Source organism: Homo sapiens, chromosome 4 (assembly GCF_000001405.40).
Source record: "Homo sapiens chromosome 4, GRCh38.p14 Primary Assembly".
In the NCBI taxonomy this organism is placed as follows: Eukaryota; Metazoa; Chordata; class Mammalia; order Primates; family Hominidae; genus Homo; species Homo sapiens.
This window is the reverse complement of record NC_000004.12, coordinates 31,335,590-31,407,678: the sequence shown is the minus strand read 5'-3', so window position 1 is coordinate 31,407,678 and position 72,089 is coordinate 31,335,590.

Below are 72,089 nucleotides of genomic sequence, written 5' to 3'. Positions count from 1 at the left end.
CACAGTAAAATAGAGGGCAAAATAGAATAAAATTTAAATTTTCCACATTTCAGCCTTAATTGGCCAATCTCTGCTATTTCTAAAGTATACAAAGCTGGAAAATATTTGAAAATTTTGTTCTGTTATTTTCATGAGTTATATTTCATACAGCATAAAAAGCTTAGTGGGAAGTATTTTTTTTAATTACCAGCTTCAGAGATAAAATAGTTATATAACTAATAACTAATTAGAAGTCTAAAAAGTCTTCTTGGGTACATTGCTGCATAAACTAAAGAATAATTTCAGGCTATTTTGTATTTCTAGAACAACAAACAGTAAATAATTTAACAGTAAATAATTTGGCCAATTAAGTGGTTGGTTCTCCAAGGGCCTAACAATGAGGTAAATACATGATTTTACTGTTTGGATCAATGAGTTGGTCATTGTATGACTAAAAAGCTGACATCTTAGGGTTCAATGATAATTGTTTATTGGCATGGTCTTTTAAAGAACAATCTGTAAAAATATCTGTATTTTCATGGTTGACCCTATGTTAGTAGGCATTCCCTAAAATTGTGTCTTTCAGATGTGTCTCTTTTCTAATATTGAATGAGGGTTGTAACTAACTATGAATAGCTAGTTTACATTTATGACATCTGTGTTGGGAGTTTATGCAGGTTCAAGAATTATTGAGTGAATACGACAATAAGTACATTATACATAATTTGCATTTTACATAGACTGTTTTGTTTCACCCTAAAGGCAGATTAGAAACCAAAAGTTGTCAGACAATAATTAAGCGGAATTATTGAGTAGTGTTGAATGTAGCAAGTAAACAAGAAAAGTCGTGTGTGTGTGTGTGTGTGTGTGTGTGTCCGCGCGCGTTGGGGGAATCTATGGTTTACTGAGGTGATTACATTCATGCTTCTTCCAAAAGTCAAAAATACAGTGCATATAATCATAATCCATGGAATCATGCAAAGTGGATAACTTGGCCTCAGAACAGCAATGTTGTATTTGTTTGCATAGTATGTAGGCATCGGGCAATGGGTTATAAAAGTATAATTTCATTATTGCCTAAACCTTAATATAGATCATCTTTTGTTTCTATTTGCTTTTACAAATGGACTCCTTCTGATGCCCCCTCTCAGATAACAAGATGATCTCTTGATAAGTGAAAATTTTGGCTAATCTAATAATTGTGTTAGTTACTAATGAAGTAAACAACATGTGTTCTTTCTTGTTTTGAACTCTACCCTCCATCTCATTATCCAGAATATACACAAACACACACACTCTCTATCATTGCCGTTCTTGCTCTTTCACTCACAAACACACAGTCATACATACACTTTTAGCTATTTATCTTTCTCTATGTCTTATAGGACCAAAACTGATACTACTGCACAAAAGAGAATTTGTGAGTCTCAACACAAGTAGAGCTGCCCCGGAAGCTTAGGTGATGATGCAGAGTGTATGACCCTTTCCAAGTCCTGTGCACATGTCATATGTCTCTCCCTGCTCATCCCCACTACTCTGATACTAGTGAGTGTATTTGCACATGTCCAGAGATGGAACCCTTGACATGGTATTGCCCTTCTCCTGACTGTCAGTATCAACACTAAGGTTTCTTCAAGTGTTACAGAAAATGAACTGGGGCAGTGGAACTCTAAATGGAAAGAAGAAATGGGATGACTTTGCAATGGATTAATGTGTGATTACTTATAAAATATCACTGTTGTATTCTTAGATGTAAATGAAAGGCATTTTCAAAAGAGGCAGCAGAGGCTCCAGTGTGAAAAGACCACTGAGTGACACTTGCATTGCATCAAAGAACATTTCCTGTTACACAGAACATGCACAATGTACCTAGACCTCTTATTTTTATAATCATCAACTTACAATTTCATGTTGGCCAAGTCCAAACCAAAGCATTTACATCTTTCACATTTTCATATCCCCAATTCTCCAAGGTACAACAATAACATCTGTTCCCCGTTAACTAACACTGTTTTGTCCTCTACTAATACCACATACTAGCTTCATAGGAAGCTACCTTCATAGGAAGGTAAAAGAAAGAATGTACTCATTCCCAAACACATTCCCTTTTCAAGAAAAGAGAAAGCACTCATTCCCAAACACATTCCCTTTTTCTAGAAAAGCATATCTCAAAACTTAATTTTTTTCTTCATTATTTTGCCATCTCAAATGTCAAATAACCAAGAAAATAGTAAATGTCTATTAATAATTTTTGAAATATCAAATATATTAGGGCATATAACTGGTTTATTTTAACAGAAACTTAGAAGAAAATAATATTTTTTTTTTTTTTTTTTTTTTTTTTTTTTTTTTTTTAGACGGAGTCTCGCTCTGTCGCCCAGGCTGGAGTGCAGTGGCGGGATCTCGGCTCACTGCAAGCTCCGCCTCCCGGGTTCACGCCATTCTCCCGCCTCAGCCTCCCAAGTAGCTGGGACTACAGGCGCCCGCCACCACGCCCGGCTAATTTTTTGTATTTTTAGTAGAGACGGGGTTTCACCGTTTTAGCTGGGATGGTCTCGATCTCCTGACCTCGTGATCCGCCCGCCTCGGCCTCCCAAAGTGCTGGGATTACAGGCGTGAGCCACCGCGCCCGGCCGAAAATAATTTTTTGAATACTTATTTGCTGCCATGATAAAAATTTTAAGCAAATATAAGAAGCTTTTATGAAGGCTTAATTGAGCTATTAAGATTATTTGCTGATGGGCTTGTGTCTATGTGTCTCTGAATGGACCACAATTTAAATAGGTCATTTGTCTGGAAGAGAGAGGCAATGTAGTAGTAACTTGTTCTAAAAAACTCTGCTACTGTATATTAGTTACACTTACGTTTTCATATGAAAATAGTGTAATCATTGTAACAGTATAAAAGAAAATACGGTTTACTAGGAAATCTGAATTGAGTACTCTTGAAAGCAAGGAAAACATTTATATGTTGTACCCATATCCCAATAAAAATTTTTATGGGTTCTGATAAATATGCCAATTTAAGTTTACTTCTCAAATGTGATGTACAAAATTGGATTTAGCAGTATTAATAGTAAACTTTGTATATGCTTATTACTATATTTTATGAAATACAAGCTGTAATAGATAATTAGTTTAAGACATTCAACAACACAAATATTCTTCTAAATATGATACATAATAGACCTCATTCAGCAAAGATTACAGTGCAGCTAGATCATTATTTTTGACATTCAGCAGTCAACATCCAACTTCATTGCCGAAGATGTTTTTCACAGTAGCTAAACGCTTGAAAATAACAATTGTGGTATCAAAGCATTCATGAATAACACATGAAGCTAGAATTTACATTTCTCATTAGTTAAACTGCCTGTTTTCTTCTAAAGAATGTTGTTTATTTGGGTAAATAATACAAAGCCATGGCTTTCATATGATTACTGTACAATTGGAAAGTTTTAGTAATTAACTCCTTAGACACGGGATCTGAAAATATAAAGGCCCTCATAAGCATCCTTCCTTCTCCCAAAATTAATTAATTGTTAAAATTAATAATAAACAATTAATAATTGTTAAAAATGAAAAAACGAAGGAAAGTTGCTGTTAATTAATATTTTGTATAGATATGTTTGTTAGCATGGACTACACAAATACCCCATTAAGATAGGCTCAGTCTATTCTCGCACTTTTTAACGTGGTCAATCACCAAGTAAGAAGTATTTTTTCATGGCACTTGCTCTGTATGTAACTGGAGAAACTCATGAATATTTATAAATGCAAATGATGAATAACAACACAAAAAGCTACAATACTTCAATGTTAATCTGAAATTCCATAATACTTTCTATGGCATTTGCTCGTCTGCTTACGTTCCTTCCTCTGGAAGTATTCACAAATGGTCTGCTAAAACCAAAAATGTCATTATATGTCTATTTTTTCTTTAGTTTTTTGATGTTTTGTAATAAAAATTGATTTCCCGCTCCATACACCACTCCCCAGTAAAAATAATTGAATGTTTTAAAATAAGGTCATTATGACGATATGTTTACGGGACTGAAAAAAACTCACCTTTTCATAACAGTTGCCCTTAAGTTTTAAAATATCCACTGGTATTTATCACTGTTTTGCTTAGAAGCAGTAAATGACTCCCCTCTCCTGCAAGATAGAATTTTATCCCCCAGTATGTCATATAGACCTTCTATTCATTTGTCCCTAGTCTACATTTTAGTCTTCTTTCTTGATATTTCTTTCCATAATAGTAAAAATAGTGGCTAATAATTATTGAGAACTTACTCCATGCCAGACATTTTTCATTAATTTGTACATATTACCTCATCTATTCTTATGATACACTATGCAAGGGTTTCCCAACCTTGGTACTATTGACACTTTGAGTAAGTTAGTTTTATGTTGTAATGAGCTGCCCTGTGCACCGTAGGTAATTAGCAGCATCTACCTGATAAATGCCAATAACACCCTCCTCCAAGCTGTGACAATGAAAAATGTCCCCAGATATTCCCACATGTCTTCTGGGGAGAAAAATCACCCCCATTTACAAACCATGGATCTAAAGTGTCAAATATTATTTGCATTCCCATTTTACAGATGAGTAAATTGAAGGACAGAGATGTTAATAATGTATTCATGGTTGCCAGGCAAGCAGAATAAGGCCTCAAACCATGCTGCCTGGTCTTCCGAGTCTACTCTCTAAACAATAACTGTGCTTTGACATTTCCAAATGTAATCTGGGCAAGTTAAAGTTATAATGTTGTAGGTCCTCATAGTTCCAGACTTCTTGAGTAAGTTTATTGGAAGTGACATAAACAGTTAATTTCTTTGGTTCAGGGAAGAAGTTAAACATATCGTTTTCTTGGTATGCAAATGAAAACTTAGATATCATCAGCTATATTATTTAACAATAAATAAATAAGAGAAAAATACCAAAATATCACAAGAAAAGTATACATGTATACTTAAATTCTAAATTAGATAATTAGAGAAATATTAATTACCATATAGAGTACAGGACACAAAATAACTAATCAGTGAATATTATTTCCTCTGAATGCATGACCGTCACTTTCTTCCCTAGTAAAGTCTATTTCCAGGTATTTCCTATGCACTTATTCTTTTATTCATGCCCCCAAATTTATCCCAACTTGGATGACAACAACACTAATGATTAGCCAGTTTAGCCTAGGAGGTTAAAACACAAAATCTAGAGCCAGACTGCTGAGTTTCTAACCAGCTCTTCTGTTTATTAACTGTATGACCACACACAAGTAACTTAAGGTACTTAACCTCTCTGTACTTCTGCTTTATTACCTGTACAGTAAAAATGAAAATCACATTTTATGTAGGACTGTTATTATGGGTAAATAATTTGATATTTCACATAGTAAGTTCCATATTTTATATATATATAAAATATATATTATATGTGTATCTATATACATGTATATATACACTTATATATAGACTTATATATATGTATATATGTATATGTACACTTATATATTATGCACTTATATACATATATATGTATATATCTACATATATACATATATGTAGATATACACTTATATATCTACACATATATACACATATAACATGTATATATACATATATGTATACATGTATATATATAAGTGTGTATATATATAATTTGTGTTTATATATATGTTTATTTTATATATATATATTTATTTCAGTTACATAGGTGTGCTATGTTACCTTCTAGGAACATCACAGCCTAGGATTTGTTCTTATTACATGTATTAAATATAAACAAACAAGTATATATATGTATACACACGTAAATATAAACACATACATGCATTTTAACTGTGCAATTGCATCATTTTATCTTTTAGGAATACCTAAAATTTGTATGCCATGGCCACAAAATTTATGTTAATATTTTTCTTAGGTAACCAATGTTATTAATTTCAAAACATGCTGAAGCTTTTTCAATCCTTATCATACCAGAAGGCGGTTCCCTTGTAGTAATTTGATTTTGTTTCTCTCTCTTAATCTCAAGTTATTTAAGAGAAAGATCAGGTTTTAACCTACAGCCAATATCATACTGAGTGGGCAAAAGCTGGAAGCATTCTGTTTGAAAACAAGGCACAAGATAAGGATGCCCTCTTTCACCACTCCTATTAAACATAGTATTGGTAGTTCTGGCCAGGGCAGTCAGGCAAGAGAAAGAAATACAGGGTATTCAAATAGGAAGACAGGTAGTTAAAATGTCTCTGTGTGCAGTCGACGTAATTGTATATTAACAAAACCCCATCATCTCAGCCCAAAATCTTCTTAAGCTGATAAGCAGCTTCAGCGAAGTCTCAGGATACAAAATCAATGTGCAAAAATCACGAGCATTACTATACACCAATAATAGACAGAGAGCCAAATCATGAGTGAACTCCCGTGCACAATTGCTACAAAGAGAATAAAATAGCTAGGAATACAACTTACAAGGGATGTGGAGGACCACTTCAAGGAGAACTACAAACCATTGCTCAAGGAAATATAAGAGAGGATGTAAACAAATGGAAAAACATTCCATGCTCATGGATAGGAAAAATCAATATTGTAAAAATGGCCATACTGTCCAAAGTAATTTATAGATTCAATGCTATCCCCATCAAGCTACCGTTGACTTTCTTCACAAAATTAGAAAAAAAAACTACATTAAATTTCATATGGAACCAAAAAAGAGCCCATGTAGTGAATACAATCCTAAGCAAAAAGAACAAAGCTGGAGGCATCACGCTACCTGACTTCAAACTATACTACGAGGATACAGTAACCAAAACAGCATGGTACTGGTACCAAAACAGATACATAGACAAATGGAACAGAACAGAGGCCTCAGAAATAACACCACACATCTACAACCATCTGATCTTTGGCAAACCGGACACAAACAAGAAATGGGGAAAGGACTCCCTATTTAATAAATGGTGTTGGGAAAACTGGCTAGCCATATGCAGAAAACTGAAACTGGACCCCTTCCTTACACCTTATACAAAAATTAACTCAAAAGATAGATTAAAGAGTTAAACATAAAACTTAAAACTGTAAAAACCCTAGAAGAAAACCTAGGCAATGCCATTCAGGACATAGGCATGGGCAAAGACTTCATCACTAAAACGCCAAAAGCAGTGGCAACAAAAGCCAAAATTGACAAATGGGATCTAATTAAACTAAAGAGCTTCTGCACAGCAAAAGAAACTAACATCAGAGTGAGCAGGCAACCTAGAGAATGAGAGAAAATTTTTGCAATCTATCCAAATGACAAAGGGCTAATATCCAGAATCTACAAAGAACTTAAACAAATTTAAAAGAAAAAAACAAACAACCCCGTCAAAAGTGGGCAAAGGATATGAACAGACATTTCTCAAAAGAAGACATTTATGCAGCCAACAAACATATGAAAAAAAGCTCGTAATCACTGCTCATTAGAGAAATGCAAATCAAAGCCACAATAAGATACCATCTTATTGATACCACCAGTTAGAATGGTGATCATTAAAATGTCAGGAAACAACAGATGCTGGAGAGGATGTGGAGAAATAGGAATGCTTTTACACTGTTGTTGAGAGTGTAAATCAGTTCAACCACTGTGGAAGACAGTGTGGCAATTCCTCAAGGATCTAGAACCAGAAATGCCACTTAACTCAGCAATGTCATTATTGGGTATATACCCAAAGGATTATAAATCATTCTACTATAAAAACACATGCACATGTATGTTTATTGTAGCACTATTCACAATAGCAAAGACTTGGAACCAACCCAAATGCCCATCAATGTTAGACTGGGTAAGGAAACTGTGACACATATACACCATGGAATGCTATGCAGCCATAAAAAAGGATGAGTTCATGTCCTTTGCGGCGCATGGATGAAGCTGGAAACCATCCTTCTCAGCAAACTAACATAGGAACAGAAAACTAAACAACACATGTTCTGACTCCTAAGTGGAAGGTGAACAATGAACACATGGACATGGGGAGGGGAACATCACACACTGGGACCTGTCAGGAGGTGAGGATCTAGAGGAGGGATAGCGTTAGGAGAAATACCTAATGTAGGTGACAGGTTGATGGGTGCAGCAAACCACATTGGCACGTGTATATCTATGTAACAAAACTGCACGTTCTGCACATGTATCCCAGAACTTAAAGTATAATAAAAAAATAGTATATCCACAAGTTCTAAAAGAAAAAATTATTTATTTATTTTTTTGAGGCGGAGTCTCGCTCTGTCGCCCAAGCTGGAGTGCAGTGCCGTGATCTCAGCTCACTGCAAGATCCACCTCCCCGGTTCACGCCATTCTCCCGCCTCAGCCTCCCGAGTAGCTGGGACTACAAAAAAAAAGAAAGAACATTTGACTCCCAGTCTCACATCATACATAAAAATCAATTCAAGAAGACTGTGGATTTAGATGTGAAAGTTAAAAATATAAAGCTTCCAGGAGAAAATGTAGGAAAATATCACCATTTTTATAATGTTTTGTAACTGAATTGCATTGTTGTCAGAGAATTTGATCTGAAAACAATTCTTTGAAATTTGTTGAAACTCTGTGCTTTTAAAGCATGTCCACACATTATTTGACATTCCTCTCATCAACAGGTAGAGTCTTAATTTCATTCCCCTTAAATATGGATGTCTTCAGTGACTTGCTTTTAGCCAGTAGGATACGATGAAGGTGACACTGTATGACTTCTGAGGATAGGTTAGAAAAAGAGATATAGCTTCTTCCACCTGGCTTTTCATCCTGGCACCCAACCTTGGAACCTAGCCACCCTCCCAAGCAAGGGAGCCACATAGAAAGACCACATTTTGGTATTCTGGACATAGTGCCATGGAGGTTCCAGCCAAGAGCTAGCATCAACTACCAGAGAAGTTAGCAAGCCTTGGAGCCATCCTAGCTAATACTGAGTAGGACATAGTAGACAATCTGCCCCACTAAACCCTGCCTAAATTGTAGTTCCATGAACAAAATAAATGTTGTATTTGTTTCAGACCATGAAAAAAATACATACAGCGTGTAGAAAAGTTAACTTCTCATAAAATTTGTATGTATATAACACATATATTGATCTTCTGAGAAGTAATATGTAAGAGTATTTTTATGGCAGGAAAACCTAGGGATCTCTGAAAACATTCTGAATCATTAGCATAGTGCTTATTTCCTAAAAGTTGGGTAAAATACCTACTAGGTGACATCTCTAAAGTTAACAATATTATTTCTATGAGTAAATAACAAAAATGCATCACTAAGTAAATAACTGACTGCAATGTGAAATAAATTTTCCCTGGCTTAAATCAAAGCAGTCATACTCAAGAGGAAAATAAGTGGCCTGAGAGCTTCCTATATTAAAAAAAAAAAAGGTCTGTTTTATGCAGGATTATGCAAACTAAAAATGAAAACCAAAGATTACTAGCATTTGTCTAAACTCAACATTTTAACATTTTCAGAATATAAAAAAGGCATTGGGAAGTCGGAAAAATCAGGCTAGAAATGGACTTATTCATTTACAATAATCCTGTGTAGATAGAAAGTGCATAGACCTAGAATCAATAGTCATGCCTTTTGCTCACTCCATCGTAAACTTCAATGGATGGCACATTAAACTCCAAATGGACTGTTCCTAAACTTTCTTAATAAAATGTCAAATGAATTCTTCATTTGTCTCTTTAATCCTCAGCAATATTTTTAGTTTTCACAAAGGTAAACTACTTGCCAAATGCATGGCTGCTTTAAATAAAAGGAAATATCACTTAGAACTATCATATTTTATGAAAACATATGTTATTTCATATTCTCAAAAATAAGTAGTATAGATGTTTATCTTTAAGGATGAAAAAAACCATTACAAATTCTATTTATCACTATCAATGAGGTTTTCCAATTAAAATGACAACCTTTGATTAATATAAAGCCTCATTATTGTAACTGGGCAATAAATTCAACATTCCATGTTGTCATTTTACTATTAATTATAGTCACATTTTTATACAAAAGAAATAAACATATGTTAAAGATTCATTTACTCTTTTTAATTAAAAACCCCCAACCCAATACATAGAAAAAAAAAAAACGATTAAATAATTAACTTTCTTTTTCTTTGGAGATCCCTGTGCATTTTAATTTACATGTTGATTATGTAGCCAGGAAAAGTCTCCCATGTTAAATTTGATTGAGCAAGGCAGAAAGTGCCTTAAAATGAATAGACTGCTGAAACTGGAGAACGCATTTTGTCTAATTGTGTTAATGAACTACCCTGATGAGACTTGTTTAGTACAAAAGCCCCCCCGACCTTTTATTGACTGTAAAACAATACTTCTAATATCTAAAGAGTTTTACTCCATTTTTGCATTTTTAAAAAGCCAAACACTCAAGCCACTTAAATACTTGAGAAAATAATGGAATGGGTAAAAGATCTAGGCATTTGTCAGCTCAGTAGTGAAACCACCGCTCCTTGTTTATTGAAAAACTCTCATGTTGAGGCCACCTGTGTTTTTTAATTACTTCGTTTGCATCTCAGACTATGATAGACATTGTGTACAAGAAGTACAAATTATGTAACTCATAATATTGTGTGCAAGGGCTAGGGTTTATGCAGGAGGGAAAAAATATCTGATAAGTTGTCATAGTATAATCTAACGTGTGGTGTTTATAAGTGTCATAGTGTTCAAAAAGGACATTGATGGTTTGGTGTAAAAATATGTTCCCCTTCCATGTAGGAAGTGTATTGTCTGTCAATGTGATGCATAAGTTTCCTGTGTCACCACAATATTTAAATTTTACTCACCTAATCATCCAATACATTGAAAGAACAATGTAGCTACTCAAAAAGTATGTAAATTAATTTATTTCAGCTAAAGTCCGTATGAAATTCTTCGTGACTAGGTGGTATCTCAAAAGTACGCGCGCGCGCGCGTGTGTGTGTGTGTGTGTGTGTGTGTGTTTTGCGACTGAGTCTCGCTCTGTCACCCGGGCTGGAGTGCAGTGGCGAGATCTGGGCTCACTGCCAGCTCCGCCTCCCGGGTTCACGCCATTCTCCTGCCTCAGCCTGCCGAGTAGCTGGGACTACAGGCGCCCGCCACCATGCCCGGCTAATTTTTTGTATTTTTAGTAGAGGCGGGGTTTCATCGTGTTAGCCAGGATGGTGTTGATCTCCTGAGCTTGTGATCTGCCCACCTCGGCCTCCCAAAGTGCTGAGATTACAGGCGTGAGCCACCACGCCCGGCTATGTTCTTGTTTTTTAATTATACATATTACAGAAAAGAAAACCTTCCACATGGATAGAAAACCAAACTATCATACTATTTTGTCGATAATTCAATAAGTTATGGTACATATAAGAGAACATTTTGTATAATTTTAAGACAGTAATCATTGATACAAATATGTGATTAAGTTGCCATTAAAATGCAGAACAGAACATGTGAAAAGGAGAAAGATAATTTGATGTTAAAAAAAACTATACGTAGTGCAATCATAAGCTTGTAAAGCCAAAATGTATTTTTATGTTTAACTATCAGAAAATACACCCAAAGATTACCAATAGTAATCTTTGATTAATGGATTTACAAAATGATTTTTTGATTTTTTTCTGTAAATTCTTCTATATGTTTTAGAATTTCCACAATTAGCCTTTATTTTATTACATTTATTTAAATATGTTTTCAAATAAATACATCTCATTGGTAAAATAATCATCAACTGTAGAGTGAATTTTTAAAAACATCATTTTTTGTGTTGTTTGTTTGTTTTTGAGTCTCACTCTGTTGGCCAGGCTGGAGTGCAGGGGCACAATCTCAGCTCACTGCAACCTCTGCCTCCCAGGTTCAAGCAATTCTTTCACCTCAGCCTCCAGAGTAGCTGGAATTACAGGTGCGGCCACCATGCCCAGCTAATTTTTGTATTATTAGTACAGACAGGGTTTCACCATGTTGGCCAGGCTGGTCTCCAACTCCTGGCCTCAAGTGATCCTCCTGCCACGGCCTCCCAAAGTGCTGGGATTACAGGTGTGAGCCACCACACCCAGCCTAAAAAATCTCGACATTTTAGTTCTTCTGTAAATTACTGTTAAAATGTTAATAGTCTACTCTTTGGTCTATTTCTTATGTTCATGAATATGGAGCATTAATCAATAAGAATTTTGTAACCTGAATAATCCCATGCCTATTTATTTCCTACAGTTTTTCACATTCCCTGCTTCCAGTTCTAAACACCAGTTACATATGCATTTGTACACACACAAACAGTAGCTAGGGAAAATAATTGAGTCTTTGCCTAAAGTATAATATTTTCAAGACAAATCACATTTACAATCTCATCAATAACTAAAGATAAAGTTTATATTCCATGCTATGTGTAAATTGTTGTTTAAATGTTTACATTGAACATTATTAGTATTGTTTTTACTATGTAAATATTGTTATTGCAGAACCAATAATATATTTGGGTATACGTGGTTTCCTGTGGTTCTAATTTTGCAATCCTTGTGCAACTCAAAGAGGATGATCTTTAAGTGTAGGTCAAATACATTTTTCTTTAATATGTTATAAATTAATTCTTCTATTAATTAGATATATATTGAATACATAGTGTGTGATGAATACTGTCTCCATTATCTAATGTTTTTAAATCACACAATATTAGTTTGCTTCATATTCAGACTATAAAATTTTTGTACTTCAGGGCCGGGCATGGTGGCTCACGCCTGTAATCCCAGCACTTTGGGAGGCCGAGGCGGGCAGATCACGAGGTCAGGAGTTCAAGACCAGCCTGCCCAACATGGTGAAACCCTGTCTCTACTAAAAATACAAAAATTAGCCGGGCGTGGTGGTGAGTGCCTGTAATCCCAGCTACTCAGGAGGCTGAGGCAGGAGAATCGCTTGAACCCGGGAGGCAGAGGTTGCAGTGAGCCAAGATTGCACGACTGCACTCCAGCCTGGGTGACAGAGCGAGACTCTGTCTCGAAAAAATAAAATAAAATAAAATAAAAATTGTACTTCTTTCAATATTGTTGTTTTACCCAGAATTTCGGTTGCCTTCTTTGTTTTCATTTTTAGGAGAAATTGTGCATGTTTTCCTCCTCACTTACTTATACTTTAATTTTATGATTTACTCTCATGCTACTTTGATCTCGAAAACATTCTTTCTCTATGACATGTTAACACTGGCCTCCTATTTTAATTCTGACTGGGCATATGGTACATCTATCTCCTTAGATGTTTATGGAGCGTGGTTGATTCTGCTGGTCATTAGATTCGTTGACTTTCTTCACTTTGTTTTGTACATACTTTCCTTGAAATACATCCTTAAAAATCTTTGTTTAAAAAAAGTACAAGAGTGTTTTGGGAGCCTCCAGCTAAATTAGGATTCAAGTACCAGAACAGCTAGCAGCCCTGCCCTAATGGAAATTGTGAAGGGAAGCCGGATAGGTGTTTAGAATATGCCTTTCACAGGACACATCTTTCACCTGGAGAATGCCCTAATACCAAGTTTTCCAACCCACAATCAGGAGGTTCCTCACATAGGAAATCTGCTTATACTGGCCAAAAGCCTCATGGCTCCTGTCTCACCAGTGTCCAGTTTATGCCTGGACATCGTTGTGGGTCTGAGAGTAAAACCTTGGGGTCTCCCTGGCATCCCAGAGAAAATCCTGCCTCGGGTAGTCCCTGGTTCTTCAGATGGAAGGCGCAAATTCAATACACACCACCATAGGAAATAAGTTCAAAGTTTTTACTTACAGATCCTGGGCAAGGAGGGAACCACACGTCAAGAGGGCAGCCCTTTGTCTTCATCCTCAGGCCACACAGACAGAAATGAAGAGTCATGCAGAGAGAGAGAGAGAAAAGCACATAATAGGTAGAAATATATAAGGGAATAAGGTGGGGGTCACTTTAAGTTTGTAAGCAAATACGAACGTTTGCCTTACAGGAAGCAGCAGGAAAGCAGACAGTCAAGTCGGCTAAGCAGGAGAGATGACTCTGAGTTCTCGTTTCCGTCCACTGGCTTGAGCCGCTTGGATGTGGTGTAAAACTGGAACCTGTGTCAAGAGTGATTGAGCCCTGCTTCTGGTATGAAAGAGTTAAACTTTATTCAAAATGGATGCAAAGGCAACAAAAAATTATACAAATTCATACAGAAAGCAATTACTTGAGTCTTTCTCTAAAAATGATAATAATTGTCCTTACCAAACACAGAAGATAATATAAACAATCCCTTCCCAAGTTCTATTTGTTTAAAAAGCACTCATTGATTTGAATATTAATATTATTGATGAAGACACTTCGTAGCCCTATATTTGAACCATATTTCTTTTGCTAATGCTTACATGTTTTTCCTCTCTTCAAAGCTTCCACTCACTCTTTCATTCCACAACAAATTCGATTTCTCAATGTTCTAGAATGTATTTCTTGAGAACGAAAAATGCTATAAACCTCTCCATCCCTTCTCAACTCAAACAACTTTAATATATGCTGCAGTCACAGATTAACAAGAGAATATGATGTAAATATTGGGATGTGGTATGGCAACATTCATAGTCTTTGGTATTCAAGTGACTGCCCAGGGCAGAGAAAGAATGTGGCTAACAGATGATTGCTAGCAATGCAGTACCTAAGGAAGAAGAAATAAATATTTTCCATGAAGCAAACTGATTTCTCTGAAATTAATTAAGAATGGCAAGGAGAGGATAGACATTATTATGTTAATTTTGTACTTAGAGAGAGATTAAACACTTTTTTCAAGGTCACAAAGCCAATAATCATTAGTTAGGACTTGAATCCAGGGTTGTCTTATTTCAAGCTCTGTTTATATTTTAATATGTCATAACTGTCCATTAAACTAAAGGAACACTTTAAAGATAACCACTGTCGAAGAGGCTGAAGTAGACATGTAACTTCCACTACATCATTTCTAAAAGTGTTCTGTTAACAACTTGCTTGTACATTTAAGAGTCTTCTGTTACTCATTAATTTTAATAAATTGAGATTCTGTGCCTAGGTGTCTTTTAACTTGTAGGAAAACTGTATTCCTCAGTGATTTATTTTTAGCCAACACTTAATACTACTTCAGCATCTAGCCATTTGCCTACCATAACTGTATACCTTTATCCTGGTGTGCAGAATCTATCAAAACTAGATATTATTGTACATAATTTGTTGTTTCCTTTTTTAGATGGTAACAGAAATCACAATTCCGTGACACATAAAGGAATGAAATTTTATGTAACATTCTGATTATCACAGGTAAATTCATGAATTCTTAGCATCACTCAACATAGGGACACGCATTGTACTGAAGACAGCAATCAGAGGAAAGAAAGGGATATGAGAATCAGAAAAAATGCCCAAAAGATGACTAAAAGGAAATCCATTTGCTTTTGAGAGAAGGGAAAACATTAAATCAAAAAGAGGTCACATATTACACATCAGAAACTTTATTTGAGTAATATGTGTGCTAAGCTGTTTACACAGATAAAGTTAAAGAGATATTTGGGAACTGCAGGCTTCATTTTGTGCCAGGTATGCATGCCAGTGCCTTCATAGGCTTGTTGTAAAATTAAATGAGAATGCATAGAAAACACTTAACACACTGCCTGGTTCATATTAAGCAGTCAATAAATGCTAGCTCTCATTTTTTTTTATTGTGGTCATTATTCTAGAAGCCTGAGATGAACAAATTGAAGGCATATTCATTCATGAATTAATGAAAGAAATACACAAATGTTTATATTCTCAGAAATTTTATTAAATCTGCATGGTAGTTATCTAGACTATTCAGTTGAGAATATTCACTGGGGACAGGGATTATTTGGTTTGGCTGTCATATACTCAGATAATTAGTTGGATAATTGACAAATTTTCCTTTCTTTCATACCAGCCAGCAGCTTGGAATGGATTTGTAATAGTGAAATCAGTGGACTTCTATGATACTGCTAATTGAAAAAAAAAAATTGTTTTTTTTTCTTTTTTTCTGAAAAACAATTGGAGACCTCATAATGTTTTTAATTTCGTAGAAAGAAAATATAAATAGTTTAAATCTGGTCATATATTATAATTGTTAATTCTATGTAATGAATGTCTTAGAATATTAAGAGTACATTGATTTTGTCAGCGCACGGAAGTCACAAGCTTCAAACTGTGTATACTGAAAATGCAAGGACATGATAAAAAAAACTTGCATTTTTGTGATGATTTTTGAATGTGTTGATGATGAGAACAGTGTGGCAGCATGGTCATTTTGATCCCATAGTTATTTTTCTCTGCTAAAATTATACAATTGCCATCAAGGCTTATAAGTTAGCTTCTCATAAAATTAATTTGGTTATAGCAGTTCTCCGGGACCTAGTTATTGCTAGTGAATTGGAAAATGTCACTCTCCTGTAGCTGTGAAGCTGTGATATAGATTCAGAGTCGACTGCCTCATATAGCTCACCCCCAACCTCTTACTTATAAAAGAGTAAAGAATAATCCTCTTATTATTGTATGTATGTGACTCCCTTTATGAAGGCTGTAGGCCTGCCAATCATAGTGAAACTAGAACTGAGTAGGAGCATCCTAGGTCAGCAGCAGGTTTGGAATGTTTTCTTTTTGCAGTTATTATGGAGAGAACAAGTTGGGCAATTGACCAGCTCCCTGCAGATAAGATGGCTCTCCCCTATGGAGAAAACCTGGGAGGGAGAAGGGCCTGAAGCCAGGTAAATTGCCTGCAAAGTGGCTCCAGCCATTTGAGGCTGGATTGTAACATTCCTGGGGAATAGAACAAGGGCTTTTGGTCTGGTAAGTTACTTAAATGTTACAGGAACAGAAACTTGTTTTTTTCTAAGCCCGTGTGATTTTTAATGCCTCTTGTACATTATTCATTTCTCCTTGTCCCCTTTATATATTTAGCATGATTCTTTTGAAAATGCCAGCTTGTCTCTGATGGGAGACAAAGAAAAATAGCATTTTTTCATAAATAGACTGGTATTGCAATATTTTTTTTAAGTTAGAGTCTTGCTCTGTTGCCCAGGATGAAGTGCAGTGACAAAATCACAGTTCACTGTAAGCTCAAACTCCTGGGCTCAAATTATCCTTTCACTTCAGCCTCCAAAGTAGCTAGGACTATAGGTGCACACCACCATGCCCAGATATTTTTAAGGGAGGTTAGTATAGCCCCGGGGCCAAGAAAGGGTGATGAGAGCAGTATTCCATGTGAATAAACCTTAAGAAGGTGCCACTTAAGGGAAAACAGTTAGGATTTGTTGACTATTAGTTTAGCTAACTCTTCCTGCCAATGAATAATTTAGAGGAACTTATTTTGATCTTATCCAGGAAAACTTGTACAATGCTAGCTAGTCTTCCTCTGTAGCACAGTTTAGCTACAATAATGTGTGTGCTATGTATATGTACATGTGCGTATGTGTGTATCATACGTGTCTATGACCTGTATTTATGTCAATAGGTTTCAGAAATTGTGAGTATACCAATAATGTGTGACACCTTAGGAACCAAAGCGATGAATTCAAATGCTAGTTCTACTTCTCTGGGCTACGGTTTTCATCAGTATAATGAGGGTATTAACAGTATAACTGATAGGTAAGAATATGAAAGAATTCATTTCTTTGTAAAGAACTTACAACAGTGCTTGACACAAGTAAGTGCACAAGAAATATTAAATGTAGTTATTATTACCTACTATTCTGTTTAATTAGGTTTTTTGCTTGTTAAGTTTATGCAACTTTTCATTAATATAAACACTGAAAATACCAAAATGTTATATAAACCCATGTCCTAAGGGTGAACGGTTACTACGTATTTAAGTATATATGGGACTGTGAGTTTCAGTAATTGCAGAAAAGGAAATTCAAACCAATCTTCTAATTAACAACTACTATAAAATCAGGAAAACATAGAGGGAGAGAGAGAGTTTATGTGCCTTAAGACATCAAACAACTAACTTACCATTGAAGAATTGTGAGACCAAGAACTGAGAATAATACTAAAAACGTGAGGCTCACATTTGAGGCAGTTTAATTTTTCTCCTGAGGGGCCGCTGCCAATTCAGAAGCTGACAGTGATAAGGTAGGCAGAATTGTTGCTGTTCTTGCAAGGGTGGGAGAGTAACTTGAAGTCTAAGATCTGCCAAGGTGGGGAGGGAGCTGATCAACTCTTCATAGTTTGAAACAGGAATCCAAAGGGATTGCCATAATGTAAGAGTGAACAAGCAATAGCTCAGCTTTCCTAGGGAAAGAAACCCAACTTCAAATCATTTCAATGGTTAAAATTGAATTGGATTTCCCAAAGACTTCTACCCCATATGGAGGACTAGATTGTAAATCCTATTTGAAAAACATAACATTATCTTTGCCACAATATTCTTTCATTTTTTTCTTCAAATATAATTTCCAGTCCACAATAAAAAAAGGACCAAACATGCAATAAAGAATGACTATGTTATTGAGAATCTCAAGATATAAGACAAAAAAGACAACTGGAGCAGATCAACAACCGTATTAGAAATTGGAGTTATTAGCAACTGACTTTTAACTAAACATGCTTAATATCTTCAAGAAAATAGAAGACATGTTTGAAGATTTCAACATAAAATAAGTAGAAATTACAGAATCATATACTTGATGGTTAGATTTCAAAACAGATTATACAGATCTGAAGTGAGGATTCCTGAAATGGAGCATAGGTCAAAAGAAAATATCTTCAATATAGCATGAAGAGAAAAAAAGTACACAAAAAAACCATAAGAGAGAATAAAAAACTAAAAGAAAGAGTGAGAAATTCTAGCATAATTGCAACTGAAATTTTAGAATGAGAGACAGGGAAGCATGGCAAAAAGTAAGAATGCAAGGGGGCCCATCACTACAAATCAGACACACATTAAAGACAAAAAAAGTATATCATGATGAGCTTTATGTAAATAAGTTGAAAAATTTAGATAAACTGGAGAAATTGCTAAAAAAAAGTTACATCTGAATAGCCCTATAATTATTAAGTAATGAAATTTACATTGAAAAACTATAAGCAGTAGAAAACTTCCAACTTAGACAAATCCCTAGTAAAATCTACAAAAACCATCAGAAAGAAATTGTACAAAACTGTTTTTTACAAAAAAGATTTTTCAAAACTATTGAAAAGAAGAGAAACAGAAAAAACTCTACAAGATTTTGTTTTGTTTTGTTTTAGGCTATCTTAATCTTGATACAAAACATGACAAAATTGGAAAGATTAATTATGAAAGTATCACCTATGAATATAGATAAATATACTTAAGAAATTAGTAACAAACTAAACTAAAATCTTTAAAAGTATGTTTTTTAAACAAGTGTAATTGGGGCAAGCAACACACATCGGAGCAGCATTATTTAAATTTATGGTAAGAGAAGTAATAGCTTTTCTGATAGCTCAACTGATATGTTGAGGATACCATAGAAATATAACATGGAAGCACCCTAGTAACAGCCATGTCTTCTCAGTTATGTACATAGTTGCTTGGAGTACCAAACCCTCCCATGATAAGTCAAAGGCTCATGTTTTAGCCATAGGATGTGGCAAGGTAGTGTCAGAATTCTTAAAAACAACATTCATGATTGGAAAGCTCCTGCCTATAATCAGAGTGGAATCCTCACCTTGTGCTTAATACAAACAGGAATTATCAATATGCAGTTCCTATTAAGGCCCGATTATTTGGCCTTAATAGGAATCGTTTACCCTGCCTTCACAATAATTATAGAAACAAATCGAAATCATAAAAAAAGATTTAGGATAAATCATTTCAAAAATACATGATATTGGCTGGGCACGGTGGCTCACGCCTGTAATCCCAGCATTTTGGGAGGCCGATCACAAGGTCAGGAGTTCAAGACCAGACTGGCCAAGATGGTGAAACCCCGTCTCTACTAAAAATACAAAAATTAGCCGGGTGTAGTGGTGCACGCCTGTAGTCCCAGCTACTTGGGAGGCTGAGGCAGAAGAATCGCTTGAACTCGGGAGGCAGAGGTTGCAGTGAGCCGTGATGGCACCACTGCACTCCAGCCTGGGTGACAGAGCGAGACTCCGTCTCAAAAAAAGCACAACATATTAATACCTGAGACATTTTCGAAAACAAAAGCTCTTCAAAGAATCATTGTGCTTTACTGAAAATGTAATGATAAAAGAATGAGTAAATGAATGGAGTACATTCATTCAATGAGTAAATTCCACTGACAATCTGTCTTTTTCTATTTTTTTATTGTCAAAGCTTAAAAGAAGACAAAGAATTGGTAAATAGCAAATATGTGGTTAGAAAGAGGGTCTGTTAGTCCCAGCAGGAGTTCTTTCAATAGAATCCAAATGAAAGTTAGAAAAAATAGAAGTGGTTTTCTTCAATTCAATCCAATCCAATTTAACTCAATTCAGCAGACATTTTTTGAGTGGCTCTATGTATAGGGTCCTGTACTAGGTAATATTTTTCTTAGAAAAAATATTGGAAACAATGAAGATTTATAACAGTTTTATTTTAGATTCTTTACTCAGTTTTTATTTAGTCCAGTGTTTTTATTTTTTATAAGCTATAGGCAAATTCTTTTTTTATGGTTGCATTGAGAATATTAATATGTTATATATATTACATGTATTATTAATACATGTATTTAGCAGAGACAACCTTAAAAGTCACAGAACTATCAGAAAACTTGGAGTCTAAAGTGTATTTGGCAATAACGCAAACACCTATGTACTATTACACGTCTTCATAGCTTCCAGACTGGGTATTGGTATTCTTTTTGAATCTATGTGTGAATTATACTTTAGTAAAACCTCAGCCAAGACAAAATGCTTCTCCTATTCATCACATTGACTTGTATATTCATCTCTTATATTGCCTGGGTATTTGGGTGTTTTGTTTGTTTGTTTTTCCTCTCTTTGTGGAGGAGGTTTAACTTTTCTCAAAAATATCAGACCAAAAATAGAGATTTTTATATATGTTTTTAGAAGTTCGATAGATACACACATTATCACCTATGGTCCATAATGATAAATACATGAATATCTCTGTAGGTTATGAATACACTTTAAGACAACAATAAAAACAGTAGATTAAATAAATTAATCACATAATCACACATCAAATTGAAAATCAGTTGCGTAATGGAAACACCATAACCAATGAATGTCTTATTTACTTATACTTTTCAAGTGAAAATAACAAGTACAAAGTAATTTAATCATCCCTATATTAGAATTATCTGTGAATTGCTGTTCTTAAGAGTCAATATTAAAGACAAACTGATAATCCAGACCTGCTAATTTGTGCAACTTTTAATGCTCCTTTTTTCAGTTATTGTTCAAGAAAAATTTATTTTTTAATGCTGATATTTTTATCCTTACCATTAAAAGAAGAAAACAGTTTATGTTATGTAGTCACTTATTCAAACTCCAAACTATATATAAGTAGTGATTTATCAATACATAAAGTTTATATAAAGAACACATTATAAAACAAAAATATGATTATGATTAGATTTTCCTAATGTTTTCTCTTTCTAGATATTCTCTAATGAGCTTTGTGAGAATCATATTATGTATCCTGTGAAAAATTGTTTCTATATTGAGTCTAAAGTATAGGGAACAACATGTACCTTTATTTTAAGTCTCAGAACACTGTCCTTGATTCAAATAGAACTGTGCTCTGAATAAATATCTACACAATTTGAAACATAGCTCTAAACTGGTCCTCAGGGCCTAAAATGAGCTCAAATAATCATTTTCTTCCCCATTCTTCTTGCTCCTTTTCACCCCTTCCTCTGAACACTTAGGCAACTTGGTCTTCATCTGTGTTCCTTATAAACTTATATGTTACGATTATTTCAATTTCCGTTTCTCCTCCACTTACTCAATACCAACTCTAGAGCCATTGACATTTATTGTTACCTTAATTCTATAGTGGTATGAACACTGGTTGCATTGCATAAGATGCTTAGAAACATAGGCATATATAAAATACTCAGGAACTGTACCTTTTAATTGATATACTCCAGAGAAACAGAACCAACAGGGTGGGTATGTGTGTTTATTGGCCATTTTTGTATTTCCTTTAAAGAAATGTCCTTTGCCCATTTTTGAATTGGTGGTTTTTATTATTGCTGAATTTTAGAAATTCTCTGTATATTCTAGATATTATTCTCTTATCAGATTTGTAATTTGCAAATATCTTCTCCCATTCTGTGGGTTGCCCTTTATATCCATTGACACTGGGTTTTGATTCACAATGTTTAAAAATTTTTTATGAAGTCTTATTTATTTTTTTCTTTTGTTGTTTGTGCCTTTGGTCTAATATCCAAAAAAAAATTGCCAAATTTAATAGTTTTAAGTTTAACCTTATGTTTTCTTCTAAGAGTTTTATAGTTTAAGAAATTTTATTCATTTTGTGTTAATTATTATATTTATAGTGTTAGGTAGGGTCCAACAATAGATGCTGGCAAGGCTGTGGAGAATTAGAAATGCTTTTACACTGTTGGTGGGAATTAATTGTAAATTAATTCAACAATTGTGGAAGATAGTGTGGTGATTCCTCAAGGATCTAGAACCAGAAATACCATTTGACCCAGGAATCCCATTACTGGGTATATACCCAAAGGATTACAAATCATTCTACTATAAAGACACATGCACACGTATGTTTATTGCAGAACTATTTACCATAGCAAAGACTTGGAACCAACCCAAATGTCCATCAATGATAGACTGGATAAAGAAAATGTGGCACATATACACCATGGAATACTATGCAGCCTAAAAAAGAATGAGATCATGTCTTTTGCAGGGACATGGATGAAACTGGAAGCCATCATTCTCAGTAAGCTAACACAGGAGCAGAAAACCAAACACTGCATGTTCTTACTCATAAGTGGGAGTTGAACAATGAGAACATATGGACACAGGGAGGGGAACAACACACATCGGGGCCTGTTAGCGGGGTAGGGGGAAAGGGGAGGGAGAGCATTAGGACAAATATCTAATGCATGCGGGGCTTAAAACACAGATGATGGGTTGATAGGTGCAGCAAACCACCACGGCACATGTATACCTGTGTAACAAACCTGGACATTCTGCACATGTATCCGGAACTTAAAGTAAAGTAAAATTATTTTTTAAAAAAGAAAATTGAACATTTGAATCTAATAATGTGGTGACTCTGGAAATCAAACTCTCTGTTCCCCAGGATTTGCTGTTGTTTGTTATTGGGTGGTTGTTTTGTTTTTTTGTTTTGTTTTGTTTTGTTTTTCTGTCTCGGTGTCAAGAATCAGTCTGGAATGTAAACTTAAGTTCCTCTCAAGTCTTTTCTGAGCCTGTATCTTTTCCTGGGCAAGCGTAGTTACTTTCTAATCTTCCACGTATATGCAGTTGCCTTTTAATGTCCTAGTCTTTAATGTCTGGCAACACGAAGAGAAACAGAAAAAAATAAAGGGACAGAGAAAAGGGTTCCAGCTTTAACATTTTCCGGAAGTAACTTCAGCCAAAAGGAAAAGGGCTTGCAACAACATGGGGAGGTAAAGCAACAATATCCACCCATCCTTTTCTCTGTACTTGTGGAGTCAGAAGTAGCAATTAGTAATCACAGAAAAAAATTCCAGATATTTGGATGAGAAGATACCTTTTGCCCACCCTGCAGTGTGCCAACTGTATGGAGTTTGCTCTAGAAACATATGCACAGCTGCCATGTGACTGAGTTGAAAATAGGTAGTTGCTACTGTACTAGGAACTGAAATTGACTAAAACTAGCCACAATTTACTATCTAAGCCTTTCATTTTAAGTTCCATGCCTTTAATAGATTCCAGAGTCCCAAAATAGTATCATCAGACCTACTCTGCCAATGCAATCGTTTTCTCATTCGGGAGACAGATTCCTGGTTCTTCCTCTTCTGCCATATTGCCAAAATCCTCCCTCAAATTATTTTCATATACAATAGATTCTTAGCTCAATGAAATAAATAGAATTCTTTTTTCGTATTTATTTTGAATTCTGGCATTAGAATAATAAAATCAACTCAAAATTATATATGTATATGTGTGTATCTATATATGCACATATTTTATAGAAGCATAAATAATAGAAAATTAAGAAATTAAAATAATTGGGTGACATTTCTCTACTATCTACCTCAATTTTTATTTTAAGATCATGTCTATACAATGCTAAAACAAATGTCTTTGAACAATGAGAACACATGGACACAGGAAGGGGAACATCACACACCGGGGACAGTTGTGGGGTGGGGGGAGGGGGGAGGGATAGCATTAGGAGATATACCTAATGCTAAATGATGAGTTAATGGGTGCAGCACACCAACATGGCACATGTATACATATGCAACAAACCTGCATTTTGTGCACATGTACCCTAAAACTTAAAGCATAATAATAATAATAATAATAAGTCATGCAAAACTAGGTCGACTGAATTATTCACTTCTCAGTCAGTTGAGTTGGAATCACATAAGAAATCACAGGTTCATGATACTCATTGGCTCTGAAGGAACCGGGGTTATGCCATTGGAGTATCTTGTATATTCTGTGGAAGTGTATTATGATACTCAGTTCACATTAACTGTGAGACCTGACTTCAAGTGCAAGATACAGATGTGGATGCCTGTTCATTAACATCCTGAAAATACCCAAAGTTCCTCTGACAGTCAGATCCAGAAATTTTGTGAGTGACAGGATTCTTGCACACACATTTTAGTACTATGACAAAAAGACAATCTTCTTTTTTTTTTTTCAAGAAGAAATAAAATATTGAAACCTCTCCTTGTCAGAGTCAAACATGGACAGCGGTTCCAAATTATAATTATAACTAATTATAACTGAATAGTTAGCTGGGATTTGCTGAAGGCACTGGTCTGACTCATCTATCCACCATCTACTTCATGCTGCTGGATGAATGTCAATCTCTCAATTGGCTAAACTTTACATTCCCTAGGAAGGCTTACAAGGGCTTTCAGCTCACGTAAGAGCACACTGATGATTTTTGTAAGATAATGTCACCAATAAAATAGCCCTCTTGCTTGTGTTGAGCACCTTGGCAGCCTGTTTTGCTGAACAAAAGTGGACTCTTGCTGTGTTCAGTCCATCATATTGTGAACTGTGCAATCCACATTGCTTCAGGGGATGCTTTGTTAACCATTCTCTTGATTCCACTGGATGGCCCAATTACACATATTGACTTTCTGCTGTCAGGTAGATATTATTTCAGATTTCTAAATTATTGTTGGCTTAGAGAATGCTTTGGTAAGTTGTGTTTTACTCCTGCTCAAAAAAAAAAAAAAATGATAGTTTTACAAATGTCTTACCATGCTTACAAATTAATGTTCCAAACACTCTGGATCCAAATACTCAAGTGGTAGAATTAAACAGTTTAAATTTTACCAATCAGGGGGCTCATGAGTGTAAATACAGCACTTTGGGAGGCCAAGGCAAGAGGATCACTTGAAGCCAGGAGATTGAGACCAGCCTAGGCAACATAGTGAGACCTTTTCTCTACAAAAAAAATGTTTAAATAAACAATTAGCTGGGTGTGGTGGCATGTGCCTGTAGTGCTAGCTAGCTGGGATGCTGAGGTGGGTGGGAAGGTTGCTTGAGCCCAGGAAATTGATGGGACAGTGAGCTATGATAGCACCACTGCACTCCAACCTGGCAACAGAGCAACACCTATTCTCTAAATAATAAATAAATAAATAAATAAATAAACAAACAAATAAATAAATAAATTTTGTAAATCATGTGGAAGGTTTGTGCTTTATAGTTTATTTGGTATTGGTTTTATTTATTCTGATTGATTTAGTTGTGTTTGTAAGATTCAGCAGTGTCTATTTTTCTATCTGGTAGTTTTTGGATTTCCTAGTAATGGGCCTAAATTTACTGTTCTCCAATTTATATCTGGTCCTTTTTGTCATCTCCATAGTGAAAACAAGAAAATATAATTTAGCACTCTCAAAACAGATGCAACTTCAAGGAATTAAATATGTTTACTAAGTGATTCCCTAAAGGTTAATATTTGTTATTTAGAAGCTTCATTTAGCTTTTTTTTATGAGTCCAATTTGTTTAAACTGTTGGTTTTCAAAATAGGTTAAATGTACCCAAAATGTTCATTTAAGATTATCCGCATTGTTTCAACCAAATATTTCAAGCTTTTGCATATATATGTAGTACAACACCATACGATTTCATTTAAACAATGAATTTATGGAACAAATAATAAAGGAAAAAAAGTGCCCAACAAATTGTCTCAATTTCTATGTTTCTGATTCTTTATTTTGTCTACTCATTTATTTATTACAGTATCTTCTTACTTATTCATAGCTTAAAAATTTCCTTGGCCATTTCTGAACTGTATTATTTTATCTTTATAGATTCTTTTTTTGTGGTGAACTCATCCACTTCTACAACTGTAAATATACTATTCAATTTTCACTTTTCTACAGCTATATAACTATATGTCTAGGAGAAATTTTTACTTATATAAATTAAAGATATCTCATATATAAAACTGTACCCATCATCATTCCTGTTTCCTTTTCAACATCTCAAAGCTTATTTATTTTTGTATGTTTTTTATTTCAGCAATTGGTTGCTCATCACCCAAAAATTCAAGTCAAAGTTTCAGATTATGTGTTAATTCTTCCTTTCCACTCCTTTCTGATGCATAACTAATGCCTAGGTCCTGCCATTCTGACATTCGCAACTTCTCTTAAATACATTCACTTCTCTTTATCCCCACATTATCCTAGTATCCCTAATTCAAGCAATCATCAACTTACCACTAAATCATTAAAGAATGCCCTCCTGACTTTTTAATGATTGCCATTCTAACTGGCGTGAGATGGTATCTCATTGTGGTTTTGATTTGCATTTCTCTAATGACCAGTGATGATGAGCTTTCTTTCATATGTTTGTTGGCTGCATAAATGTCTTCTTTTGAGAAGTGTCTGTTCATATCCTTTGCCAACTTTTTGATGAGGTTGTTTGCTTTTTTCTTGTAAATTTGTTAAAGTTCTTTGTAGATTCTGGATATTAGCCCTTTGTCAGATGGAGAGATTGCAAAAATTTCCTCCCATTCTGTTGGTTGCCTGTTCACTCTGATCATAGTTTCTTTTGCTGTACAGAAGCTCTTTAGTTTAATTAGATCCCATTTGTCAATTTTGACTTTTCTTGCTATTGCTTTTGGTGTTTTAAATATTTAGATATTTAGATATTCCATATATATATACATATGGAATTCAGGTTTGAACTAGTGACAGTGAAAATGCCTATTAATCTTCCAAATGGAAATGTTCTGTAGGCTTAAGAAATGAGTGTTCAAGACAGAGCTTTAGTATAGAGCTACACAAGTGAGACTGAACAAAATATATATTAATATTAAAGCCATGAGACAAGATAAGTTCATCATGGACTGAGGATACAGAGTAAAAAGAGAAAGGGTTATGATTGAGCCTTGGTCCACTTCAAAGCCTATAGGTTTAGTTGATGAAGATGTGCCTGCAAGTAATACAAGAAGGAGCATTCAGCAAGGTAAGAGGAAAACCAAGAGAGATTGTTAATCCAATGAGGCAGGTGAGTGATCAATATTAAGAATGATGGAATAATAAATCAACACAAGTTTTATAAAGGTCAAATAAGATGAATACTGACAACTAACTATTGGAGAACAATATATTAATAGATGTCACTGGCAACATATATGCAAAAAAGAAATTCTATTAGCATAGAGTCTAAATTGAGGTTGATAAGGGCAAGTGAAAATGGATCAATAAGTTGTTATGTTCTACTCAGGTCAAAGAATTACCACAAAGTTTAGAACCAAAGGTTGTGTACTAAATGTCAAATTTAGATTATTGAGAGTTCACAGGTATTCAAAATGACAGTGTCAAAGTATAATACAGAATTGAGTGTTTGTGAAAGCATGAAAAATAAATCTTTGAAGGAAAGGAGGTCAAAAAACATTTAGAAGAATTGTCTATGGAAGTTCAACTCTTAATGCTTGTGACTAAAGCAATGCTGTAGAGAATGATATTGAGTCAAAAGCTATAATCTTTCAATGAAGAAATAAGGTAGAACAGCCTGAGAAATTGCTGATCAATGCAAAAAGGAACGCTAGTAAGTACAATTAAACAGAGGTCATATTATTCAAAGTTTGAGAAGTTTAGGCCAGAGGGAAAAAACTAGTCTGAATCTGGCGATGAGAACAGAAGAAGCCAATGTTTGGGATGTAGAAGATATAACAGCCCTTCCTTCAGAGCTAGTGCTAAGGTGTGAGCATGTTGCTTAAGTTACTTAAGAGGACTGTAGGGAAAACATAGTGACCAAAAAGGAGTGTTCAGCTAGGATTAGAACAAATAAAATAAATGTTCAGAGAAGAGTTTGAAGATACAGGAGATTCTGCAGATGCCAGATCATAAGACCCAGAGGGCACACAGAAAGCTTTTTGAATCAGGGAATGTTGTAAAATAGGATTGGATTAAGAAAATTACTGAGGCATAAATGTCCAGGTCATGAGAGATAACCATAGAGTCTTGGGCACCTAGAGTGATTATAATACATGGAGATAAATGATGTGATTAGATTAGTCCAGAGGCTACAGTCTGAGGGAGAAGGTTTCTAAGTCTTAGCAGAAATATGAAGAGCCCTTGAGATCCTGGTTCCCTCTTATTAATAATGCTTCTAATTCACAGCACACAACTTTGCCATTCCCCACCTCTTGGCTTCTGCATCGGGGGCCTGGAGGATGGTGGAGGATTGATCTTACATGAAGCATGGGAAATCAGAGATAACCTCTTGACTCTTAGGGCATGTGAAGTTCTGCAAAGGAAACATAGAGGTAAGGGAAGAATTTATCTTATCTGGAAGATGGAGAGTTTCAGGGCTACACACCCACAAACCCACTATCTCCACCCCGACACACACAGGGACACACACGTGCACTTTTATTAAATTTTTTTTCAGATCCTATATCTGCATTTATTTCTTCCCTATGTAATTTGTCAGAGGGAAGCAGAAGTATCTTCCCTTAAAAGTTTCTTTTTAACGGCAACTCTTCCCCAGATCTCTAGCTTGCCAGCCTTCCCTGCAGAGTTTGGATTTGCCAGCCTCCAGAATGGAATGAGCAATTCCCTAACATTTTTTAAAAATAAATATAGATCTCTCTCTCCATATTAGTTATGTTCTCTGAAGAACTCTGACTCATATAGGAATCCAATCTCTGTTATATTTGCTCTTGATGACTTTTGAATTTTATTAAACAATTTGAATTTTTTTTTCTGATGATGTACTAGTCCGTTTTCATACTGCTGATAAAGACATACCTACTTGGCAACTTACAAAAGAGAGGTTTAATGGACTTACAGTTCCACGTAAAGAGAGAGAGCTTGTGCAGGGAAATTCCCATTTTTAAAACCATCAGATCTCGTGAAACTTTTTCAGTACCACAAGAATAGCATGGGAAAGACCCACCCCATGATTCAATTATCTTCCACTGGGTCCCTCCCACAGCATGTGGAAGTTATGGGAGCTAGAAGATGAGATATGGGTGGGGACACAGAGCCAAACCATATCAGATGATAAAATACAGACTGTAAAAAACATAGAAAATTCAAATAGCACAAAAATGGCACTGTCAACATCTTGCTGAGTGCTCTTCTGTTTTTTCTGTGAGTTTATAGACATGTATACTCAACAACAAATTTGGATTATGAAATTCTTTTTCAATAACATTAACTGTAAGCATTTAAAAATGTTATTAAAATTGTATAGAAAAAAATTATATAGAAAAAAGATTTTTAAAGTTTCTGTCTTTAATTCTAATACATTTCATTTTACCATGCATAGCATACATTTTTATAATCAGTGTCTTCATTTAAAATATACAATACTCATATAGAAAATAAAATTACACTCTTTTGCTGTGCTGAATTTTATTATTTTAATTTTATCCTAAAATTTGTGTTTAACTTCTGTAAAACACTGTTTTTAATAGGAACGCTTTTAATATATGTTAAATTTATTGTCATAATTTCTTAAATAGTAGTAAATGACTAATTTTCTGAGTGAATATTAGTAAAATAGTGTCATAAAGATCATTAATATGACTGCCAAAGTGAGGCAGAAATACCACAGTAATAAAATACTAATTTAGAAAAACCCAGAAGAAAGATGTGTAATAGTACAAAAAGATTTAATATACCTCCACAAGAGATAAATTTTCCATGTTGCTCTTATAATCATTACTGTTTGGTTTTAGATTGTTACTGGGCATGAGAACCATAGTTAGACCTGCTGTAGATCCAGAAGGCTTAGGGTCCCAGTTAGCCTGACATTTGAGAATGTAAACTAACTTTAGCTGAGTCAGTGTGTGAACAGTTGCCTATGAGTACAAAATCAATTCATCTCTGAGTATATTATCAAGGACTGTGTCTCTTTTGCTGTTCAGTTAAGCTCAGGTCCCAGAAAGTACTTTGCATACATAGCTTCAAAGGAATTCACAGTTGGGTCAGATAAGGGACTCAGTACATAAGTCTTTGTGTTTGTCTTCTTTTATTATTTTCCCAAATCCCTCCAACCCATGAGCCCAGGTAAATAAAAATTAACTGAACAAGAACCCAAACTGAGACTATCTGTAAAAAGTAACTGAAATCTGCCTTTGTTTCATTATTTTTAATAAGAAGACGAGAAAATAAGTGGTTATCTTCAGCTTAACTTACCATCAAAAAAATGTATTAATCAGTTCACTTAAATGTGAGAAAAGCCAAACCCCACCATATGGTATCTTATTAACAATGCCATGGCTTAACAGTGAGTCCTAAATTGGGCATGGAGCCATATTTCTTCAGATTCTTGTTAAGTCGTGTTTCTAAACTGACTAAGTTCTTAGATACAGTGTATGAGAATCATATAATTACATTATTAAGCAAGTTCATATAGCAAGAACTAAAAGAACTTCTCTATATAGAGCTAGATGTTTTTTCCATAATTATACTTATGTATCTGAATAACAGTCATATATCTGAATCACTTTAAATTCTTCTTAATGATATAGCGTTTGTACAGACACTCCTTTGACTCAAATGTCTAGCTCACAATCATAGAGCTAGCAACTATACATCACAATGTGTAATCATGACTCAATTATATAGTCGTTTGCTCCAACATGATGGGAGAACTTCTTGATTCAGTGTTTCTTCCCCACAACTTCCTTTATTCTTCCTCACTGCAGAGTGCTACCTCAGTTTTTCCTTTCCATATCCATTTTCCCTATCTTGGCTACTTACAGTCCAGTTCCTTTAATTATTCACTCTTCTTGCACTCTTCTACTACCTTCTTCCTTAGAAACTACTCTTCCTCACCTATTGCTTGCTTTCTTGCTGACCATTTGGAAACTCCCTCATCATTGTTTATCCCTTGAATTATAATCTGGTTCAAGCGCTTGTGAAATTTCCTAAACTGCGATAGTTTCCTAACAACTTCAGCCTTGCATACACGAGACATTCTTTACACAGATGTATGTTAAAAACACAAGCCAAACTTGTCCAGTTCTCTTGGCAACGTTTAGTGATCCCCATTTCCTACAACATGTTTTTCATATTGTATCATGACACAGAGAGCCCTTTACCAATAGTCTTATCTCTACCTCTTTTGCTTTATTCCCAGGCACGTTTTTCAGGGTGACTTGTTATTTATAGGTTAGTGGAACAAGTTCAATCCAAAACAATCATTTATAGTGTTTCCCTTGAAAAAAACAGATCAAGTGTTCTAAAAAAAAGAGATTAACAAATCACGGCCGGGCACGGTGGCTCACGCCTGTAATCCCAGCACTTCGGGAAGCCAAGATGGGTGGATCACGAGGTCAGGAGATCAAGACCATCCTGGCTAAGATGGTGAAATCCCTTCTGTACTAAAAATACAAAAAATTAGCCGAGCATGGTGGCGGGCGCCTGTAGTCCTAGCTACTCGGGAGGCTGAGGCAGGAGAATGGCGTGAACCTGGGAGGTGGAGCTTGCAGTGAGCCAAGATCACACCACTGCACTCCAGCCTGGGCGACAGAGCAAGACTCCATCTCAAGAAAAAAAAAAAAATAATTTTAAGACTCTTTTTAACTTTAACTTATATCCAGTGAATATTTTATGTTTTCAGATTCTAAGAATTTTTCCATTCACATGAAAACGTCTGAATATTCTTTATTAATGTAATAAGAATCATGATAATTAAAATTGAATTCATAGAAATTTACATTTCAGCAGCAGTTGCTAAATTTCAAAAATTTGCTTACTCTTTACCATGTTTGGCATATTTTTGAACTTTTTTAAGTAGAAATAAGTGCTTTCATAACCCTCTTAACCTGAGCAAGAAAAAAAGCCTAAATCATTTCAGAATGTTTAAACATCGAAAAAGGGAAATTATCATAATGTTTATCATAAAGTATAAAAAGCTACATACAAACTTTTTTAAATAAATTGAATCATCAAACAAATTTGACCTAAATGAAAGGTTAATAATCAAGTTCTTAAATGCTATTCTACTTCATACTATTATTGTTAAAACTGCATTGAAAACTGCTCCAGAATTTAGATTCTTCATTTGTAAAATGGAATAACATAAATTTGCTATTTAGAATAAGAACTGAGAAAATGTCAACAGAAATTGTATATTAAATAAATATATGAAGCCAAACACAAAGTTATATAAACATTCTTTTCAAAATAAAATGTTGGCTTAAATGTATAATTGTATGAGACACATTTGGAGAAGCTTGCTCGGACCACATTTAAAATATGATAAACCACAGCTCAAGCCAAGAGGATACAGAAAAATCTATCCAAATTCCTGTATGTTAGACAACAGCTTGGACTGCTTGCTTTTTTGTTACAGATCTACCCAGATCTCACCAAATCAATCTCTTTTAATAGCACAGTTTGATAACAGTTCTGACAAAGAAAATTGCCATCAGCAACTACTGGCTGCCAAAGAATACTGAATTATTGTGAGGTATCGGCCAAATATATAAAATTTTAAAAGCTCATAAAAAAGCAATTAATTGGTCTCATATATCTATTTCTATTTTAATGCTAGAATTAACCATTTAATTAACCTATCCCATTAAAATAGAACATTCATATAATAGCTTCTTAAGTCTGGGGGCTTTCTTGCATGTGAGTGCTGGCTTCTTTTTCTGTAAGTAGGCCCAAGATTATCCCATTATGTCTGAATTCACTCAGGTTCCAGCCAAGCCAGATCTCTCTATGAGCTCCAAACTCAAGCATTCATTTATTCCACAGACAGCTGCTGTGTGTCAGGCATTATGCTAGGCTAGGTACCAGAGATAAAAAAAAAAAATGCTGTCAGCAGCTCCGCAGGAATATTTATTTCATAGGCTCTCCCCCAATAAAATGTTTCAATGATCAATTTGTTTTGAGAAATGTTGTATATGCTACCACATCCCCAAATATTAAAACCTGTTTTTAAAACTTTGAAAGCATTACAAATTCTTGTGGTTAAAAATGTAACCACACCTAGTAGAATGGTGAAAATGCAAAACACTGACAACACTAAATGCTGGTGATAACGTGGAGCAACAGGAATGCTCATTCATTGCTGGATGAAATGTAAAGTAGTATAGCCATTTTGGAAGACAGTTTGGCAGTTTCTTATGAAATTAAATGTACTCTACTATCCAGTCACCACACTCCTGGGTATTTATAAAAATAAGTTGAAATTTGTGTCCACAAAAAATCCTGCATGTGGATGTTTATAGCAACTTGTTCATAATTGCCAAAACTTGAAGGTGACCAAGATGTCTTTCAGTAGGTGAATGGACAAACTGTGCTACATCTGGACAATGAAATATTATTCTCTGACAAAAAGAAATGAGCTTTCAAGCACAAAGACACATGGTGGAAAACTTCAAAGCATATTGCACAGTGAAAGAAACCAATTTGAAAAGTCTGCATACTGTGTGATTCCAAATATATGACATTCTGGGAAAGACAAAACTATGGAAATGGTAAAAAGTTCCGTGCTCTTCAGAGGTCAGAAGGGAAAGAAGAATGAATTGGCAGTGCACAGAGGATTTGGGGGGCAGTGAAACTATTCTGTATACTACTACAATGGTGAAGACATGTTATTGTACATTTGTCAAAATCCATAGAATAAACAGTAAGAGTAAACCCTAATGTAAACTATGGACTTTGGGTGATGATGATGTGTCCATCTGGGTTCATTAATCATAACAACCGTACCACTCTGGTGGGGTTTGTCGACAGTTGGGGAGGCTCTGTGTGTGTTCAGAGGACCAAGGAACTCTCTGTATTGCCTGCCTCTCAATTTTGCTGTGAACTTAAAAATGCTCTAAAAATTAAAATTTGTTAAAAAAAAAACGATCTCACTTGATTATGGTATTTTTATGTCAAGAAATTGTTACTATTTCTTCTTGCAACTAATAGCCTGTGTAGCACATTTCTATATGATGGACCACTTAGTTCATATAATACAAAAATGAACCAATAATTTAATAAGTTAATTAAGACTCAGATATTTCAATTTCCAAAACAAACTACCAAAAAAAAAAGGTACTACAATCAGTTGTTTCAATAAACTGACTAAATCAAGTAAAGTATTTCATTGTGTATTCTCACTAGATAAGTCATTCATTATCTCTTGACTCATAATTTAAGCAAGAATGTAATCTTAACAAACAGCATTTTTTTATTTAGCATCAGACATCAGTATAGGTGATAGTCTCCATTATTCCATTTATTCAACAAAAATTTTTCAAGCACCAAATCTGTATTGGCAAACTTTTTCTGTGAAGGGCTAAAGAAGAAATATATTTAAGCTCTGCAACCCATATGATTTCTGTCACAACTACTCACTTCTGCCATTGTAGTGCAAAAAATAATCATAGACAATAATTAATAAATGGGCATGGCTGGGTTCCAATAAAGTGTTATTTACAAAAACTGGCAGTAGGAGAAAGTAGGCCTGTGGGGCTTTAATTTGCCAACTCCTGGTCTAGACAATAGGGATACGAATTTTCAAGTAATTGCCTTTAAATATTTAGAGCCTCATGAAGGAAACATATGCTTACATTTCATTGTTTTAACTGTTATTTTATGAAATCGGGAAGGAGGAAGTTTTAACCAAAGAAAGGAAATGTACAAGCAAAACATTTTTTTCTCAAACATCCTGGGTGAAAAGTGGCTTATCACAGTGCAAGTTGCTATTTTCTTAATTATTTGGAATCTCAAAAGAAGATCTGTCTTTGTCCTACATGTTATCCAGGAACGTATGGGGCTACAGATGATACTCATTATAAACTCACCCACTCACCTCCTACTTTCATAACAACTTGTGGTAGAGATATATCAGAAGACATGAAGAAACGATGTGAGAGGGAATTCATAATTATTATACTCTGCTAAGACCACCCACCGCAGAAAGCAAAACTGACGATTGAAAAGTGAGAAAGTTGCAAAACACAACAACAATGAGGCCTAGAGTTAAACAACAGTTAAGAGAGAAGAGTCCTTGATATACTCCAGGGGAAAACTCAACAGATTATCGTATGCTGTGCCTCAAGAGTCTTTGAGGAAACAATAAGGTTTTTGCTTCCCAAATTTGGTTCTGCTAATTTTCTTAAATGTGCTGGTCTGTAGATTTCCTGGAATAAAAATAGTCAAAATGCTTCAGAGTCAGATGACCTGTTAAAAGCAGACTGCATAATTTGTTGAAGATTTGAATAAGATTCAGAGCACTATGCATTTATGCAACACTGGCTGTTTATCTGTGAGTAATAGTTCTTGTGGGGGATACAAAAAAGTAATAATTCAGTTTCTGGAAACTTTAAGTTGGGAATATAGGATACAGACATATTAGCAATTAAATAACATAACCCACTGATATGGTTTGGCTGTGTGTGTCCCCACCCAAATCTCACGTTGAACTGTAGCTCCCATAATCCTCATGTGTCGTGGGAGGGACCTAGTGGGAGGTAATTGAATCACGGGGGTGGGTCTTTCCCCACCCTGTTCTCGTCATAGTGAATAAGTCTTATGAGATCTGATGGTTTTATAAAGGGAAGTTCCTCTTCGCAAGCTCTCTCGCCTGTTGCCATATAAGACTTGATTTTCTCCTCATTCGCCTTCTGCCATTATTGTGAGACTTCCCTAGCCATGTGGAACTGTGTGTGAGTCAATTAAAACTCTTTATAAATTACCCAGTCTCAGGTATTAGCAGCGTGAGAACAGACTAATACACCCACAAAGCCTGTATTCTAGAATATTTTCTCAGATGTAATGATACAATTATACAAATCAAGAAAATAGAAAAATTAAGTATCATTTCAATATAATTTTTGAAAGCCCAATTGGCAATTAAGTTTGAAAGTAAGAATATTTATAGCGTTCAGTAGAGGAACTCAAATGAAAATGAGAAAATATCTCATAATTTTGAGTTCAAGAATTTTCTGTTTCCCTATTTTACTAATTTATTGATTATGTTGTGTCCAATAAAACCCTAAACTTCACTTCTTTGTGTTCTTTCTGTGGTTTCCCACCCAGGTGCACATTGAATGCCTTACTGTTTTTACCACCATCTTGTGGTAAGATAAGGTAACTGCATGTAAACTCACTGAACATAACGTAAGTGGCAGATGAAGGCACTCACACCACATCCCCTTTGTGACAATGTGCCTGACAGTCAGTACACCTTTCAGGAACTTAGTACCTTACAAAAGCAGACATGGTGATAAACCTTATAAGTGAGAGGCTCAAAGAGGATTTTATAAGTGGAGTTGATTTTGTTTAATGCTGATTTTATATATACAATCAGTATTTTGAGGATACATATATATTCCCAAACATCTTCTGAAATAAGAGTGCCTATAAAGCTGTTTTATGTTTGCTTCTTTTTAAACACAGGAGGTCTCTTTCTCTTGAAGGGGATGAAGAGAGAAATCTCACTCTAACTGTGGCTAAATCGTGAAGGGACCCAACATAGATTGGTGATAAATAAGCAGAATAAAACAAAGACAAAGCAGAGGTTCGCAACTGGCTTGCAAAACAGTTAATCAAAATCAATGACTTCTGCTACTAAGAACCAAGAAAACATTGTTCTGTGGTTTTTAAGAGGAATCTTTAGCCAATGCAACCAGGTAGGAAGTCATAGGATGCTCCATAATACATGCCTATGGATACTATTCATTAAAAAAATAAAATAAAAATTAAGATAGAATACGTAGTCTTAAAATTAAAAAAGTCGATATTAATCTGAAATGGCAATGATAATAAAATACTACAGGAAACACTTTTTATTTTTATTTATTTATTTATTTTTCCGAGACCGAGTCTTCCTCTGTAGCCCAGGCTGGAGTGCAGTGCCGTGATCTTGGCTCACTGCAACCTCCACCTCCCAGATTCAAGCAATTCTCCTGCCTCAGCCTCCTGAGTAGCTGGGATTACAGGCGCATGCCACCATGCCCGGCTAATTTTTTTTTTTTTTTTGTATTTTTGGTAGAGATGGAGTTTCACCATGTTGGCCAGGCTGGTCTGGACCTCCTGACCTCACAATCCACCTGCCTCGGCCTCCCAAAGTGCTGAGATTACAGGGGTGAGCCACCACGCCTGGCCAGGAAACACTGTTAAGAACAAGATTGCCTTATGTTAGCGTCTTCCTGCTGGCAAACAGTCAGAACGGCAGGTACTGGCGTCTAGGTGGTGTTGCGTACACTCATACCACATACAAGTTCATTGATAGAACTGTGTTACCCATGAGAAGATACTGATTAAGATGGAGAATCAGTGTTATTGTAAATAAATTAACATGTGTGTAAAACATAAAAGCATAAAACATAAGCTCCAAAAACCACTTTAGAAATAATTTCATCTAGTCCTCTCATATTTCAAATAAAAAATTCAGAGGAGGTAAATTCTACTTAACTTTTTCAGTCTCAACATTTGGACTGATCAAATGTATGAGTATTTGCCAACCTAACAAGAGAGAATTGCTGTTCCATCTGTGACCCCATTGGGCTTTATGGTCCTTGTCTCTTGTATTGTAGTTAGCTTTAGATATAACTCAGATGTCAGTTGTTTTCTCATTTTCATACTCTTTCATTTATTCCATCTGTTTCTGTTCTCACTTCTATCTAGGTACAGCATTCCATAATGCTTTCAATTGTCTTTGGATAATTTATTCACACACACGCAAAAATATATTAGTGAGCAATATTCACTGCATTAATTCAGTTAACAAATATTTATTTGGCATCCACTAAGTGCCAACCACTGCTTTAGATGCTGGGGATAAAAACAAACAAACAAAAAGTCATGAGCTTTGCCCTGATGGAAATTATAATGGAGGAGAAAGACTAATGGAATAATCAAGAAGTTAAACCCATAAAAAATTATTCTAATGGAGAAGTACACACATTTTCAATGAGGATAATTAATGTGGTCAGAGGAAGCAAAAAATGCTTCCTTGAGAAATGAAGATTTAGCTAAGATCCAAGGAAATGAGTCCAACTTAACAATTTTAAGAAAGAGCTGATGTATATGTTGGAATAATCCATAGTTTGACGGAAAAACTGAAAGATGACTTAAAGACAGTGAATGGAAATGAATAAAGTGTAATAAATTCTCAATGAAACATTATATAGCAGTCAAAATGAATGATCTACAGCTATCTGCAGGAATGTGAATGGGCTTTATTAATATATTATTTAGTTAAAAACAATTATTCCCGTACAGAAAATTCTTCTTTGTTTCTTTTCACACCACATTAAAAGTGTAAAAATCATGATTAGCTCACTGGCTATAAAAGGACAGTCCTCAGGCCAGATTTGACCAACAAGTACAACACACACACACACACACACACACACACACACACACACACACTAAGTTTTATGATAGTGGCTACCTCTGGTTGCTGGAGTTGATAAATGGCGGGATGGGGAATGAGCTCATTAAGATGTAAGATGCATTCGTGTTCTAAATCCTGAGTTAGATAATGGATTAGAAAAAGCTTACTATGTTAAAGATTAAAAAATATAAAAACGGAGGACTATTCATGAACCAAAAATGATGATGTATTAAAAACCAGAGTTCAAATAAAAAAATTCAGTTGCATGCATTTAAGATCCAACATCCAACAACAACAAAAGAGAACAGAGAGAGAGAGAGAGAGAGAGAGAGAGAGAGAGGAAAAAACTAAAACATGGAGCAGCAAAATGGTGCTTGTTGAGGTTGGGGATTTTTTAGGCCAAATTTTCAATGGCTAACGTAGGTCTTTATTTACTTGTTTGTTTCTTTGTTTATTTATTTATTTAAAAATATTCACCTTGAATTCTCTTTATTGAAGGGTGGGAATGGGGTGGAGTGGGAGTGACATGGCCAAGTTAGCTTTTCCATAAAATTATTCCACTGTAGTGTGGAAACTCTTCAGAAGGAGACAAAAGTAAGTATTTACTCACCAAATATATACTCACAAGAGACTGTAGAAAAGTTCTGGGTAGAGTTGATAGTATCTGAGCCAAGGTAATTGTTGTGGAAATAGAAAGAATCTGGCTGATTTTAAAAACACATAAAAGGTAATAGATAAAATTTAGAAATGAATGTGACTGTTTGGATATGGACCTTGGGGCCTCAAAGATTTCATGAAGGACTATTACATTTACGGCGATTACAAAATTAGATACTTGGTAATGCCATTCTCTGAGACATAAAATGGTGCCAGAGAACTAAGTTTAGGGAGTAGATTATTTATTCATCAATTTACTCCACATTTACTAAATTTTGATTTGTGAAGCACAGCTGTGTTAAGTACTAAGATAGTAGAGTAAAGCAAATTTTCAAGTTCCCTGTTTTCATAGAGCTTACATTTTAGTGAGAGCACACAGACCAGAAATAAGTATGCAAACAAATAAATTGTTTAGATTATACCATTTTGTAGAGGAAATAAAACACCATGATGACATAGGGAACAGTGGAGGCAAGGAAGCTATTTTAAGCAGGGGGTTGGCAGGTGATTTCTCCAGAATGACGTAGCAGAGACTGGAATGGCAAAGTCAAGAGTTTTGTTTTAGATGTCTTCTGCTTAAGGTACCTTTGAGGAACCCAAGTAGAGACTAATGGAATAATCAAGAATGAGCAGCTAAAGGAGACAAAAAAGTCAGAGAAGAGATCTACAACCTCTGCAGAGGAGAAGAAGGGGAGATTAATCTCTTACATCCCATAATATATAGGTTTAATTTGTATACATGCTTTCTCTTTCTGTCTGTATCCCCAAGATAAGGCTGCAAGATTTAGCAAATAGAAATACTGAATGCTCAGTTAAATTTGATTTTAGTGAAACAGGGAATTTATTGATTGATTAACTGATTGTTTGATACCCATGCACTATTAGAGACATATAAAAATATTCATGTTTTATCTGAAACTCCAATTTACCTGGACATCCTATATTTTACCTAGCAACCCTATCACAAAAAGCACTTAGCACTACTAACTTCTCCCTTCCTCCTCTCTTCCTTCCTCCTGTCTCCTTCATTTTTCTCCTGATCTCTTTCCTTCCTCTTTCATCCCCTTTCTTATTCCCAGATTTTCCACAGGGGACTTCAAAATCCTTCCTCCTTCATCTTACAGAGTAATTCAGTTCTTCCATTTTCTGCCTTTTCTAGTATATCCCATGCCTCCCAATCAGAACACTGATTATAACCAAGACTAGACAGATATGGGCTGACCTACGTGAGAAGGCAAGTTGAAGGCCACAGCACACATTTACACATGGATAGGTGCTGGTGTCAATAAACTGTCAGTAGGTGAAGCGCAAGAACTCCATCTCGGATTTTGTCCATATTCCCTATATGTAAATATAGGAGGCACTTGACCATATTTTTCAAATGACAAAAGGCAAGGTTTGATCGGCTTAAAGTTGTAAGCTACTAAACATGTTACTGGCAACATTTTAGTAGAAACTTCATTTTTCTCCTTTTTCTGTCGAGAGGTTTAATATGAATAGTAGAAAGCAACAATAATAACAACTAATGTTTATTAGCTAATTACTACTTATGAGGCATTATATTAAACATTTCCTATGTATTACCTTAAAAGTTCCTTTTAACTTTAACAATGTATGATTCGTTGGCACAGCATGGTCTCAGATACGACAGAGTCTGAGGAAAATTTAGAGATACTTTAATTAATAATGAGATGCAATTAAATAATAATGTCTAAACATTTCCAGGGGAAAAAAAGGTGTTGAAGTATGATGATCATCATAGAGACAAGAAATATTACTAGAAAAGGTTTCAGCAATTTGCAATCTTCTCTCTATTAATTCCCAAACTGGTTGAGCACAGCTTCAACAATGTGTCATGCCTCAACAATTTGTTTGCATGAGAATCATTCACAGACCTAACATTTCATTTGGTGTGACTACAACGTGTGTGGTTGGTTGAGTAAAGTCACAAGCTACACAGATATGAGGAGAATATGTTATTAATGGTGTTAGTGAGAAACATAATTTAGAACTTAAAAGCATATTTCTTCTGTGCAGTTCATTGGGCTTTACAAATATTTCATTAAGCTGTATTACCCTGCTGTCAGAGGGAGGTGACTATATGGCAAATATTATAATAAACAGCTATTGAGGGGCTATTCAGATAAGAAAATAACACTGCAATTCACAATATGTGTAGTTAAATGAGAATAGGAAATAAATATATCTATTTACATTGGCAGGCTGTGATAAAAGCTATATTGGCATTAGAGTAACTTGAAGCCATATGAAGAAAATCCCTTTTTGGCTATCCCTCAAGGCAATCATGTGCACAGTGGAACGATAAGCCCCTCTGTGCAGAGTGCCACTGGAGCACTTGAAGTCATACAAATTGGTTGTAGTGTGGTCTAAAAAGTTCACCTCACCCACACCTACCTTCCAAAAGAATTTCATGTACGTGAAGCTGGTTATGCACAAAAATGCTTGTGAGAATGACTTTTTTGTAAATTTGTCAGATATTTGCTGCATACAAACCACCCCACATTTTAGTAGCTTACAACATTAAGCAGATAAGTTTTGCAAGTTGGTGGAGTTGTTCTTCTGGCATAGCCCAGTTGCATGTTTGATGGAGCTTACTCATGCATCTGTGGTCAACTGCAGGTTGCCTGGCGGGGGGGGTCTTGCTTGCTCCCCTGTGTTTGTGCCTTGGCTGGGACGACACTGTCTCCTTCACTTGAACTGCATTCTTCAGTATGTTAGCCTGGAATTGTTCTCACGGGTGCAGCAGGGCTCTCAGAGGAACAGCAGAAGAGCAGACGGCCTCTGAGGCGCAGGCTGGCAACCAGCACAGTATCATTTCTACCTCATTGAGTTGTTCAAACAGGTCACAACATCTGCCAAATTCATGGTTCAGGAAGAGAGACTATGTTTTGATGGGAAGAGCTGCAACACTCACATTGTAAAGGCCCGAGTATTTGTAAAGGAAGGAAGAATGTGTAGCTGTTTTGGAAATCTCCCACAGTTGTATAGTGAACATGTATTATCTTTATGGCACTCAACCACTTTTAAACAGAGGGGGTTTTTTTAGGGAATTTACCATGTTGTAAGTACCACTTTTACCAAACAAAAAAAAAAAAAAGAAAAGGAAGTCTGTTATGTGACCTAGACTTAATAAATAAGATGTGGCTTTGTGAGATTTTGACTTGGAGTAGAGAAGGCACTATGAATAATTCATTTCCTGGTGAAGATGGCAGAATATGGCAGAAAGACAGATGGCAATGAACCCATTGGTGGCTTCCCGGGTATATGAATTGCCTCTCTTTGAATCCCATGCTGTGGGGTCTCCAAAGTGTGCTCCCATGCTGGTACAGGTCCTGGCTGCCGAGCCTTTAAGCTAGTTTCCCTGGCCCTCCCAGAGATTTGGAGAATTGCTAATATCTCTTTAAATTAGCCAGAGTAATTTTCAAGGATTAAAACTAAGAGTCCTGACTGATACAGTAGAAACATTGAGTATATTTCTTCATCTCTAAAACAGAATAAATAATATACATTGAGAAACTGGTTCACAGTTGGCACTTAATAAATGATAGCTTCTGATGCTTTATGTTTTCTAAAAAGTTTTCATAAAACAAAATTTCTTGTTTTTCTTCTACCGATATAGCACCAAATCATACTGGTTAGTTTTATTTTATATTTAAGTGTAAGGCTCACACTTACTTTCTCTTAAAAGGTAAAATAGTTCAACTTTTCACTTATTTTTCCAGACAGAATATAACGTGGCTGCATAATATAGTAGAAATGTATTTGAAGAGAATCAAAGGTGAGTGCCTGGTCTCATTTCTGTCACATACATGATATAAGCAAGTTGCATTTTTTGGCCCCTACATTATCCATGGGGAAAGTGGCTGTCTTGTTCACCTCAGAGGATTACTCTGAGACTCATAAAAAATATTAGAAGCATAAAGACTTTGAAACTATGAACTGCTATGCAAACATAAGAGACTACTTTCTTAAAGAGGGATTTCTTATCTCCTTATCTATGTTATAAACAAATACCAATTGTGAAATTTTTAATATATTCTCAAAATTTATCTCTACCCTGAGCCTCCTTTAACATGGGTTTATATGTGTCCTCCATCCAGATTTAATTTAGATTGGTCCTTTCATATTTTGAATTGAAAAACTTGACATTTATTCTTGCATCCTGCAAAATAAACGTAGCTTACATCACCACAGGAGAATTGTCTTCCAAGCCTGATTTCAGAGGAAATATCACTTTTTCTTCCTGGACCTGGCACACTGACCTATACAAAGGAGGTCCAAATTAATGTAAGGTGATGATGACTATTAACAATAATAACACTGAAAATTATCACATTTATGGTGAGAATACAAAGTCATGAAATAATTACTTCATGGTTCTATCATACCGTATGTTCCTTAAGTAAATACTAGGAGTTTTCTCTTTAAATTTTTGACTTAAATCTTTCTTCTTTATATACTTTATAGTTTACAGTTATTTTCAACACTTTACTTCTTATTTTCTTTTATATGCTCCATGGGAGAAAATTACCTAAACAATGAACAAAAAAAAAATAATAATTATACATGGTTGACAACAAACAGAGCAATAAAATTATGTGGTACAATGAAAATTGAATTTAAGAATTGATTACATGAAGGAGTACAATCAATTATTTAAAAAACATAAAAACATAATACAATGTTTAAAATTACAAAAAGGAAATACAAAACCAATGGTAAGTAATTTATCAGAAGTGACACTTTAAGTAAAGGGCAAGTGAGACTTTAGTTAAACTTCATCTTCTTTCATTTATTTTATTGAAAATTTAGTTAATTTCTCATAAAATAACAAACTTTCTGTTTCTTTCTTGTTTTTAATTTTTTGATAATGGTTTTATGTTTTTTCCTAAACTTTTTTATCCATAAAATCTACCAAATTTTTGTTTTCATTTCAGAAATTGCTCTCTGCAAACCTTAAGTGGACTTCCAATTAGATATTATTGGTCTTAGTAACAATACTTAAAATTGTTCAATGGCCTCTCATACTTCTTTAAAAAGTATCCAACTCCTAAAGACAACTATGAGTGCTTACAGGAGGTCGTCATTGCCTACTGTTATCCTCATAATCTATCACTCTTCTCTTCACTCACCAACTTCACTAAACCACAACAACCTTTCTTCTACTCCACTGCACATGCCAAGACCTTACGTAATCTAATTCTTGTGTTTCTCTTCAACATCATTTTATTCTGTTCTCTACTCAGTATTTTTCAGCCACAATGGTTTCCATTCCATACCTTGAAGACGTGAAGACTTTTCTCAGCTCGCAGGGCCTGTGCTTACCAATCTCTCTACCTGAAACCATCTTCCTCCTTTTCTCATTATGTGGTCTGTTTTCTCTCAAACTCCAGATGTGAGCTCAAATGTCACATGTTCACACAGTCTTTTCTTTACCAATCTGTCCAAATCATCTCTCTTCTCACTCTCTCTCCTATAACTCTGATTATTTACTCATAAATAACATTTATCTTATTTATCTATTTGTTGACTTGCTTGTTGACTATCTCTGAAGAGGAAGTTCCTTGAGAGCAGGGAGGGTGCTGTATTTCCAGTGATATGCTCACAGCACCTACTACAATGCCAACACAATCATTATTTCTTGAACTGCTAATCTGTTACTATCCTTTCTGGTAATCTATATTTTGTGCTATCCTTTTGGGACAATATTTTCTCTCTCTTACTAAAATCTTATATTTTCTCTGAGACATTTGACTTATTAAGCCACCACACATTTTTATAATGTGTCTAGTCATTTTGATTACCAGGAGTCATATAAGAAATGAAATTTTTATTTTCAGATTTTGGCATATCTACTATCTTGACGTGCTGGATAGTATTTTTTTTTCCGGTAACTAACTTCATTCTCAAACTCTTCTGTGCTCTTCAGGTAGGAAAGACTGAAAACTGTTTTTCGCAGAATCACTTTTTTTTTTTTTTTTTTGAGACGGAGTTTCGCTCTGTCGCCCAGGCTGGAGTGCAGTGGCGCGATCTCGACTCACTGCAAGCTCCGCCTCCCGGGTTCACGCCATTCTCCTGCCTCAGCCTCCCGTGTAGCTGGGACTACAGGCGCGCGCCACCATGCCCGGCTAATTTTTGTATTTTTAGTAGAGACGGGGTTTCACCGTGTTACCCAGGATGGTCTCGATCTCCTGACCTCGTGATCCGCCCGTCTCGGCCTCCCAAAGTGCTGGGATTACAGGCGTGAGCCACCGTGCCCGGCCACGCAGAATCACTTTAATACAGAATTATGGGTTAAATTCCACCAGTTTACATGAGAATTTCAAGGCAGAAGAAAAACAAAGCCTAATATTGTTCTAATAGCAGCTATGAGCCTCTCATGATCTTTAGCACATAGTAGATACAGGTTTTCCTATAGCTCATGAGCTTTGTACAAAGAATTACCCACTTATTGCTATAGAAAACTAAGATTATCCAGAGTGGTTTTTGATATTTATTGTACTACTTGATTTCCTATCATTGGGGACAGTAGCTCAGATGATTGTACCCCAAACTTTTCAATGTGTGTGGGGTGTATGCGTTTTTATGTGTATGTGTGTGTGTCTTAACACTTTTAATTCATTTGATAAGTCCTTTTTTTAATACCTACAGAGTATATTTTTTTCTCCCAACTAAACAATAATTGCTTAATCTCCCATAAATAGATTTTAATATACAGATTCTGCTGCCAAACTTATAAAAATAATTGACTTGACAATTGTATGTACTGGCATTTTTATGAGAGGACACTGAAATATTCCCAAATTCACAAAGACTGGAGGTAGAGGCATAAGATTTGAATCTCTGAGGTGAAAATTATAGGTAGACTAGTGACGTGCAAAACCATAAATAAATAAATAAATAAGTGCAATTCAGGAGATCAGCAGGAAAAAACACAAAAGAGAAGATAAAATGGAGCAAAACTGACCCTACTTAGTTCATAACATTGAAGAGACTTCATTTCCTTCCTTCAGCCTGAAAGATATAACAGTTTGGTTGTGATCCAAGTAGACTGTGATGGAAGTTCTCCATATTGTGCAATAACTTATTCAAAAAGCAGGATATGTGATAACGTGGCTAAGTCCAGAATGCTGATGAAATCAAACCAGCTGACTCAATAGCCAAGTGGGCCATATGGAATACATTTCATGAGCTTAAATGACATTTTTTTGCACCATTTTGGCCAATGGAAGTTCTGGTGTGCATCCAGATATTCATGTAAAAATGGGCCAAGATGACTGATTCAAATTAGAAGTCAACTAGTCACAAAGAGCTGATAAAATCTACTCTCCCACTTTGTAGCTTAAAATTTGTGTGATGGATGAAATAATTACTTTTAAACTCAAGATCTTTTGACTGAGTTGGGAGTGCATCTATGATATGAAAATATATTATTCTACATGTTTATTTTCTACTTATGTCTAGCCTGTTAGGACACAGGCTCAGTGAAAGCAAGGTGTATTTTGTTCTGCTGTTAGTTTGCTTTTTTTTCTCTGCTATATTCTCATTACCTAGAATAGTGACTGTATTTGTTGGCTGAATGAGGAAATGAATTAGAGAATACAACTAGTTAGACTGTGAATAAAATTCTCAGTGTAAAACACACTAAGGGCTAGTAAAAATATTGAGATACTCAACTATCAAAGGTTATCAAGGTTTCTCTAAAATACCTCCCGATGGATACATTACCTTTAGCAGTTCTCAAACGTTTGGCCTCAGGGCCTCTTTACACTCATGGAAAATATTGAAAAATACAAGTGGCTATGGTGTATGTAGTTTATAAATATCAGTATTTACTGTATTGGAAATTACCACTGAATTTTAAAACACATGTATTAATTCATGTTAAAATAATAAGTCTATTGCATGCAAACATACTTTTGTAAAAAATAAGTATTCTCCAGAATAAAAAATAAATTAGTGAAAAGAGTGACATTGTCTTGCATTTTTTTGAATTCTTTTTGACATCTGTCTTAATAAAATAAAATAACAGCTGAATTCTCATATCTACTTCTGCATTTAACCTTTGTGAATATGGTGTATTGGTTGAAGTATGTGAAGACAATTTAGCCTCATGCAAGTATGTAGTTAAGAGAAAGAAGTATGTTAATTGCTTTTCAGAAACTTGTACTCCTCTTTTGTTCTACACCAAAACTTGTCAAATCATGGCTTCTTTGCATGGCTTCTTAGTTGCAATGTAGAATCCAAAACTTTATCAATGAACTGTTTACACTGTGTTGCATTGAAATCAAATGGATTCAACATTTTCTGTGAAAATACATTTTACCTTCACATAATTTTGTAACATCATTTATTGGTCATTTGAAATGTATTTGTTCATCGACTTATTAAAATATTACAAATGTTTATACATTTCATTATGTAATGTTTAAAAAGCATATTTATCAATATCACATCCAATCTCATCAGAAATGTCTTTACAGTGAAACTCTCAAACTCATGAGAGTGGATACATGTTTTCTAAAATTTTAATTTTCAGTTGAATGCTCAACTTTTATTATTAGCAAAAACCAGTGTTACCTGTTTTTCGTGAAGTGACAGGCTCACATTATTTAATCTTGAAGAAATGCTTGACAAATACGCAATTCTTAATAAACACAGTCTGTCAATCTGTCATTTTTTCAAGTATAAATTGTATTCAGTGAAGAAAAGCAAATATTTCAGATTACAATTCAAACAATTGGCAGTAATTCTCCTGAGAGCAATCATTATGAAATAAAAGTGTTTTGCATATTTCCTATTGTATCACAATAAATACTACAAAGATATGTACTCAAGGGTCAAGAAGTAATAAAATTAAAAATTGTTGCTATTTCATCATTCTGAAAGGAAAAAAATTATTTCCTCTATCCTTAAGCTCAATACAGAACTCTTCTGTAACCAGGTGTGTGTGGGTTTTTCACCACAGACCAAGCAATTCCTTAGCAGACGCTGTCTTAGTCCATTTTGTGCTGCTCTAACAGAATACCTGAGACCGGGTAATTTACAAAGATCAGAAATTTATTTCTTACAGTTCTGGAGGCTAAGAAGTCAAAGATCCATGGCACTGGCATCTAGTGAGGGCTTTCCCTCTGCGTCCTCATATGGAAGGAAGTGGACAGGCAAGTATGAATCCACTTCCCAAAGCCCTTTCAATAGAGGCATTAATCCATATGATGGCAAAGCCCTCCCAACCTAAACACCTCCCAACACTGTGGCATTGGAAATTAAGTTTCTGATGAATGAAATTTGGAGGACACATTGAGATTATAGCATTCCATTTGGCCCCCAAAACTCATGTTCTTCTCATTCTCCTATTTTATTTTATCCCAGTAGCCCCAAAAATCTTAATGTTTTTCATGCTCAAATTTTCCCACAGGTGTGGTCTGTAAATTAAACGAGTTATGTACTTCCAAACTATATTTGCGGGGCAGGTCTAGGGTAGATATTCCCATTCCAAAAGGGAGAAATAGGAAAAAAAAAGAAAGAAGTATCAGGTCCCAAGTAAGTACAAAACCCAACATGGCAAACAATATTAAATCCTAAGGCTTGAGAATATATATATACACACACATATATATGTGTGTGTGTGTATATATATATATTTAATTGCATGTCTTGCCACTTAGACACACTGGGGTGGGAGTTGGGACCATGAGCAGCCTTGCCCCCATGGTTTTGCTATGTGTGGTCCACACTTTCTCTCACACATTGAAGTTGTATGCCTGCAGCTTTCCCAAACTGGCATTGCATGCTGGTGGTGCGATAGTTCTGGGGTCCGAGGAGTGGCCTGACTCCTATGGTTCCTCTAGGCATTGCCCTAGTGAAGACTCTCTGCAGTGTCTCCATACCTGCAGCAGGTCTCTACCTGGCTCTGAGACTATCCCATAATTCAATTCAATTCAATTCTGACACCATCTACCTGGAGGTAGTGTCAGATACCACCTTCTAACCTCAAGACTTTCTACTTACCAGACTGGCTACAAACTGGAGTTCATGTAACCCCCTTCTTTGGGCTTGATTAGCTTGCTAGAACGGCTCACAAAACTCAGGGAAACACTTATGTTTACCATTTTATTATAAGGGAAATTACAAAGGATACAGATGAACAGCCAGAAATGGTTGGGGCAAGGTCTAGGGTGGTGCAGAGCTTCCATGCCCTCTGGGTGTGACACAACCCAGCACCTCTCCTCCATGTGTTCAGCAACCCAGAAGCTCATCAAATCTTATTGTTTAGGAGTTCTTTAGATCTTAATATCCAGCATCCTACCCCACCTTTCCTGGAGGTTGGTGGGTGGGGCAGCAAGTTCCAAGCATTCAATTCTCTAATCACTCGGTCTTTCTGATGACTGGCCCCATCCTGAGGCTTTGTGGAGCCTTCACCCTAAGTCACTTCATTAGTATAAATTTAGATCAAAAGGGGCTAATTACAAAGAACAAAAGACATTCCTACCACCCAGTAAATTCCAAGTGTTTTGGGTTCTCTGTGATAGGAACTAGCAACAACAAAAAAAAACAAATATGTTTTATATTATGGCACAATCATGCTCTCGCTTTTTTCTGTCAGAGTACGGAGCCGAAGAATATAATGGTACTACCACAGTTGGTACTAGTACCTTGATTCGTGTTAAGGTACCAGTAGTTTTACCCATGGCTGTTTTCTTACCATTACAGAAAATATCATAAAGGGTAAAAAGCAGATAATGTTTTAGTATCACTCTGACCCCCTGCTGCAGACCTCCTAAAAGAGTTTCAGGGACACCTAGGGGTTTGTAAACAGTACTTGGAGAACCAACACCTTGAGTAATTTATAAAGGTGGGTTTCTCAGTCATCTAAGATTAGAATCCTGACACTTGGTAGCATTAAAATCAAACTCATTTATATGAAGCAGGCTTACACAGGTTGCTAGAGCAGGATATGCACCTGAATGACATACTTTAATCACAGAAAGAAATATAACCACCACACAATTTGGTTGTCTTTTTACTGGTGTTGTCAGAGGTGTTGGAACCAAAGTGACTCCATCTTGAGTAGAGGCTGGGTAAAATAAAGATGAGACCTACCGGATTGCATTTCCATGAGTTTAGGCATTCTTAGTCACAGGATGAGATAGGAGGTCAGTGCAAGATACAGGTCAGAAAGACCTTGCTGATAAAACAGGTTGTGGTAAAGAAGCCAGCCAAAACCTACCAAAACCAAGATGGTGATGAAAGTGACCTCTGGTCATCCTCCCTGGCATGATACACTAATTATAATGCAGTAACATGCTAACAGATATTTCCTCCAGCGCCAACAGCTTACAGATGCCATGGCAAAGTCCAGAAGTTACCCTATATGTTCTAAAAGGGGGAGGAACCCTGAGTTGCAGGAATTGCTCAGTCTTTTCCAGGAAAACTCATGAATAATCCACCCCTTGTTTAGCATATAATCAAGAAACAACTATAAGTATATTTGATCGAGCAGCCCATGCGCTTGCTCTGCCTATGGAGTAGCCATTATTTTATTCCTTTGCTTTCTTAATAACTTTCTTTCATTTTATGGACTAGCTCCAAATTCTTTCTTGCAGAAGTCCAACAACCCTCTCTTGGGGTCTGGATTGGGACCCCTTTCTGGTAACAGTGTCAACAAACACCTGGGGTTCTTTTTTGTCCAGGAATATAGTAGGCTTACATTTCTCTGTCCTTATTTCAAATTAGGCGTGCTATGTAAGTTGTTTTGGTCAAACTGAGTGGTAGTGCTAACTGAAATGTCTTGCTAGTCTTTAAGACTCAACAAGTAGACTGATATACCATGCTTCTGCTAGGAGGAGCCAAAATTAAGCCAAGACCCTCCTCTTTGTGGATCATGCTGTCCCAACCCACTGCAGGTGAAAAATCCCCAAAGGATAGCAAACTCTGTGCCGGGACACACTTGGTACCTGCATGTGGATGAATAAGAAGCTCAGCCAGCCCTGCAAAATTCAACTCCAAATGGAAGGGGGGCTGGGGATTTACCCCACTCACAGCCCAGCGACATCATGCAATGCTGTGCACCTGATGCTAATACCTCCTCAGCTATACCCAGAACCGTTGTCAAGGGTGGATGGGAACATGAGGTGGCTGAGGACTGAGCTGGGAAAGGGAAGGCTATGTGGAACTGTGGCAGGCCAGGTCTCACTAACAGCTGAACGGGCAGGCCTGCATTACTATTTCAGCACTGACTGAGTGGTGAAGTTAAACATTAAAAGCTGATAGAACCAGTGCCCATATGCAAGGGCTGGAATGGAACAAAAGCCCACCAAGAGTTTCGCCCAGGCCTTTCCTTGGCCTTGAAGCATGACAAGGTAATGAAGGAATTCTTAACAGGACCTGTTTAGAATTAAACAAGTTTTATTGGGGGTCTGGAGAAACTCCCCAGATCTCCACAATTTTTATTGGGGATCTAAAGGAACTCCCCAAACCTCCATAATTTAGCAGGACACAAGATAAAGGTAATCACCCCTGGCACCTGGACCCATCTAGATTAAGTCAATTTACGAAGACTCCATTGGAAGGTCTTCAGGACTCAGACCTTAGTTATAGATAAGAAGTTAATCACTTACATCTTTAGATGAACACACACTTACACATAGATATACAGCTTAAAAGCTATATGAGCTCTGAAAAACTTTGTAACTTTGAGTTGGTCTAGTGATATTTTCCTGGTCTTCTCCCTGTACCGGGTTACAGAAATAAACTCTCTTCTTTCCCAGTTCATCTGCATCTCATTTTTGGGTCACCAGAATAAGAAGTCCCACCCTCGGTTCAGTCTGGGAACAGAACACGTGCCTCTAGGGTGTTGGGGAGCCTGTGGCAGAAAAACCCTCCTGGGAAGGGTGGGAGACAGGCACAAGTGAGCTAGGCTTCAAGTCCCAGTGCCTGGTTTGTTGTTTCAAGGAATTCACTTAGAAGATTCACTTTGAGAATAAAATTATTAAGACTATTAAGATGGCAGGTTTGGTTTCGCCTGAGTCTTCTCTCTTTGGTGTACAGGTGGGATGGCTGCCTTCTCACTGAACTTCACAGATATTTCATCTGTGTATGCACATCTATGGTGTTTCATTATGTGTCTAAAATTTCTTCTCTTTCTTTTCTCTTCTTGACATCAGTCAGGTTGGATTAGGTTTCACCTTCACAGCCTCATTTCAACTTAATCGCTATTTGAAAGGCCACCTCCAAATACAATCATGGATTAGGGCCAACTCATATGACCTCATTTATCCTTAATTACCTCTTTACAGTCCCTGTCTCCAAATACATTCTTAGGTACTGGGGGTTACAACTTGAACACAGGAATTTTGGTGGGACACAATTCACCCATAATAACATTCTCATTCCCACCACAGATTTAAACTCCGCTAATGTTCTGGACTATTTTCATTCATAAATCTCTGTCCCTGTCTATATATGTCTGTATATATCGATTTATTTAAACATATAATATAATTTTACAAAGATTATATGGATAACTTTTCCCTTAAAGTAAAATACTACCTAAATGTAAGTCCTCCAGGCGGTTCTCTTACAACTCCAGACTACCCTCAACTTTCTACCATAAGGTTTGATGTGCATTTTTTCAGTTATTTTAGGTATTTCACAAATGTATTTAAGTGCCCAGATATTCTTTATAGAATATTTTAAGGATATTTATAAATGTTTTAATCGCCTTTCAAAGCCATAGCTAGATCCAGAGCCACTAAGATCAATGGCTGTTTGCAGTTCCCTTATAATTGCTTTCAGGAAGTGTATGCGGGGTCGCGGGGGGAGGGTGTCTGTGCGTGTGTATATGTAGACAGGCTGGGGGAGAGGACTTGAAGGCTGTAAAAAGTCCAAGTCTGCTTTATTAGCCTTAAATAAAACATTTGGGAATGACCTCTTCATCTTAGTCTAGTTTTTTAAGTTAGAGCATAAAAACGCAGATTTGTTTGCTATTTGCATGAATTTTATATTTATCCATGTTAATTCAAATTGACTTTATATGTGTGAATCCATTAAGTATCAAAATTACACAAATATCTTTATTTTAAGTACCTCTTTAAAATCAGTTTATGTGTCAACTGCCTCAAGAATTCTATCATGATCATCTATCATAATATTTTGATATTTCTATCATGATCTATCATCTATCATGGTATTTCTATCATGATCATTCTATTATGATCATCCTACGATAGAGCTGAGTCTCTTTTGTGCATTTTCAGCTGATATTTGAGGCAAACCAATTTTAGGTCACTATTAACTCATATTTCTTTCCCTGGAGACAGATTTTTAAGAGAAACAGACTATTTCAGTCTAATAATCTGCAAAATTTAAATAAATAAGTAAATGCATACATATATATGTAAATCTAAGGTAAACTTCAAATTAGTTTTCAACAAAGCTACTCAAAAATTAGCCAACATAAAGTAAGAGTTGGTCCACATATGGAAACTTCATTTTATTACTTATTTAGGCATCAGTGTGTGAGTTGAACTATGTATATTTACTCAATATGTGTTTACTTTTTCTGCAAACAAAATAAGTAATCCATCATTTATTATTAATTTTAAGAGTAAATAGTTAATATATGGAATTCTCCATGTTTTCATAATATTAATCTACAAAACACTTTTTAATTGTCCTTAAGGCTCTGTCATCAAATTAACCAGGCATTGCCTAATTCATTTTCATCTATATATTTTTGTATTTAGTAAGAACATTCCTTTCTCTAAAGAATAGGAACAACTTCACATGGTTTTTATTGTGTTAAACTTGCTTCATGTATTGATTTCCCTCCCCTTTTCTATTAACTCTACAATTTTTATCAGTAGTTTTATTAATAGTAATATTCTCTTATCACCAAAAAGTAACAAGATCGACAATGGGCCTTTTTTTTTTTTTTGGAGACAGAATTTCACTCTTGTTGCCCAGGCTAGAGTGCAATGGTGTGATCTTGGCTCACCACAACCTCCACCTCCCAGGTTCAAGTGATTCTCCTGCCTCAGACTCCCAAGTAGCTGGGATTACAGGCATGCACCACCACACTCGGATAATTTTGTATTTTTAGTAGAGATGGGGTTTCTCCACGCTGGTCAGTCTGGTCTTGAAATCCCGACCTCAGGTGATCCGCCTGCCTCGGCAGCTTCCCAAAGTGCTGGGATTACAGGCATGAGCCACCACACCCGACAGGACCTTTCTTAATACTGTCATAGCACAGTTGATTACCTGTATACATCATAAAATGTAAGTTTAATAAGGCCCCAGTGGCTATTCTTTCATTTCTTTTTGAATGATTAGTAAGCATATTTTTAGCTTCTAAGGTTGTAGTATTAATTTAATTATACTAATTTCTTACTGATATACTATTACTGTTCACATACACATCTATAGCCAAGTAAACCCATTGCCTATAAAATATGTAAGCCAGACACACACACACACAGACGTAGGGTAGACATTATATAAAACATGTAAGCCAGACACACACACACACACACACGTGTGTGTGTGTGTAAGAATTGTATCTACTCTGCATCTTTGCCTACTAATTAAAATTCACGCTACAAATTGTGGTGCAGTTCTACATACTCAAGTGAGTGGTTCTCTCTCTACATAAATGGAAAATATTTAACCCAAACAGCAGTTCTCATACCATAGCAGGCATTCTTAATTTCCAGGAATTCAAGTATCCTTTCTTCAAAGTGCTGAAACTAGTTTTGATTACTCTCTGATTATAGTATGATGATGGCGCAGGCACAGATGTTTCAGTTTTTTTAAAAATCATATATCTATAAACATCTTAAATCAACAATATTTACTTTTTAAAATATTATGTAAATGTTCCATGTAGTAAAACAATTGCAAATGTTATACTTATGGTACATGTAAATGTTGGTTTCTTCCTAATTATCTAGTTGCGATTAATCATTCAGAGGTAAATTTCATACGCATTTAATTGTGATAATTTCACAATTAATAATTGCAATCAATAATATACAATCGCAGCTTTTTTCCTTGACTGCCATATTAGTCTGTTCGAGTTGCATTAACAAAATACTACAGTCTGTGTTTCTGGAGCAAGATAAATTTATTTTCTCACAGTTCTGGAAGCTGAAAGTCCAAGATCAGCTGTCCAAAATGACAGCAGGATTGGTTCCTCCTGAGGCCTCCTTCTGACTTGCAGATGGTTTCCTTCTTGCTGTGTCCTCATGTGATCTTTTCTCTGTGTGTGTGTCCATCCCTGATGTTTCTTCCTCTTATTATAAGGACACTAGTCCTATCAGATTAAGAACCCATCCTTATGACCCTATTTAACTTTAATCATCTCTTTAAAGGAACGATCTCCAAATCCAGTCATATTGGGTGTTAGAGTTTCAACATATGGATTTGGGGGAGACACAATTCAGTCTACAACAACTGCTCTTCCCATTTGAGCCAATTGTTGATACCATATAATAAGCTGACCAGACTTGTCTCTTTAATGGCTTGGATTATAAAAATTCAAATAACAGTAACAACAAAATGCCTGTGGCTCATCAAGATTGAGACGATGGGGTATCTACCAAGATAAGGCTGGTAGTTTAAGTTCCTCAAAAATTTACTGCTGGTGGCTGGGCACGGTGGCTCACGCCTGTAATGCCAGCACTTTAGGAGGCCGAGACGGGTGGATCACCTGAGGTCAGGAGTTCGAGACCAGCCTGGCCAAGATGGTGAAACCCCATCTCTACTAAAAAATACAAAAATTAGCCAGTCGTGGTGGCATGCGCCAGTAGTCCCAGCTACTTGGGAGGCTGAAGCAGGAGAATCTCTTGAACCCGGGAGGAGGATGTTGCAGTGAGCCGAGATCACACCAGTACACTCCAGCCTGGATGACAGAGCTAGACTCTATAAAAAAAAAAAAAAATTCACTGCTGGTAACAGGAAAGCTTGACATTAAGTCTTTTAAACTAATTTTATTTTTTTGACAAACTGAAAGTATAGCCAATTTTCAAGGATAAACTTATGTTAATCAAGTTTATCAGACGGATATAGAATACAGGAATTCTATTGATCAATTTTTAATAAAAAATATAATAATCCCCCAAGCTAAAATCATCATGTTGGCATACTATAGGAGGACAAAGAGATATTCTTGACATGTTTTGAGGATCACCAAATATTTCTATTATTTTTGAAAGCTTTGGAGCCTTTTCTACAAAAATCTAACTATGTGCATGTAAACATAGTATTTGATACACAATTTCCTTAAGATGTAATTAGTAAATCACATCTCTGTGATTGCATTTACCATGTGGCTGTTGCTTTGGGAATAAGAGAAGCTTGATTTACAGGCGTTGAACAGGTAAGCTCAATACCTGTTCACATAAAGAAAAAATATAGTTCAAAAGGCCCTGGTAAAATATCATCCTAGTAGAGAACACTATAAGCCCTGTCTGTATTTAGGTTATGCAAGACTCAGGCAAGAGCTAGGATTGCTCGGACCAAGGTAATAGTTTTGGCAGGATCATTAAAACTTGGCAAATGGGTATCTAAAACAAACTTACAACATCAAGGGGTTTATGGGGAGAGGAATTTTATTGGTGTTTCCATGTGTTATATATTATTTTTCTGGAGTAGACTGATAATGCTGAATTTTACCTAAGCCTGGTGGTTCTGGAAACATAATGGTTAAGAAATCTCCCCACCCTTCTTACTGCAAATAATACCCTTCTCCATATTACTTACCTAGGACTCACAGATGCTCTCCTTGTTTTCCTATGGCAAAGGCCAACAGAGTTTCCAAATTCCCATTCTTTGCCTCATAATTAGCTGAACTGCTGGTCTCTCCCTAATTAGCTGGAACAAAATGTGTTTTAGCTCAACTTTGGTTAAGTTTATCTCCTTCCTCCAGGTCCTGGGACCTCCACGAACTCTCAGGCTGAGCCAGCATACAACTCCTCCTTTACAGGCCTTCTGACAATAGGCTGCTCTCAGGGTAAACACTCTCTAATCCACCATCTGAACACCCCACCCTTCTAATCAGCTTCCCACAGCCAGTTTTTTAGTCTTGTTTACTCTTCCTTATAAAAGAGAAACTCTTTTTTCCTAACTCTTAAGACACTTGCAGAATTTTATGGTCACAGAATTCTCCCTATTTCAATAGTCTCCCTACTTCAACTGTTATAGTCATGATTCCCCTTATTGTAACAGTCTTTTCAAATAAAGCATTCAGTGGGTGCAAAAGTAATTGCAGTTTTTGCCATCGAAAGTAAGGCAAAACTGTAAATACTTTTGCACCAAACTAATATTTTCATACTACATCCTGATTTGTTTCTTATTTGACAAGACCAACATTATTCCTTCATTTGGTGTCCAGTATAGTTTTTATTATGTAATAAATCATTAAGAAATATTGGTTGGGAGAGTAATCAGTTGAATTGTCTCCACACAACACACAACTTAGCCTTTACTCTATTTTCTTATAGAAACTAAGATAGCATCTGATACTTACTAGTGTAGCCACACACAAAGAAAGACAGAAAAAGAAAAACATTAGGAAGGACAAAAATATATTTGATGATAGATGAGAGTTTCTCCCACAATATTATAGTTTAACTCATGCAACAATCTATAAGGTAGATGTTCTTATAATTGATATTACAAAAACTGGGACACTGCATTCAAAGTCAAAAAGCCAGCCTCCAGACTGGGAAAAAATAAATTTTTCTTGCTTAAGAAACTGAGACTGTTAATGCAACTCAAACAGACTAATATGGCAGTTGAGAAAAACAAAGCTGCCATTGCATATTATTGATTGAAATTATGAATTGCCAATAATTCAATCTAAGACAATAACCTAAGCTCTTAATCACAGAAATAAGATGTTTTCTAGAACAATTTGTTATATCATAATTATCCCAGTAAACTGCTAATAAAAAGTGAAGAATAGCATTTAACTTGATTTCAGGATTTTGAAGAAAACATTTCTAAATATGACCTCAAAAAATGAACCCATAAAAACATACGCACAGACTACAGAATGGCAAATATTATTGCTACATATTGTGTATATTTTGTTGTAATTGACATTGATTTTTAGAGTGAACTGTAATACCACAAAAATTATGTGATTTTTCTATAGTAGAAAGGTTGAAATACAAAATTATTAGTAATTTGTTTTATAAGTGAACCTACACATTCCTTTGGTTTTATTTGTTGGTTTATAATATTTTAATTTATTTTTTTCAATCCAAAATACAATGGATTCTTCTGAAAGGATGAATTATAAGTTTTAAGATATTTTAATCTTATTATAATTTGTTTCTATTTTCTTTAAGCCTTCAAATGTACCTGGCAGTGGTTCAGTGGCTGAGTGACGGAATTTGGCCCAATTGGATATTTTTATTATAGATATTAAAAGGACTTTAGAAATTATCTGCATTCTATTTTCTATACTTTGTAGCACAGAAAACCAAAGAGAAATGAAATCAAGCATTTTGCCAAAATATCCAGAAGAGAGTAGGAAAGTATAAAAGCAGTTGCCTAAGCCCATCTACACCCTTACTGTGCTTCAAACCTAATTCAGAAACATGAAATCAGATCACAGTTTTTCTTATTATTTAGTATCATATGAAAGCTATTTTTAGATGGCAAAATACATGGTGCCATTGAAGAAAAAAATTTTCATGCAAAATTGGTTATTTCCAAAAATGAAAATGACTGAACTCTGAGAAATGTTCCGCTAGTTACTCATTCACAGACAGAGGTAATTAAAATATCTCATTCACAAATGGATATTTCAGCCCATCTATTCATTAATGATAAAATTGGATCAGTCTACAGCCTGTCCTGCCAGTTGCCTGGCCGTCAATGTTTAAATAGTCCAAATGAGCTATTAAGACACAGTTTCTTAATAAAGATTAAATATGTTGTCAGGAGGTTTAGAAACATGTTAAATGGAATAAATCTGCTTTAAGAGTGAAAACATAATGGTTTATTTAAATAGTGCCTTTATCACTGCACCATATAAAACATTTTTGCTATCTACCAAATAGAATATTAAACAATATATTGGTTTTGACATATGTCAAATGTAAATTCAGATGATCAAGGATTTTAAGGATCTAGCTATGACAGATATTTAAACTTCTATTAGAGAAACATAACTATCATTGCTTGATTTTAAAAACTATAACATAGTTTTAAAACTACATACGTTTATGAAATTTGAGGGAGTACCACAGCTTTCTATTGCTGTGAAATACAGCAATGAAGGTGAAAAAATAAAAAATCAATAGCTAAAAAAGTAAAGGAAATTTAAAAATGAGATTAAATTATGAAAGTATGTAATAAATGGATTTATAAATTGTATAGGTTATAGAATTATATCAAAATAAATTATCAAAGTAAAACATAATTATTTAATACAGTGTATGTCTTGTGCCTCATAATCTGACATAAATCAAACCACAAGGTGGAATGTTATTGAGATTCTCAATGAACACAAACAACATTCATTATAAATATTCAACTAAAATGGGACTTGAAAAACATGCAATATGATTAGCCACAACAAAATAAATTCATTAAAACAAAAAAGCTTTTTTCTTTTTAAAAGAGTCTTTGTGATTACTAATTATAAATCAAAATAATTTCTTTCAACCTTTATATATTTTAATTTAGTATTAAAATCAGAAAAGATAGCCTGACCTGTTACACAAACTTTGCATGCAAGCATCTCCATCTTTTATTTTATTAAGCTTATATCTGCATGAACAAGAGATGAATTATTCTAATGATAAATTCTGATTAAAGAAATCAGCAAAGTAAATCAGCATAGCTAGAGGAAATATATATGTCTTATCATGAGGGATTCAAGTGAAAAAAATATGTAATTTTTTCATGAAGTCAATTGATAAGCAGCATAAATTCTAGTGTGGTTATTGTCTGATTTTGCATAGGTGAGGTGGAGAATAAGACACCTCTCTTTCAATAGCCAACTAGCCACTGGCTTTTTGTGTTTCTCCATTGACATATAATTTACTTACCACAAAGTTGACACCTTTTAAAGTGTACAGTTCAGTGGTTCTTAGCATATTCATGAGTTATACAAGCCGAACTACTACCTGATTACAAAACATTTTCATCACTAGTAAAGAAACCCCATACACATTAGCAGTCACTTTCCGTGCCCTCTATTCCACAATGCCTATTGGTCATTCATCTACTTTTTGTTTCTATGTATTTGTCTATTCTGTACATTTCATTTACATGAAATCAAAAGATGTGTGGCCTTTTGTATTTGACTTCTATCAACTATTATAAAGTTTTCAAGATGTATTTATGTTGCAGTATGTAGCACTTTATAGCCAAATAATATTCAATTGTATATTCAATATTGTAATTCAATATTACATTTTGTTTGTCAATTCACCAGTTGATGGACATTTGGTTGTTTTCATTTTTGGCTATTATAAATAGTACTGCTATGAAGATTCATGTACAATTTTTTGCATGAATATGTTTTCAATTCTCTTCTACATTTATCTAGGAGAAATATTGCTGAGTATTATGGAAACTCTGTGTTTAACATGCTGAAGAACTATCAGAAAGTTTTTCATAATTGCTGCATGGTTTTTACTCTTTCTACCAATGTATGAGGGTTCCAATTTTTCTACATCCTTGTCAACAATTGTTATTGTTTATCCTGATTATAGCCATCTCAGTGGGTATAAAATGACATTTCATTGTGGCTTTCATGTGCATTTCCCTAACAACTAGGATGTAAAGCAATTTTCATATGCTTATTGTTTATTTTTATATCTTTCTTGGAAAATGTCTATTCAGATCTTTTGCCCATTTTTAAGATTGGAATGTTTATCTTTTTATTGTTGAGGTTCAGGAGTTATTTATACCTTCAGGAATCTAAATTTGGATCAAATGTATGATTTCCAAATATTTTATCCCATTATATAGATTGTGTTTCTTAATAGTGTGTTTTGATTCAAAACATTTTTAATTTTCATGAAGTTCAATTTATCATTTTTCTTTTGTTTCTTTTGCCTTTGGTGTCATATCTAAAAATCCTTGCTAAATTCAAAGTCATAAAGATCTACTCTTGCTTTCTTACAAGAATTTTATACTTTTAGCTCTTATATTTAGGATTTTATTCACTTCCATGTGGTTTTTGCATATGGTGTGAGGGAGAGGTCCAAACTCATTCTTTTATGTATGTATATTCAGTTGTCCCTGAACCATTTGTTAAAAAGACTCTTCTTTCCCCATTGAATGATCTTGGAATTAATGTAAACAATTAATTGCTCAGATACGTATGGATTTATTGCTAGACTCTCAATTTTATTTATCTATATGTTTACCCTATGTAAGTAACAAACTGTTTTGAATACTATAGCTTTATAGGAAATATTGAGCCTGGGCAGTGTATGTACTTTATTTTCTTTTTCCAAAATTGTTTCACTATTTTGGGTTCCTTTCATTTCCTCATTAATTTTAGGATATGCTTCTCAATTATTTCTTTAAAAAAATTAACTGGGATTTTGGTAGAGATTGCATTGAATCTATAGATCAATTAGGGAAATATTGTCATTTTAACAATATTAAATCTTCTAATCCATGAAAATTTGATTTTTTCTAATGATTTGTCTCTTTGTTTTTATTTTTGTTTGTTTTGTTTTGCTTTGCTATTTTTATTGTTGTCATTGTTGTTTGTTTTTTGTTGTAATTTTTTTGTAGAGACAGTCTTGTCCAGGGTCGTCTCAAACTCCTAGGCTCAAGTGATCCTCCTGACTTGGCCTCCCGAATTTCTGGGATTACAGGTGTGAGCCACCATACCTGAGCTATTTATCATTTTTATAAACTAAGTGATGTTACTAGTTTTCAATATACAAGTGATGCACTCCTGTTTTAACTAGGTATTCTATTGCTTTTGATGCTATTCTAAATTGAAAAGTTTTATTTATTTAATTTTTATATTGTTTATTACTAGTGTGAAAATACAATTCCATTAGGTATATTGATCTTTGTTCCTACAACCTTGCTCAACTCCTTTATTAGTTCTAACATTTATTATTATTATTTTCATGAATCCCTTACTTTTTTTTATATACAAGTTCAAGTCATCTTAAAATAGAAAGGATTAAAGTTCTTAGTTCTTCCTTTCCAAAATGGGTTAACTTTTAGCTCCTGATTTTAAGGTAGAAGGTCTCAGTACTTCAATATTTTCTGCAGATGCCCTTTAGCTGGCTAAGAAAGTTTCCTTTTCTTCCAAGTTTAAGTGGCTTTCTTATTAAATGATATTGAACTTTCTCAAATGCTTCTATGCATATTTTGAGATTATTCTGAGCATTTTGTCCTTTATTGTATTAATATAGTGCATTACATTTTAATGATTTTTTTGTATGTTCAACATTGAATTCATGGAATAAATCTCACTTGATTATGATGTATAATTATTTTTACATGTGGCTGGATTTGGTTTTCTAGTATTTTGTTGGAAATTTTGAGAAATTTTGCATTTATATTTTGTTCTGAAGTGTTTGATTTTTTTATTAGTTTAAAAATGGCCTCATAAAGTGAGTTGAGAAATGTTCTCTTCTATTTTTTGGAAGAGTTTATGAAGGAAGAGGGTTGATTCCTCTTTAAATATTTGGGACAATTCAACAGTGAAGCCATCTGGTCCTGAGTCTTTCTTTGTGAATACTTTTCTGGTTACTAAATCAATCTTCTTATTTTTATAGGTCTTTTAAATTAATCTATTTCTTATAGAGTTAGTTACAGTAGTATATGCCTTTCTAGAAATTTGTCCGTTTCCTTTTTGTTATCTAATGTATTAGTATATAATTGAGCAGAATCTCTCCTTATAATCCTTATAATCCCTATTATCACTGTAAGATCAATAGTGATGTCTCCCTTTTTATGTTTGATTTAATAAATTTAGTTATTTCTTATTTTCATGGCTAGTCTAGCTAAAAAAATACATTTTGTTGATCCTTTCAAAGAACCAATTTCATCTTGTTGATTTTCTCTATTGGTTTATATTATTTATTCCATTTATTTCATCTTCATCACTTCTATTTTCTGTTTTCTGGTTGCTTTATGTTTAGTTTGGTGTGCTGGTTCTAGTTTCTGCAGGTGAAAAAATAGGTGATTTATTTGAGATATTTCTCTCCTTCTTTTAAAATATAGACATTTAGAGATATAATTTTCCCTCTAAGAACTGCTTTTGCTGCATCTCATAAGTTTTGATATATTGTGTCTTCATTTCAATATATCTAAAAATACTTTATGATAAGTTTTGTGATTTGCTCTTTGATCTATTTGTTGTTAAGAGTGTGTTGTTCAATCTTCACATATTTGTTTATTACTCAAATATCCCTCTTTCGTTGATTTCTAATTTCATTCCACTTTGATTGGAGAAAAATGCTTCGTACAATTTCAATCCTTTTAAATGTATTGAGATTTGTTATTTTTTTATTACAAATGACAGCTTTGTGCATTGCATGCCATTAACACATTTATAATTATTGCTTTATATCAAATAGGAAGGGAAAAAACAAAAAAAGTTAATGTCATTCATATTTACTTATGAAGTAAAATTTACTAATTTTTTCCTTTCTACAGATGATCTCAAGTTACTGTCTACTGTTCTTTCTTTTCAGCCTGACAGCTTCCCTTTAATATTTCTAGTATTACAGTTTGGCTAGGGACTAATTCTCTGTGGTTTGTTGTTGTTGTTGTTTTTCCAATCTAGAAATGTCTTAATTTCTCCTTTAGCTTAGAAGGATTATTTTGCTGGGTACAAAATTCTTGGTTGACAGTCTTTTTACTTTCAGCTTCAATAAGGCTTCTGACTGCTTCCTAGACCTCAAGGTTTGTGATAAGAAATCAGCTCTTAATCTTATTCAGAATTTTATATAGGTGATGAGTTACTTATCTTTTGCTGCTTTCAGTATACCTTTTTTTTTTAATTTGCTTTCAACAGTTTGATTATGAAGTCTTTAGGCATGGATCTCTTTGAGTTTGACTTAGTCAGAATTCAATGAGCTTCTTGGATGTGTCAACTTTTTTTTAATCAAATTTAGAAAGTTTTCAACTATTAATTTTTGAAACATTTTTTATGTCTCACTTTCTTCTTTCCTCCTGGACTCACATAGTAAGCCTGTTTGTATATCTGATGATGTCCCACATTTTTCTGAGGCTGTTCTCATTTTTTTTCTTTTCTGTTCCTTGAACTGTATAATCTCAATTGAATCTACCTTTAAATTTGTGAAATCTTTCTTCTGCCTGCTGAAATTTGTTCTTGACCCCCTTTATTTATTGTTTTATTTTATTTATTTTATTTTTTAACTCCAGAGTTTCTATTTTATTCCTTTGTATAGTGTGTATCTTATTACTGATATTCTCTAATTGAAAAGGTGGCATTCTTACACTTTACTTTTTTGGACGGGATTTTCTTTCATTCTTATATCTTTAAAAGTGAATTTAAAGTCTTTAGTAAGTCCAACAGGAGGGCTTCCTCAAGGATAATATTTATTATATAATAGCATTTGTCTTGTGTATGGGCCGTATTTTCTTTTTTTAAAATATTCCTTGTTTTTGCTGTTGAAAACTGAGCATTTTTAATTATTTAATGTGACAACTCTGAAAATCAGTTTCTTTCTCTTCTCCATGGTTGACTGTTGCTGCTGTTAGTGGTTGTTTTTGTTCTTGTTCTTTTTTCTTCCCTTAACTTTCCAGAACTAATCTGTTAAAGTGTGTATTCTTTGTTTTCTATGGCTAGTAAAGTCTGTCTGTTTGCTTAGCTCATTGCTCTGCTTATTATTCGACAGATATTTCCTTAGTAAGTCTTCCAGTCTTTGCTAAGAGACCATGAATGTTGTGGCATGCCTTTGACACTCCCGTTGGCAGTTGACAACTGTGCCTTAGCTTTCACTTCCTGCCTCCTCAGACTCTCAACACTGGCCAGAGTTGAAAGCTTCAGACCTTCTAGAATTCTTCCTGAGCATGGACCAAGCCCTATGCATGTGCAATATGCATGTCCTGCTAGATTCCCAAAAACATATCATAGGTTTTCAAAATCCCTATGGACATCTCATTCTCTTCCTTTTCCTTTTAAGCTTTCTGGTTAACTTATTGTTTGGCTCCAACTATTATCCACTACCTTAGGCAGCTCTTGAAGGTAAACAATTACCTCAAAATGTTTCAACATACAGCTCCAGGGAGACTTTTCACATTGGGTAAATCTGACTGAGTTCAAATAAATACAACCCGGCAAGCAGAGACTCCCAGGGAACCACCAGCCAGGCCAATAAATAATGATTCCCTGACAGTGAAGCTTTGAAAGAGCTACAGCTCTTTCTTCTCCTTCTGTTGGCTGCCAAGATGTTAGATTTCACGATGTTTATGGTTTATTTGTTTTCAAGGTTAATACAGAGCTAAAGAGAGGAGGGTAGAAATAGAACAAGTTAAATTGTCATAAGCCTCACAGTTCATACTGAAATTCAACTATTTTTCCTGAATATACTTATTTCAATGCCTGAAAGCCTTTTGTTTCTATCCAGAGATCTGAAAAAGTTGATTCTGGCCATTTTTGTTAGTTTTCTTCTTGCTTTCAGGGGAACAGAAATTTCAGAGTTTATTTATTTATTTATTTATTTATTTATTTTTATTTTTATTTTTGAGATGGAGTCTCTCTCTGTCGCCCAGGCTGGAGTGCAGTGGTGCAATCTGGGCTCACTGCAAGCTCCGCCTCCCAGGTTCATGCCATTCTCCTGCCTCAGCCTCCTGAGTAGCTGGGACTACCGGCACCCGCCACCACACCCAGCTAATTTTTTGTATGTTTAATAGAGACAGGGTTTCACCGTGTTAGCCAGGATGGCCTTGATCTCCTGACCTCGTGATCTGCCCACCTTGGCCCCCCAAAGTGCTGGGATTACAGGCATGAGCCACTGCACCCTGCCCAGAGTTTCTTAAACTGCTATTTCTCTTGCCATTACCTACTGAGCCTGTAGTTTTTCAAGACATTTACTTAAGTTCCCAAGCACTTGTCCTCATGTTACAAACATTTTCATTAAAAAGAAGAGCATAAATATAGTCCTTCACTTCCCACCCAATATGAAGATTTTGCTACCAAGAGCTTTTCTGGTCAATTTCCAAATCCCAGCATTATAGACCATCGAGAGAATGAATAGTCATCATCAAAATATTATCAAAAAGTCTAATTTTCTTCATTCCCTAAGATCATACAAATTCATTTATTTCCATTATAGTACTAGCATTTAGTTTGAAGGCAATAGCTTGGAGTGTGAAGATTAAACTGCTGCTTGATTGAATTACAGTAGCCAATTTTACTTAATATCTGGAAAGCTCAGTTTATTCATATGTGACACAAGGGAATCCTGGTTATACCTCATATTTTTTTGCTGCTTGGATAGAATAAACCCTGAATTCAATTAACATTATTTATTATTAATGTCTTTCCTAAGTTGTTCCACTTCTCTAATATCTTGTTCCCTCACTTGGTCTCTTTTATGACTTACTTTTCTCTTCTAGCCAAGTATTTGAAAAAGAAAACACTTTTAAAAGTGTATGTCATTAATCAGTTGGTTTTCTTCCTGGTCTAGAGATTAGTTGTTTAAATGGCTTGAATAGAGAGTTGAATCACTCCACAAAGTGTAGTTAAATGTGATTGTGTTATCTTTATCATACATTTCACCTATGTTTGACGTCATATACACAAATACATAAATAGAAAATATGGTGAGTTGTTTTTCAATCTCATTTTCTCATGTAGATCATTAAGGGAAGTAAAGGGTTATATTCTATATCGAATGGATTGCATTTATATTCTTTCATTTCTAAAATAGGTTTCTCTCTTTGAAATGGAAACAGTTTTCTAACTTAAAGTAGGTAATTACACACTCCATTAAACAAGTAATTAACAGATTACAATTTGAAAAAAAAAGAAAAACTTGAAAATGAGCAATTTGGATTCTGAATGTGAAGAGTAGTGTTATAATTAGCATAATACCTTTAGACATAGATTAACAAGTACACAATAAAAATAAAAAAAGAAACAATCTGTTTCCTCTATACTGATCATACACCACAAATAGCATTTCATGAGTCAAATATCAACATGGTTTTAAGAAAGTTTGATCTGAGACTGATTGTTATGTTACTCTAAAATTCAAAAAGATAAGGTTTTGATGTATAAAATGTTTGCAATCCTAAAAGACTACAACTCTTCAGAGTCAATATTTTAAATTGTCATTCTACAGTAATTCCCTGAGGCAAATGGCCAATGCTAGTAACATGTGTAACTTAAATTGGTAATAAAAAATTGCAAAAAAGACAGGCTCAGTGTTGTGTAAAGGTGGTTCATTTCCACTGCAAGGTTAAAAATGTGCTTAATGGGAATTCAAAGGAAACATGTACATTAAGTCTGTATTATTCTGCCTTTTAAGGAAAATAATTCATCCTAAACTGGAAGAAGGGACCACTCTCATTGCTAATTTGCTGTTTAAGAGAAAAAAAAGGCCAACCTGTGCAATATGGTTTGACCCCATCTCCATGCGAAAAAAAAAATACAAAAATTATCAAGGCATGGTGGCACATGCTTGTGATCCCAGCTTCTTGGGAGGTTCGAGTGGAAGAATCGCTTGAGCTTTGGAGGTCAAGGCTGCAGTGAGCCAAGATCACACCATTGCACTCCATTCTGCGTGGCAGACTGAGACCCTGTCTCAGAAAAAAAAAAAAAAAAAAAGGAAAGAATAAAGGGGAAATGGGAGTACACAAAGGAGGAGGGGTGAGATGGGGTGGGGCGGGAGTGAGAGTGCTGAGTGACTAAAGGCACCACAAACAGCTTCAAATAGTAGTCGTAAAACAAAAGTCCTCAAGTCCAGGTAATAATAACCAGCCCTGAAATAAGATACTTATTTTGTTCCATGCAAATAACTGGGCTAAATGCTGTATTCAAATCACTGCAGCAAATGTAAAAAGGAGAGTTCTTCAGGCCAGGTCTTCTAATGAAACTATGTTCTTTTCTACCTCTAGTGAAATCACAGGATGTACAGCGAGTAAGTCATTAAGTCTGAAATCTGTGCTCCTGGTTAAAGTCTGATCATTTCTGTTCTGAAATTTGAGCTGACCTTGTGAGTAAAAAATAATTCGTGTAATGCATTTCGGTGAAAAAAAAATGTTTATCAACTGCCTTGCTAGAACCCATATGTTGTTTTCATTCCATATTGAAAATAAACAAAACAGAACACTCTATAAAAAGAAATTTGCTCCTACAATGTTACAAAAAACAGACATTCAATGGGTCCAAATCTGCCAGCATGAAGATGCTACAGAGAATGTCAAACAGCTATTGACTTTTGAGTCATTACTTCTACATGAGAGTAAAAATACACTGTTTTTGTGTGCTACCATTACATTTGCTTTACAGTTATCTCAGTAAAAACAAATGCTGGTTTGGATTAAAATATCAATTGTTTTCTATTTAAGAATGAAATTCATGTCAGAAGAACTCAGTTAAGGAAGTCTACAATTTCCTTTGTAACAATATTTGTACCTTGTGCCATTACTTGATAAACTTCTTTTGTGATCCTATGTTAATTCTTAACTCATTTATATCAGCATATATGCAGTACTCTTCTGGAAATGTTTGTTTCATGGATATTAATACTCTCCTAAATATTTGTAACATGCTGCTGCAGATTCTAGCCATTACAACACATCTAATGTAAATGCTAATAATGAAAGAATTGTGTAAAACAGGCTTATAAACCTGAGTGATTGATCTGTGGGATGCTACTTTGGCTTGTTTTAAAAGTAGCTATGTAGTGGGTGGTCAGTGGTAGGACACATTTCAACCTGAGTTTTCTGCCCATAAAGAATGACCTTTTGGTCAATCCCATCTCATTTCTTAAAAACAGATAATGCATCATCATGAATGTCTTCTGTGTGGCAGATGCAGGATTTGTTCATAAGAAATTATTGCTTAAGTGCCTATGCTTCTTGCCCTAAGCATTGTATTTGAAATTGACAACAGTATAAGAAACATACCAGACCTTAAGCTCTTAGACATAATTCAATAATGGCAGCTACTTTTCCAAAGATCAGGAATACTTTGGAAGCATATTAATTTCACAGGGCAATTCCAGGTGAAAACTGAAAACGCTTTGATTTCCCAAAAGGTTACAGAGAGTGTTCTGTTTTCTCATTTCAAACATCAATTTTAGAAATCACAGGTCTTTGTCAGCTATTTTTGATATAGAAAAGTTTCCAGTATTTCACTAATATACCTTATAACTCTTAAGCAAATATTTAGGCTCTTATGATAGTGTTAACTTCTAAGTATAGTCTGGAGCTGATTATTGACAGAGACTAGTAGCTAAGATTTTCCAGGTTCCTTATAGCTCAGGGTGTACCATGTTTCCACAGAATCATCAGTACTGGTGGATTTTTATGATACATCAAACAGTCTTCAACCATCTTTACCTTGATTTAATAAGGATTTACAAAATGCATAGATAGATATTCCAGAAGCTTCATGTCTGTATCTGCCATTCATTTACAAATATTAAATTTTGCTAACATTTATGGAGCTTGTAATGGTTAAATTTTATATGTCAACGTGGCTAGGCTATCGTATTCAATTTTTAGTCAAACAATGGTCTAGATGTTACTTCACTGTGAAGATGTTTAGTAGAAAAGATTACTATCTACAATCTGAAGACTTTAAGTAAAAGTGATTACCCTAGACAATGTAGGTGGAGCTTATCCAATCAGCTGAAGGCTTAAGAGTAAAAAACTGAGATAACTAATTTTCTGTGAAAGAATTATTTCTAAATAATTGGATTCAGCTAAATTTAATATAATTAGAAACATCCCGATAGATATTTGTTATTAATTATTCATTGGAGTATTTATCAGCTCCAAATGGAAAGAAACTATTTGATTATTTGTATTTTCAAAAATGTTGAGAGTACTTTATATATGCTCAATGCCTATTATGTGCTACCATTACATTTGCTTTACAGTTATCTCAGTAAAAACAAATGCTGGTTTGGATTAAAATATCAATTGTTTTCTATTTAAGAATGAAATTCATGTCAGAAGAACTCAGTTAAGGAAGTCTACAATTTCCTTTGTAACAATATTTGTACCTTGTGCCATTACTTGATAAACTTCTTTTATCTCAGATGCCATGCATAGTTCTGAGAATGCAGAAGTAAAAGATAATTCAAAATCTATGGTGGTGTTAGTCTATTAGGAGAAATATTCATAGATGGTGGAAATATAGGAAGTATATTTGGAATGATGTTTCAGACATGGGACACCATGTGCTGGGACACCTTAAAGAGAATGAAATAATGAATTCGACAGTCATGGTAACCAACGTATATTGAGAATACATGGCGCATGTGGAGGATATTGCTGAGGGACTGAAATCAGACAGTCCACCATGGTTACATTTTCTGATCTGTATTTTTTATATATACAATTTAGTATAGTATGGCTATGTGTCCCTGCCCAAATCACATGCTGAGTTGTAGTCCCCAGTGTTGGATGTGAGGCCTGGTGGGAGGTGATTGGATTAAGGGGGTGGATTTCTCATGGGTTAGCACCATCCCCTCGGCGCTATTCTCATGGTAGTGAGTTCTCATGAGATCTGGTTGTTTAAAAGTGTACGGCAGCTCCCCCTCCATGCTCTCTTGCTCCTGTTTTTGCCATGTGACATGCCTGTTCCCTTTCCACCTTTCAGCATTATAAACTTCCTGAAGCCTCCCCAGAAGCTGAGCGGATGTTGGCATTACGCTTCCTGTACAGCCTGAAGAACCATGAGCCAATTAAACCTATTTTCTTTATAAATTACCCAGCCTCAGGTATTTCTTTATAACAATGCAAGAATGGCCTAAAACACAATGATAAACCAAAAAATAAAATTCTAAGCCCATAAACCTACTGAATGGACCCCTCTTTTGCCAAGGGCATTTCAAAGATAACCTGAAAAGCTAGTTCAGGCCCTGTGGGAATAGGTGTCCCCTTGCCCCCGCAGCCCCCCGCACCTCCCCACCAACATGCCTCATTATAACCTCCTCCCTTTGGAATGCAGGCACAACCGACCAGCATTAACATTAAAACAGAGACCTTAAAACTGACAGTGGTGTCTTTGTATCAAAAAAATATCAGCATGACAGATAGCAGGCCCTAAAAAACATGGAAATATTTTATCTCAAAGTATATTTATTTGACATATTTTGAAATGGTATTGCAAAACTGTCTTTTGCAGGGAAAATGTACATTCTGCACAGAATCCTTTTCCTCTTCCAGGTCTTTTCTGTGATCCAGGAGGAGAATTAACTAAGAGTCTGACACCTTTATAAGTCTAAAAAGAAACATTTATAATCTATTCTCTCTGAGGCCTGCCACCTGGATGCTTTATCTGTATAAAAAGAACCTTGGTCTCCACAACTCCTTGT